At 39.7% G+C, this 72,089-nt stretch overlaps 1 long non-coding RNA gene across 2 annotated transcripts; it reads right to left on the minus strand.

Annotated features, from left to right (window-relative positions):
* Positions 1–10,137: 10,137 nt before the first annotated feature.
* Positions 10,138–14,056, minus strand: LOC127313261 (uncharacterized). Of its 2 annotated transcripts, none has more exons than XR_011748878.1 (4): positions 13,545–14,056; positions 12,731–12,784; positions 12,490–12,603; positions 10,138–10,268 (listed from the first exon to the last, which is right to left on the minus strand). It is a non-coding gene; the product is annotated as an uncharacterized lncRNA (long non-coding RNA). The 2 variants fall into 2 exon arrangements; XR_011748879.1 differs by having other exon boundaries at positions 13,765–14,055.
* Between the last annotated feature and the right edge of the window lie 58,033 nt (positions 14,057–72,089).

A 72,089-nucleotide genomic window follows, 5' to 3' on the forward strand; every position in this document is an offset into this window, starting at 1 on the left:
GAAGGCCCAGATGTCCAGATGCAGCCCAATTGAAATCTTTCTTCTTGGATTTTTTTCACCCCCTGATTTCTGGCTACTTCATTTTTCTTTTGGTTCTGTGCCACCTTGGAAACATTGAGACCGCTGCTGCAAAATGGGACCCGCATGTCATCCTCTACGTACAATAAAATTTCTTTTCTTGGATTTTTTTTGGCTCCTGATATTTGGTCACTTGCCTTTTTCTTTCGATCCCGTGCAGCCTCTCAAACGGTGATACCGCTGCTGCTAAATGGGACCCGCATGTCATCCTCTATGTACAATCAAGTTTCTTTTCTTGAATTATTTTTGGCTCCTGATATTTGGTCACTTGCCTTTTTCTTTCGATCTCATGCCACGTTTGAAACGTTGAGGAACCTGCAGGATCATGGGACCCGCATGTCATCCTCTATGTACTATAAAACTTTCTTTTCTTGAATTATTTTTGGCTCCTCATATTTGGTCACTTGCCTTTTTCTTTCGATCTCATGCCACGTTTGAAACATTGAGCAACCTGCTGGCTCATGGGACCGCATGTCATCCTCTATGTACTATAAAAGTTCATTTTCTTTGTTTTTTTCCACCCTCTGATTTTTGGCTATTTCCTTTTTCTTTTGATCCCCTGCCGCCTTGGAAACGTTGAGTAAGCTGCTAGCTCATGGGACCCGCATGTCATCCTCTATGTCCATCAACTTTATTTTCTTGGATTTTTTGACCCCCTAATTTCTGGCTACTTTCTTTTTCTTTTGATCTCAAGCCGCATTTGAAACGTTGGGACCGCTGCTGCAAAATGGGACCCGCATGTCATCCTCTATGTAAATAAAGTTTCTTTTCTTGGATTATCTTTGGCTCCTGATATTTTGTCACTTGCCTTTTTCTTTCGATCTCATGCCGCCTTTGAAACTTTAAGTAAGCTGCTGGCTCATGGGTCCCGCATGTCATCCTCTACGAACAATAAAAGTTTCCTTTCTTAGAGTTATTTTTTACCCCTAATTTCTGGCTACTTGCCTTTTTCTTTTGATCTCATGCCCCTTATGAAACGATGAGAACGCTGTTGGCAGGTCGGTCCCACATGCCATCCTCTATGAACAATAAAACTTTCCTTTGATGGATTTATTTTGAACCCCTAATTAATTTCTGGATATTTCCTTTTTTACTTTTGATCCCCTGCAGCCTTGGAATCGTTGGGGATGCTGCTGCCTCATGGGTCCCGCATGTCATCCTCTCAGAACGGTAAATGTTTATTTTCTTGGATTTTGAATAGCAAATGATTTTTGGCTTATTTTTTCTTTCGATCTCCTGCCGCCTTTAAAACGTTGAGGACGCTGCTGGCTCACAGGTCCCACATGTCAGCCTCTAACATTAAACGCTGAGGATGCTGCTGCCTCATGGGTCCCGCATGTTATCCTCTCAGAACGAAAATGTTTCTTTTCTTGGATTTTGTACCAACAGATTTTTGGTTTATTTTTTCTTTCCATCCCTGCCGCCTTTAAAACGTTGACGACGCTGCTGGCGCATGGGTCCCCGATGTCAGCCTCCCCGTATAAGAAACATGTGATATCTTGATTATTTTGCAGACAATAAACAGTGTATTTTGCTCTGAGCTATTGCAAAGGGATAAATTAAATCTTTATTTTTACATAAACAAACTTATATGTTGAATCTCCTTGTTTTTTTTGTTTTTGCGAGGCATAGGACTTTCCTGTTTTGGAATGGGCTGAAATTGTATGAATCAAAAGGCGTCCAGCGGGATAGTTTGAAGGCCCAGATGGCCGAGCAGCCCAATTGAAATATTCCTTTTCTTGGATTTTTGACACCCTTATTTCTGGCTACTTCCTTTTTCTTTTGGTCATGTGCCGCCTTGGAAACATTGAGACCGCGGCTGCAAAATGGGACCCGCATGTCATCCTCTATGTACAATAGAAGTTTCTTTTCTTGGATTATTTTTGGCTCCTGATATTTGGCACTTGTCTTTTTCATTCGATCTAATGCCGACTTTGAAACCTTCAGACCGGTGCTGCAAAATGGGACCCGCATGTCATTCTCTATGCACAATAAAGTTTCTTTCCTTAGATTATTTTTGGCTCCTGATATTTGGTCACTTTCCTTTTCATTTCGATCTCATGCCGCCTTAGAAACGTCGAGGAAGCTACTGGCTCATGGGTCCCGCATGTCATACTCTATGAACAATAAAAGTGTCCTAAATTGGATTTATTTTTTACCCCTAATTTCTGGCTATTTGCCGTTTTCTTTTGATCCCCTGCCCCCTTTGAAACGATGAGGACGCTACTGGCTGGTCGGTCCCACACCCTCTATGAACAATAAAAGTTTCCTATGATGGATTTATTTTTGACCCCTTTTGATCCCCTACCGCCTTGGAATCGTTGAGGATGCTGCTGCCTCATGGGTCCCGCATGTCAGCCTCTCAGAACGGTAAATGTTTCTTTTCTTGGATTTTTTTACCAACTGATTTTTGGCCTTTGTCTTTCGATCTCCTGCCGCCTTTAACACGTTGGGGACGCTGCCGGCTCATGGGTCCCGCATGTCAGCCTCTATGAACGATAAACAATTCTTTTCTTGGAGTTATTTTGACCCCTAATTTCTGGCTATTTTGCCTTTTTTGGATCCCGTGCCACCTTGGAAACGTTGAGGATGCTGCTGCCACATGGGTCCCGTATGTCAATCCCCTCAGAACGATAAATGTTTCTTTTCTTCGATTTTTTTACCAACTGATTTTTGATTTATTTTTTTCTTTCGATCCCCTGCCGCCTTTAAAACTTTGATGACGCTGCTGGCTCATGGGTCCCGATGTCAGCCTCCCCGTACAAGAAACATGTGATATCTTGTTTATTTTGCAGACAATAAAAAGTGTATTTCGCTCTGAGATATTGCAAACGGATAAATTATATCTTTATTTTTACGTAAACAAACTAATATGTTGAATCTCCTTGTTTTTGTTTTGTTTTTGCGAAGCATAGGACTTTCCTGTTTTTGGAGTGGGCTGAAATTGTACGAGTCAAAAGGTGTCCAGCAGGTTAGAAAGCCCAGATGGCCATGCAGCCCCAACAGGGATACATTCTTTTTCTTTTGGTCCTGTGCCGCCTTGGAAACGTTGAGGACGCTGCTGCCTCGTGGGACCCGCATGTCATCCTCTATGAACTATAAAAGTTTCATTTCTTGGATTTTTTTTCACCCTCTGATTTTTGGCTATTTCCTTTTTCTTTTGTTCCCCTGCCTCCTTTCGAAACGTTGAGTAAGCTACCGCCTTGGGACCCGCATGTCATCCTCTATGTAAAATAAACTTTCTTTTCTTGGAGTTTTTTTCCCCTAATTTCTGGCTACTTTATTTTTGACCCCTAATTTCTGGCTATTTGCCTTTTTTCGATCGCCTGCCGCCTTAGAAACGTTGAGGACGCTGCTGGCTCATGGGTCCCACATGTCAGCCTCTTTGTACGATAAAAGTTTCTTTTGCTGGATTTATTTTTGACCCCTAATTTCTGGCTATTTGCCTTTTTCTTTCGAGCTCCACCGCCTTTGAAACGTTGATGACGCTGCTGCAAATTGGGTCCAATATGTCAGCATCTATGTGCGATAAACCTTTCCTTTCTTGGATTTTTTTTGGACACCTGATTTCGAGCTACTTGCCTTTTTCTTTCGATCTCCTCGCCCTTTGAGAAACGTCGAGAACGATGCTGGTTCGTGGGTCCCACATGTCATCCTCTCTCGAATGATAAATGTTGTGGCCGCGGCTGCAAGATAGGTCCCACATGTCGGCATTTGTTGAATAAACGTTTCCTTTCTCGAATTTATATTTGACCCCTGATTTCGGGTTACTTTGCCGTTTCTTTCGATCCCCTGCCGCCTTGTCAACGTTGAGGACACTGCTGCAAAATAGGTCCCACATGTCATCCTCTATGTAGAATAAATGTTTTCTTTCTTGGATTTTTTTTTCTTTCGATCTCTGGCCGCATTTCAATGATGAGGACACAGGTATTGGGCCGTTATCTCCTGAGCTAGTAGGCCCACGTAAATTACCATGTAGATTGCCGTACGATGCGAGTACTTTTTTCTATCCTGAAATCTAACCGGCGGGCGCGTGCCGTACGTACGTCCTGCACAACTGATGAGTAAGCTATCGATATCGTGCCGTTTTCTGAAAAAATGTAACTTTTAAACCGTGCGGCGGAATTACAATCCGTTTTCACTTCTACAATCCCCACGACGAGAGCTTCGAAACTAGACCACATTTTCATATGTTTCGACGAATTTTTTAAACAAGCAACTTTGATGCGCGACAAAGCAATTTTGTTATGCAGCAAAATAACTTTGGTATGTGACAAAGCAACTTTGATATGCAACTAACATATGCACTTTTGGGTACACGAAGTCACAACTTTGATGCCCGGCAACAATTTTGGTGTCAATCGGAGCATTTTCAATGTGTGACGAAGGAACTTAAGTGCCCTGCATAGCAACTTTGGCGCCCGGCGACGTAGTTTTTTAACCTTACAGAGCAACTTTGGCGTCCGACCGAGCAAATTTAGTGTCCTGCAGAGCAACTTTGGTACTCGAGAGAGCAAATTTGGTTTGTGATAGTCTAATTTTGGCGTCCATCAAAGCAACTTTGGTGTCCACCGAATAAATTTTGATGTATGGATGAGCAACTTTGGCATCCAGCGATGCAACTTTCATTGTGAATATAGATTTACGCTGTGCAGCAAAGTTGCTTCGTCCCGCACTAAAGTTGCATCGTCTTGCATTATAATTGCTTTGTCGCACGTAGAAGTTGCTTTAGAAAAAACTTTATCAAAATACATAGAAATGAGATCTAGTTTTGAAGAGCTCACCGCAAGAAATTCAAAAGTGAAAGCGGATCTTAATTTCGACATCTTGTGCAAAATTATACGATTTTGAACATTTATAAAGGAAAATTAATCTAAATTATTTCACGCCTTTCCTTCTGGTACACTTACCACCGTGTACATAATCTTTTCTTTTATATCTTTTGGAGGATGGGGCATGAATTTTCCTTATTTAAGGGTGTGCCAAGATTAACCAACGAGCACGCGCGTGCTCGCTAGACGTGCCCTTTTTCTATTGGTAAGGTTTTTTTTTAGAACTTTTTATTGGTAAGGTGGTACATAGGGGTACCCTTACCAAAAAAAATATGTGGTACATGGAGCAGCGTTGGAACCACGATCGTTTTGAAGTCATTTGCGCCTAATAGCGCGAGCTTAGCTAATTTTTGAAGAAAAAAAAGATGTCCGGCGTGGTATTCAAAACAATGATCTTCATGTCTGCTACTCCACCAAAAAAACAGACCAACATGTATTCATCACAATACGGGTAGCTAATTTAGGAAAAATGTGTTCATCACGGGATTCAAACAAAGATCTTCATCTCTGCTAAATTTTGATTTCACCAAAAACCGAACAGCGTGTGTTCATGATGTTAACTTCATGAACACTATGGTTTCTCTATAAAATAAGGTCACCATCCGTTCCTTTACTGAAGGCATTTGCGAAAAGTGTCTTTGGCTCATGGGCACCAGTGCTCCTGCTGTTTCAAAAAAATCAAAAATCATACATATTTGTTTCAAAAAATCTGGAAATAAATGCAGACATAATAAATAAAGTAACCTACAAGCGTGTAAAATTTTAATATGAAATTCTTTATATTGTAGACTACACAAAAAAGACAAAATCTATTGAAATTTGGAGATCTGAAATATGCATACCAAGATCCATACGTTTGTTATTTTAGTGTAGCCCAGAATTTTTTGTATTTGAAACTGAAATTTTGCACGCTTATGGGACAATTCATTAGCTACACCATGATTTTTTTTCTAATTTTTTTTAAACACATAAATATGTTTTTTTTATTTTTTCTAAAATAAGCGAGAACCTTTGGTGCCCAAGAGCACCAAATCTCTTAGGCATTTGCGCCTAATAGCGCGAGCTTAGCTAATTTTTGAAGAAAAAAAGATGTCCATTGTGGTATTCAGGACAAAGATCTTCATGTCTGCTACTCCACCAAACAACAGACCAGCATGTATTCATCACAATACGGGTAGCTAATTTGTGAAAAATATGTTCAGCACGGGATTCAAACAAAGATCTTCATCTCTGCAAAATTTTGATTTCACCAAAAACCGAACAGCGAATGTTCATGAGGTTAAGCTCACGAACACTATGTTTTCTCTATAAAATAAGGTCACCATCCGTCTCTTATTTCTCAAGGAAAAACAGGTGGAAGTGTTGGGACGAACCACATGGGTGCTTCAGCTCTATGTTCAATCTTCTCTTTTTGTCTTGCAATCTTGAGCCTATGGCAGGACCTCCATTGACGTGCATTCTGCACCAATTTGGCCTTGGACGTATCCATGTATCACGGGCGCGATTGTGGGTAGCAAAGACACAGTCAAGTTTGAACAATTGGAAATCTGGTTCTGCAGCCTCTGCGTCGATTGGCGGGGGTAGCATGAAAATTGGGTGATTGAGTCCAAGAAATAAAGAATGCCCCTTCAAATTGTTCAATCTTTCCCACCTTGCCTCTTCTACAGTGTCCAAGGTATGGGCAGATCTCAAGAAAACGTAGCACCGTACCAAAGGATAAGACCTCAGCTTGTTACCCATATGTAATATTGGAGGACCGAGGATGGGCCGATAACCCTTAACCTGAATCCACGTGAGATCAGATTCACCAGTAATGGACTTTGCTCTCATTGGTGCCAGGAACCAAGTGCGCTGGTCAGAAAATCCAAGAAATACATCTTCATCTTCATCATTATGATTATCACCATCATTATCTAATTCTTCATCATCTAATTCTTCTTCATCTAATTCGTCTTCTTCTAATTCTTCTTCTAATTCTTCTACATCAGCATCATTATCTTCATCGGCACCTTCATCGCCTTGAGCCACATTTTCTTCATCATCTTCCATGACAGCATCTCCCTCGATTTGAGCCAAAATTGCAGCCGCTTCTGCTTCTTCATCTTCAATGACAAGGCGTCAATGAGACGCGGGGCTGCATGTGTCCCTGCAATGCACAAAGATCAACCACAATGCAGCAAGTAGGAACTACACTGTAAATTATCTCTTCTCTTCTATCTTCTATCTTCTATCTTCTACTACTATAAGGCACCAGTTTTGAACAAGACATGTAGCAGCAATTCCAACTGTTGGTGTCCAAAATCTAACGGTTGGGATTAGAGGTATTCGCGTGAAAAAAACACCACACTAGTGTCCACGTGTTTCTAGAACCGTCATGTTTCCATTATGAAGAAAAATCAGAGCAGTCTCACACCGTTATCACACGTCCCACTTGATAGTGATTAAGAAAGGTTCCAATTTTTTGTTCATATTTCTAAACTGTATGCTCACGCTTATTTTGATGGTATAACCAAATTACTAGTTGTATTGAAAGTTTGAACAACATTTAGAACGCAACTTACATCGGTATTGTGAATCGTAATTGGTCCAACATGTGCAGCATGCCATTTACTAGTTAAGACATAAAACAAAGACTCACCCCAGGTATATGGTTCCCAAACCAGAACATCCCCATACGGATATGTAACTGCGTATACACGATGCAGGTGTGAACTTGTACCATATCCAGGAATGCCCATGGCATCGACATAGCTGGTTCCTTCAAAGAATTTGGGGTTTCCCAGGATCTTCCACTCCTTTTCTAGGGGCGCTTGTAGGATAGCGATCAAGTAGTCAAATACAACGATTACCTCATAATGCCATGGCCCTGCTAGATCATCTTTGTACGGCCTCTTGACGATCCGTACTTTGAGCAGTTCCAAACTTTTATCTATTTTGTATTTGAAGAGGAATGGTGGGCTGGCATTCCACCATTCACGAGTAGGGCCCAAAAAAATTCCTGCATCTTGCAGAGATGGAAGAGGTATAATAGTATCTGATATGTATATGTTGTGGATCGTCAAGTGCCCGTCTGTTTGGACAAATGCCACCCGATCGCCGTTACAACCCACCCAGTGCATGGGTCCATGTCCATCCAGTTCCTCCTTGGTATGGATAAATGCTGGAACTGTCGGCTTGTCTAATGGCATCAGCAACGCGTGAATGCCCTGCAAATAGGATTTGTTTTAAAATTGTCTATGCATGCAAGGTATTCGACAGAATGAAGAGCGGATTGTGCAGAACTGACGCACAGATGCAATGGATAAATAAAGCAATTCCGAAGAGTACATGTGCATAGTGAAGGCAGCAAACCTTACAGTACTCCCAAATTAGGTGATGATGTTGAGTCTAAATATATGCATGATGTTTGGCAGTAAGAAAAATTGATTGAAAAAACACAAGCTGAAAGAGATGAGTAAATAAATAAAAACTCTTACAGTATTGTCGCGGTCGTCTGGCCATGTCTCGGGGTCGCAGTGGAGCAGGCTCGGTACACCGAACGGAACCTTATGCGCTCCGCGGATGGCATGCCGCATGCCGATCATGCCTCGAGCGAGGCGACCGGTCTTGAGGATATCCGCCCGCTAGGCTATGTTCTCCACCAGTGGGTAGTGGAGGTTGCCCCACCCCATGGACTGGTGGTAGCAATCAGGAATCTCCTCAACCTTACGCTTCTGCTTCGTTGGAGTCGGTAATCTAATGCAAGGGAGAGAGGGGTGAATGGGAGAAAGAGACAGAAGAGGGTTTTTTTTTGGAGAAGATGCAGTAGTACTACGATACTAGGAGGTGGAGATGCGGGGCATATGTTTCCGGGGGAGAGGAACCACTATTTCCCTTCTACGGAGTAAAAAAAATAACCGCACTTGCTCATTAGAACTTGGGGCGGGGATATAGTGGTAACAGATTCCGAGGTATTGACCAACTTTCCCTCACCTTGACCCCACGTGGTTGTGACCCGAGATAATTTTCTTTTTGATGAACCCGATATACTTATTATAGTACTAAAATAGTACAAGTATATACCTTGTATATACCAATATTATTATTTTAAGGACTTTTGTTCCATGAGCAACAACTTCCCCCACTCCGCTCATCCGAAATCCTAGCCCCTCCAACTTCAAGGACCAATCGACATAGCTATGGCCTTCTAATTTGGCTCAAGTCGCCGCACACATAGCCCTCCCGCCGACAAGGAATAGGAGCATCAGCCCTTTCGTCGCTTGTTGCTATACATAATCATATGCAGTACCATATATATTTCAAATTTCCATATCAAAAAATAGTTCAAATCTGACTTTTAACATCTCAAGCTAAACCCTCGCTTGGTCTTAAACATAAGCATACCATAGTTCTACTTTTGTCTTCACCAAACAACAGAACACAATGTGTTCATCACAACATAGCCAACCGGAGTACCTAGTAGTGTAACTAGAGAAGTGAACCTATAGTTGACCAAGCCTTCAACTTTAACACAATAATACCTCCACATTATGTGTTGAGGAGCCACACCCATATATTTAAGAGTACCATCATGTAGACCACAAATGCATCAATGAAGAGAGGGGTATTACTTATAGACCACCTCTTTACAAAATAGTTGTAATTAGTAGACCACAAGTGCCTCGTTCATTAGCTATGAAATTACATACTATCGTAGCTACAATGGCTGCGGGACTGTTTCATAATTAAACATCACACTTGTTCCAATCCGGGCGTTGGTGAAGTTTGGGATGAACCAAAGCGGTGTCTTTACCAGGTACCTATCTTTTTTTGTTTTGCATGTTTTCTCCAAGGCGTTGGTTTGGAAACCAACGGCGCAATCTTCACGATTCGGACCGAATCGGCATATTTCGTGCAGTGCGAATTGCGAAGCCATGCTTCATTAGGCAAGGTGTAGACACAATTTCTTCTCGTCGGACATCCCGGGACAACATCTCGCACCGCCTAATGGCAGCATAATCGGATAGTTCACTCCAAGGAAAAGAGAATATTCTCCAAGGTCATCCATCTTTTCCCATGGAATACCTTCATTTAACTTACTAGTGTCCTTCGTGAACACCAGGCAACCAAACCCGAAGCATAGTTGCCAACGGTGCGACCATGATGAACATGACGATCGAAGCGATATGGCACACTTTACATGAATATTCCCTTTCATCAAAGAATGCCCGATGTATGGATCAAGAAGTCTAGAACCATCTATAGATCTTGCTAACCACCACACACCATAATCGACCTCGTGATCATGGCCAAGAGCATCATCAAGTGCACACCGCCATTCAAACACAATGGATGGTGGCTCTACGATCAGCGGAGGACCTGCTTGAAAACGAAATTACTGTTAAGAAGGGCATGTTTGGTTTGCACAAATCAAAACGTAAGAATTGGGAAAACGCATTAGGATTCAGATGGGATGATATAATGTCATTTCCATTCAATAATACAAAGATATTGGTGTATTTGAGTACATCACATGGGAAACCAAAGGATTCATTTCAAGAAGTTCAAGTAGAGGTCCAAATCCAACATAATTCAATATGAGAATAAAACTCCTAATTATACAATCCTCAAATTTTTCTATGGTAATCATCTCGAATAAAAAGTCTAAATACCAATGAAATTTCATCCGAAGCAAATATGCCCCAAGTCGGATCAGTCGAGGTTCGAAAATTAATAAGTTTGTGCATTAAAATTATCTTTACAGCCATGAATAATGAAGCTCATCATACACCACGTCCGGAGGAAAATTACCAGCTTGCTGAGGTTTCCATGTGTGAACAGTGCCAGTATGAGTTGTGGCAAACACAAGCCCATTGTGGAGAATTGCATTGCTGTAATTGTAAAAGATGTGGGACTTGGGCTCTGTAAGAACCGTCCATTCGTAATCAGCGCCGTAAAGGAGGGCAACTCTGAAGTCAAAAATAGCAACAAGAGAGAAATTTGTGTACCCCCAAAGTAATTTGTGGGAACTTGGCAAATATATATCTTGTGAAATATAATAGCACGAAGGTTGTGGTGGTATATATTTGGAATGTGGGTGGTTTCAAACAGACACGGAGAGGAATTTCACGGCGAGTGTAGACGTTGACAAGTTTCCATTTGCAAGCAGGAAAGCCGGTGTCAACCATGGCAACCCAATCTCCATTGGCACCTACCCACCGCTTACCCGTGCACCGTCTGGCATCACGGTGTCGCAGAGAACCTGTCGAGCGGCGTGAGCTTGCAATCCCGTGCTACCTTCGTCGGGTGAGAATGAAGAAGACATGGGAGCCCAAACGGGAGAGAAATGATAGAGTTGCACTATCATTTGCGAGTCGAAAAATAGTTTGGACGAACCGACGAGGCTCGCGGCGGTGATGACGTCGCATCTTGTTACGAGTTCTTCAAGGAGACCTTCGGAAAAGACCTTCGAAACTGTTCGTAGTCATCATTTTCCTTGTTCGATGCCGCCATCGCAGTAAGGTGGGGTGGGTCTATGAGGTTTGGGTTCAACCGATTGGAGTTTAATTTGGGTTCGATGGCGGCAGGTGGGGGAAGATGAAGAACGGAGGCTCTCAAACCGGGCGGTGGAATTGATTCTAAAGCCGCATGGCGGCCAGACCGGCGCGTGCTATGGAAGGTGGTCGATTGGAGAGTGGGTGCGGGCGGGGCGGAGGTAGACAATGGAGGTGAACCGAAATAGGGCAGGTGGGGGCGGGCGCTTGACTTCGCTCCTCTACACTCTACAGCATCTCCTCCTGTTTCTTGGAAAGTGTATAGACCCATAATAAAAAGTCACTGTTCCCTCTGAAAAGGTGAAGAACAAGTCACTGGTCTAACGTGCAAATTTGGACATCCCAAGCTCTGTGTTGTCATGTCAATTCAATGTCCATGGCAGTATTTTGAATTTTGCGTGACCAAAAGAAGTACGCCTTGGCCTTTCACAATCGGGGTTTCTTAGAGCATCCACAACGTGTAGCCAAAAGTGGTTCCATATTTGATTTTTGGCTTTTGGAACTAGTTCCATACATTGTAGAGGTAGTTCCAAAACCAGAAAAATAGGGAACCGGAGCAAGTAGATGCTCCGATGCCAAATTTCGCTTTTGGCATTTCGAACTAGTTCCCTACATTGTGAGAGTAGTTCCATATTGGCTTTATGTGTCGTTTTAGCTTGATGGCGGGACCCATGTTATAAATATTTGGAACCACTACATTGTGGAGCTATTTCTATATTTCACACCAAAGCCAAATTCACCATTGTGTCAGATTTGGCAATAGCAACATTGTGGATGCCCTTAGAGCATCCACAAGGTGTAGCCAAAAATGGGGTGCGGGCGCAACTAGTTGCGGAATATCCCCTCTCGATGGTTAGCTGAATGGATTCTTTATCAAATGTGGGCTCACTTCCTTTCTGACAAGCGATGCTCTACGTTGTGACCTCGGTGCCTCAAAACTTTTATTTGGGATCGGTGGTGACGTGTTACCAAGTAGTTAAAGGCACATCATGTAACCCCAAAACCAAATAGCTTGGCGATTGTAGATACTGTGGGGATATATTTACCTGGAGTGAAGCACACCGTCTTCTCAAGGGAACTGAGTGTCAACGCTTATTTCTGGTGCCCTCCTGGTCTAGTCTTGCAAGAGATTCATCAGTCTGGTCTCTCGTTTCCCTCACCTACAAAGAGATAGTAATAGTTCATGGAGTGATATTCATATCCTGAAGCTACATAAAGCTGCAACTTCAAAATTGAATCATAATAGGAGAAGTGACGCCTCATCATGGATCTTTTCAGAACTTTGACCTCTTCATTTCCATCTTCTAGTGCAGGTATACGGTCAACAAGTCCATCACCATCCTACATATAAATAAAGATGTCAATCAAACCAACAGTACATGCATATAATCTTCTCAAAAGATCTTTGCAGAGTAAACAAACAGGTAGTATGATGTACTATTGAGAGCAGGGCACCATGCATGTGTATATTTCTTAACAAAAAGAGATTTGTTTTTGCCGATGTACTGATCTGCTGCCAAAAGGTAGAATAAATGCCAAGATAAAAGTAAAGAAATGAATATAGTAGTCTCTGTCACTAATCACTTTGTTATTCCAAATATTTTGTGAAGTTGTAACTTTAAGAACACGTCTGACAATGTTAATGAAAAGAAAGGATTGTCAATACTAATATGCTGATTCGGTGCTATCCATATGCCCATGTTCTCACAGGATCTGTTACGCTGCAGAATTACATAGTCAGATACAAGAGTGTGCAAGGCTGCAGCCTCATATCAGAGAATTGTGATTTAAAAACAACTAGGAAACAGCAAGTAAATTAACGCGTGTTGTAAGTTGGAAGTAAATACTCCATTGTTCAGTCTAATGGAACTTGGTACTCTCTCCATTGCTCAGACTAGGCCGTATTAACTTTGACAAGGACTAAGACTAGCGTTTCTGAAATTGAGTGAACATCTGATATTTTTACAACTATTCACCTAAAATTAATGAGTTGTCTGGCTTCACTAATAGTAAAATTATTGCATGTACAGTTACACATAGACATGCGTTTTTACTAGTGAATTCAGAGCAGATGAATAAGGGAAGGGAAAGGAGAATTAACCTGGTACAAGTATGTATTTTCGGACAGGGAAATCAATCGGAACATGTTGTGGGCATGCCCTCTGCAACTTGGGTCGCAGAACAGAACAAGCCCACAAAAAAGAAACATGTGACAAGGAAATCAATCGGAAGAGCTATTCCAGTGTATAGATTGCAGAACTAAGGCAATATCATACAAAGCAGTCGATGGATTACTGGCCTGAATAAACGACTGTACTCACACGGGATGCAGTGGACGAGAGTGGCCGGGCCTTGGGGACGGAAGGGAACAGATCGAGCCTTCAAAAGGAACCAGGATGAGGGGAATGGATTTCGCGGGGCGAAGGGGGGGATGGCGTGGTAGTGGGCGTCTCGGAGATGGATGGGGCGCGGTGGTTATTGGTAGTGGGGGATAGTGGGCGTCTCGGAGGTGGAGGGCAGTGGGGGCGGCGGTGGGATGGAGGCGCGGTGGTGGCCGTCGGGGGCGACTCAGCTGTGTAGATGAGTTTTTTTAGGGGGAGGTTGACTTGGAGAACAGATTAATTGGAGGGCCAATATATAGGAGGTGTTAATGGAGGGAAAATTCCATGTTAGCGGGAATGGCTAAAAAATTCCCTCCACTTGTTTCCTCTTGACCAAAATAACCAGATTTAAAGAGGAAAAGGATTTACTCTTTTTTCCGGAAAAAAACCCTTAGATTTATTGGTCAACCTAGCAGAATAGCCAGCCCTAGAAAGAAACTTCAAGTCTAGATCCCTCCTTAGACGAGGCTTGAGGATTAAAACGCAAAGGAAAGCCGGAGAAGGGGTAACGACGGGTATGCCCATGACATGATATGTAGAGGGAAATTATTTTGAATTGAATGGAATTTAAGATACAGTACAAAGCAATTTTTCTTTGAATTAAGACAAAAAACCTCCATATTACAGAACATATTTAGAATTGTTTGAAGGCTCTCCAACTAATGTGCAAATTAAGATGTTCTTACGTTTTTTCCTAGAACCCCCGATAGCAATCCTATATATTAAGATAGGGTGAGAACAAGTTTACAAGACACAAGCGCCACAAGTGCTAAAGTCCATACCCACTGCACTCCCGGAGAAAAGAACGCGGCAACGGGTTTTCCTTCTCATGTCGATGGGGCTAGGCTTGATGTATGTCTTCTTGCCAACATTATCTTTCTAATATGCTCCAACATTGTGCATTTGTGTCAGGATTATTTGTCTAAAGAACACACAAAGTTTGGATCCGGATGCATTTATATAAAGAATATAGTTACACGTTTAATACTAGGCCAAGACAACCACACACTTGGCGGGGCTGCGCGTCACTTTGTTGGTGTCACGCCAATGTGGCATGCGGCCCACACCGAGACCTGGGCCAGGCTTCGGTCCGATGTCGGGGTTATGGAAAATAAGGTATACCATAAGAATATATGGGTTGTGTTATAGTGGGTTTGGGTAGTAGTTGAGTGCCCGTGAGGCTTTAAGTCTCAAAAATAAACAACATTTACCGGAATGAAACTATATGTTGTTTCGTACTCCATCTGATTATGGATCGGAGGGAATACCACATTTGCCAAAATAATATATTTATCATTTTCATTAAAGAATCTCATGTTGACAAGTGGACCCTATGTGTAAGGTAAGGGTGATATAGACATGTAAGTGTTTTTAGTTTTTCCAGTTTCCCCCATAGAGTTACAGCTTATGGATACATGTCCACCAGCATATACTTATATGTTACTACATCAGTACTCTTGTAACACGTTCCCTCTCACACATAATTATGTGTTACAGTTTTGTTATCTTTGTAACCCAATTTTAGACTTTATATAGTTTGTGTTACTGTCGGTCATCGGCACACAAATGATGTGTTACTTTAAGTTTACTTGTAACATACTTTACTATGTGTTACATCATTGTGTTCAAAGCTCTGTCCTGTTGTAGTGAATCTTGGTCAAATCCTAGGTTTGACCAAGATTTAAACAAGTTCAAAACATGAAAATGAAAAAGTAATCCTGGATCCTTCTTAGTCACTCCAAAATGAATCTTTTGGAAGGTTTTTTAAATTTCCATGTTTGAAACCCAAAACCACTTCCCTTCATGCTTGACTTCATAAGACAGAGTTTAGGGTTAGGGTACGTAGATACATGATTTTTGTGGTTTGAATATGTCTAAAACTTGTTTAATTTATCAACTTGAATACTTATATGACATACGAAGACTATGTGCTTTGGTTTTTCATTTTCTTTATTTTTTCGATTTTTTATGCCGATTTGTATCTTGGTCAAATTCGAGATTTGACAAAGATTTAAAAAAGTTTAAAACATGGAAATGAAAAAGTAAGCATGGGTCCTTTTTAGTCACTCCAAAATGAAGCTTTTGGGAGGTTTTTTTGAAATTTCCATGTTTGAAACCCAAAACCACTTCTCTTCATCCTTGACTTCCTAAGACAGAGTTTAGGGTTGTTAGGGGGTATGTAGATACATGCTTTTCTGCTATGAATATATATGTGTGGACCCTGTTAATCAACCTGAATGCTTACTATATGACATAAGAAGACTATGTGCTTTGGTTTTTCATTATTTTAATTTTTTTGAATTTTTATGCCCATTTGTACGTATCTCTTGGTGAAATCCTAGGTTTGACCAAGATTTAAAACATGAAAACGAAAAAGTAAGCTTGGATCCTTCTTAATTAGTAACTTCAAAATGAAGCTTTAGGAAGGTTTTTGAAATTTCCATGTTTGAAACCCAAAACACCCTCTTCATGATTGACTTCATAAGACAAATCGAGTTTAGGGTTACCGGTAGATACATGATTTTCTAGTTTGAATATGTCTAGACCTTTGCTTTTATCAACTTGAATGCTTAATTAGTATATGACATAAGAAGATGTACTATGTGCATTGGATTTTCATTATTGATTTGTTTTGAATTTTTATGCCCATTCGAATTTTGGTCAAATCATAGGTTTAACCAAGATTTAAACAAGTTTAAAACTTGAAAATGAAAAATTTAGCATGGATCCTTCTTATTAGTCACTCCAAAATGAAGCTTTTGGGAGGCTTTTCAAATGTCCATGTTTGAAACCCAAAACCACTTCTCTTCATGCTTGACTTCATAAGACATATGAGTTTAGGGTTAGGGGGTGTACATACATGATTTTTCTGGTTTGAATAGGTCTATAACTTGTTTATCAAGTTGAATGGCTTACTATGTGACATAAGAAGACTATGTGCTTTGGTTTTTCATTTTTTGATTTTTTCGAATTTTTTTATGCCCATTTGAATCTTGGTCAAATCCTAGGTTTGAACAAGATTTAAACAAGTTTAAAACATGAAAATGAAAAATTAAGCATGAATCCTTCTTAGTCACTCCGAAATGAAGCTTTTGGGAGGTTTTCGAAATTTCCATGTTTGAAAACCCAAACCACTTCTCTTCATGCTTGAGCTTGACTTCATAAGACAAAGTTTAGGGTTAGGGGGTATACATGTTTTTTCTGGTTTGAATATGGCTAGACATTGTTTATCAACTAGAATGCTTACTATATGACATAAGAAGACTATGTGCTTTGGTTTTTCATTTTTCTGATTTTGTTCTGGATTTTTATGCCCATTTGAATCTTGGTCAAATCCTAGGTTTAACCAAGATTTAAACAAGTTCAAAACATGAAAATGAAAAGGTAAGCATGGATCCTTCTTAGTCACTCTAAAATGAATCTTTTGGGAGGTTCTTGAAACTTCCATGTTTGAAACCCAAAACCGCTTCTCTTCATGATTGACTTCATAAGACAGAGTTTAGTGTTAGGGGTAGATACATGATTTGTCTAGTTTGAATATGTCTAGACCTTGTTTATCAACTTGAATTCTTACTTTATGACATAAGAAGGCTATGTGCTTTGGTTTTTCATTTTTCTGATTTTTTTGAATTTTATGCCCATTAGAATCTTGGTCAAATACTAGCTAGGTTAATTTGACCAAGATTTAAACAAGTTTAAAACATGAAAATGAAAAGGTAAGCCTCGATCCTTCTTACTCACTCTAAAATTAAGCTTTTGGGAAGTTTTTGAAATTTCCATGTTTGAAACCAAAACCACTTCTCTTCATGCTTGACTTCATAAGACATAGTTAAGGGTTAGCGGGTAGATACATGATTTTTCTGTTTTGAATATGTCTAGACCTTGTTCATCAACTTGAAGGCTTACTATATATACATGACATAAGAAGGCTATGTGCTTTAGTTTTTTTTTTTGTTTTTTCATTTTTTTTGAGTTTTATGCCCATTTGAATCTTGGTCAAATACTAGCTAGGTTTGACCAAGATTTAAACAATTTTAAAACATGAAAATGAAAAGGCAAGCCTGGATCTTTTCCAGACACTCTAAAATGAAGCTTTTGTGAGGTTCTTGAAATTTCCATGTTTGAAACCCATACGACTTCTCTTCATGCTAGACTTCATAAGATTGACCGAGTTTATGGTTAGGGGGTAGATACATGATTTGTGTGGTTTGAACACATGTATAAACCTTGTTTATCAACTTGAATGCTTACTATATGACATAAGAAGACTATGTGCTTTTGTTTTTCATTATTCTAATTTTTTGAATTTTATGCCCATTTGAATCTTGGTCAAATCCTAGGTTTGACCAGGATTTAAACAAGTATAAAATACGAAAACGAAAAGGTAAGCCTGGATCCTTCTTAGTCACTCTAAAATGAAGCAGCTTTTGGGATGTTCTTGAAATTTCATGTTTGAAACCCAAAACCACTTGTCTTCATGTTTGACTTCATAATTAAGACAGATTTTAAGGTTAGGGGCAGATATATACATGAGTTGTCTGGTTTGAATATGTTATATGACATACGAAGACTATATGCTTTGGTTTTTCATTTTTATGATTTTTTATGAATTTTATGCCCATTTGAAACTTTTGGTGAATCCTAGGTTTGACAAAGATTTAAACAAGTTCAAAATATGAAAATGAAAAGGTAAGCAAGGATCCTTCTTAGTCACTCTAAAATAAAGCTTTTGGGAGGTTCTTGAAATTTCCACATGTTTGAAACCCAAAACCACTTATCTTCATGATTGACTTCATAAGACAGAGTTTAGGGTTAGGGGTAGATATATACATGAGTTGTCTGGTTTGAATATGTCTAGACCTTGTTTATCAACCTTAATGCTTACTATATATATGACATAAGAATGCTATGTGCATTGGTTTTTTATTTTTTTCTGAATTTGTATGCCCATTTGAATCTTGGTCAAATCCTAGGCGGTTTGACCAAGATTTAAACAAGTTTAAAACATGAAAATGAAAAGGGAAGTTTGTATCCTTATTAGTCACTCTAAAATGAAACTTTTGGGATGTTCTTGAAATTTCCATGTTTGAAACCCAAAACGACTTCTCTTCATGCTAGACTTCATAAGACATAGTTTAGGGTTAGGGGGTAGATACATGATTTGTATGGTTTGAATATGTCCAAACCTTGTTAATTCATCAACTTGAATGCTTACTATATGACATAATAAGACTATATGCTTTTGTTTTTCATTTTTCTGTTTTTTTTTTGAATTTTATGCCCATTTGAATCTTTTGGTCAAATCCTAGGTTTGACCAAGATTTAGACAAGTTTAACACGTGAAAACGAATAAGTAAGCATGGATCCTTCTTAGTCACTCCAAAATGTACCAATTGATAGATGTGTTAACTTTGCTTCATGGAAAAAATAATGTCATGTAAATGAGTTAACTTGGATTTCCTAGCCTTGAATCCATAGGAAACTTTGTTCTAATGCACTATAATAATCAACCGAGTTTTTACACCAACAGGTCTGTCACTTACGTGTGGTGCCCACGCGTGAGGTCCCACACATCAGTGAGCACAAGTCACGTGCAATAATAGGTACGCAAACTCCCAGCCATCTTCTTTGTCAAGAGAAGACGCATCAGGATGCGTATTGGAAGTCTCTGGGTCCTTCAGGATCCTTCGGTTGTCCCTCTCACACAAAAAAAACAAATCTCTCTCATTCTCGGCCTCGCTCGACTCGCTCGCTCGCTCGCTCGCACCTCCTCCTGCTCACTGACAAACCCTGCACAATAGTCAACATCGTCACCCGAAAAAGGGGAGACACCATAATGCTCTCCCTTCTTCTGTCCTTCCGAGTGATCCCTCTTCCTCCGAGTTTCACTAGCTAGACGGGCAAACACACATGTGCTGCATAGTAATAATAAAAAGGTAGAAAAATCGATATACGAATCTATAATTAAATAGGTTAAACTAGGGTTTTGCCCAGTACTACAGATCAAGGTTCAAAAAAATCCAACTACGGGGTTCGAACAACACGATTCTAATCCAAGAATTTTTTCTACCTCATCCAAATGGCCTCAAACTATAGGGTTAGCATCTATCTAGTGCAGTATGTGTGAAAATGTATGCACTATGTGTGCTATAACTTGTATGTCTTTCAAATTTGAACCAAATTTGAATAAGTTTGAAGTATTTGAAAAAGGGGCTTTTGGCTTAAACGTTTGAAACCCAAAACGACTTCTCTTCATGCTAGACTTCACAAGACCGAGTTTAGGGTTAGGGGTAGATACATGATTTGTCTGGTTTGAATATGTCTAAACTTTGTTCATCAACTTTAATGCTAACTATATGACATAAGAAGACTATGTGCTTTGGTTTTTCATTTTTTTGTTTTTTTTGAATTTTATGCCCATATATTAGAATCTTGGTCAAATCCTAGGTTTGACAAAGATTTAAACACGTTTAAAACATGAAAACGAAAAGGGAAGCTTGTATCCCTCTTAATTAGTCACTCTAATATGAAGTTTTTGGGAGGTTTTTGAAATTTCCATGTTTGAAACCCAAAACCACTTCTCTTCAAGCTTGACTTCATAAGACAGAGCTTACGGTTAGGGGGTAGATACATGATTTGTATGGTTTGAATATGTCCAAACCTTGTTAATGCATCAACTTGAATGCTTACTATATGACATAAGAAGACTATGTACTTTGGTTTTTCATTTTTCTGCTTTTTTCGAATTTTGTGCCCATTTGAATCTTTTGGTCAAATCCTAGGTTTGACAAAGATTTAAACAAGTTTAAATCATGAAAATGAAAAGGTAAGCATGGATCCTTCTTAGTCACTCTAAAATAAAGCTTTTGGGAGGTTCTTGAAATTTCCATGTTTGAAACCCAAAACCACTTCTCTTCATGATTGACTTCATAAGACAAAGTTTAGGGTTAGGGGTAGATATATACATGAGTTGTCTGGTTTGAATATGTTTAGACCTTGTTTATCAACTTTAATGCTTACTATATATATGACATAAGAATGCTATGTGTATTGGTTTTTGATTTTTTTTCTGAATTTGTATGCCCATTTGAATCTTGGTCAAATCCTAGGCGGTTTGACCAAGAGTTAAACAAGTTTAAAACATGAAAATGAAAAGGGAAGTTTGTATCCTTATTAGTCACTCTAAAATGAAGCTTTTGGGATGTTCTTGAAATTTCCATGTTTGAAACCCAAAACGGCTTCTCTTCATGCTAGACTTCATAAGATCGACCGAGTTTATGCATGGTTAGGGGATAGATACATGATTTGTCTGGTTTGAACACATGTATAAACCTTCTTACTCACTCTAAAATTAAGCTTTCGGGAGGTTTTTGAAATTTCCATGTTTGAAACCCAAAACCACTTCTCTTCATGCTTGACTTCGTAAGACAGAGTTTAGGGTTAGGGGTAGATACATGCTTTTTCTGGTTTGAATATTTATAGACCTTGTTTATCAACTTGAATGGTTACTATATGACATAAGAAGGCTATATATGGGTTTGGTTTTTCATTTTTTGATTTTTTTCAAATTTTTTATGCCCATTAAAATCTTGGTCAAATCCTATGTTTGACCAAGATTTAAACAAGTTTAGAACATGAAAATGAAAAGGTAATCATGGATCTTTCTTAGTCACAGTACTCTAGAATGAAGCTTTTGGGAGGTTTTTGAAATTTCCATGTTTGAAACCCAAAACCACTTCTTTTCATGCTTGACTTCATAAGACCGAGAGTTTAGGGTTAGGGGTAGAGATACATGATTTTTTTGGTTTGAATATGTCTAGACCTTGTTTATCAACTAATGCTTACTATATTACATAAGAAGGCTATGTTATTTGGTTTTTCATTTTTTCTGTTTATTTCTAATTGTTTATGCCCATTTGAATCCTATGTTTGACCAATATTTAAACAAGCTTAAAACATGAAAATGAAAAGGTAAGCTTGGATCCTTCTTAGTCCCTCTAAAATTAAGCTTTTGGGAAGTTTTTGAAATTTCCATGTCTGAAACCCAAAACCACTTCTCTTCATGCTTGACTTCATAATTAAGACAGAGTTAAGCATTAGGGGGTAGATACATGCTTTTTATGTTATGAATATGTCTAGACCGGCCATGTTCATCAAGTTGAATGCTGCTTACTATATATGACATTAGAAGGCTATGTGCTTTGGTTTTTTTTTTGATTTTTTTGAATTTTTAGGCCCATTTGAGTCTTGGTCAAATCCTAGGTTTGACCAAGATTTAAACAAGTTTAAAACATGTAAATGAAAAGATAAGCCTCGATCCTTCTTAGTCACTCTAAAATGAAGATTTGCGAGGGGTGTTCTTGAAATTAAGCTTGGGTCCTTCTTAGTCACTCTAAAATTAAGCTTTTGGGATGTTTTTGTAATTTCCATGTTTGAAACCCAAAACCATTTCTCTTCATGCTTGACTTCATAAGACATAGTTAAGGGTTAGGGGGTAGATACATGCTTTTATGTTTTGAATATGTCTAGACCTTGTTCATCAACTTGAATGCTTACTGTATATATATATGACATAAGAAGTTAGGCTATGTGCTTTGGTTTTCATTTTTTGATTTTTTTTGAATGTTTATGCCCATTTGAATCTTGGTCAAATCCTAGGTTTGAGCAAGATTTAAGCAAGTTTAAAACACATGAAAATGAAAAGGTAAGCATGGATCCTTCTTAGTCACTCTAAAATAAAGCTTTTGGGAGGTTCTTGAAATTTCCATGTTTGAAACCCAAAACCACTTCTCTTCATGATTGACTTCATAAGACAGAGTTTAGGGTTAGGGGTAGATATATACACGAGTTGTCTGGTTTGAATATATGTCTAGACCTTGTTTATCAACTTTAATGCTTACTATATATATGACATAAGAAGACTATATGTACTTTGGTTTTTCATTTTTCAAATTTTTTTATTTTTCTACCCATTTGAATCTTGGTCAAATCCTAGGGTTGACCATGATTATACAAGTTTATAACATGAATTGAAAAGGTAAGCATGGATCCTTCTTAGTCACTCTAAAATGAAGCTTTTGGGATGTGTGTCCTTGAAATTTCCATGTTTGAAACCCAAAACGACTTCTCTTCATGCTAGACTTCATAAGATAGACCGAGTTTAGGGTTTGGGGTAGATACATGATTTGTATGGCTTCAATATGTCCAAACCTTATTAATTTATCAACTTGAATGCTTGTTATATGACATACGAAGACTATATGCTTTGGTTTTTCATTTTTATGATTTTTTATGAATTTTATGCCCATTTGAAACTTTTGGTCAATCCTAGGTTTGACAAAGATTTAAACAAGTTCAAAATATGAAAATGAAAAGGTAAGCATGGATCCTTCTTAGTCACTCTAAAATAAAGCTTTTGGGAGGTTCTTGAAATTTCCACATGTTTGAAACCCAAAACCACTTCTCTTCATGATTGACTTCATAAGACAGAGTTTAGGGTTAGGGGTAGATATATACATGAGTTGTCTGGTTTGAATATGTCTAGACCTTGTTTATCAACTTTAATGCTTACTATATATATGAAATAAGAATGCTATGTGCATTGGTTTTTGATTTTTTTCTGAATTTGTATGCCCATTTGAATCTTGGTCAAATCCTAGGCGGTTTGACCAAGATTTAAACAAGTTTAAAACATGAAAATGAAAAGGGAAGTTTGTATCCTTATTAGTCACTCTAAAATGAAGCTTTTGGGATGTTCTTGAAATTTCCATGTTTGAAACCCAAAACGGCTTCTCTTCATGCTAGACTTCATAAGATCGACCGAGTTTATGCATGGTTAGGGGATAGATACATGATTTGTCTGGTTTGAACACATGTATAAACCTTCTTACTCACTCTAAAATTAAGCTTTTGGGAGGTTTTTGAAATTTCCATGTTTGAAACCCAAAACCACTTCTCTTCATGCTTGACTTCGTAAGACAGAGTTTAGGGTTAGGGGTAGATACATGCTTTTTCTGGTTTGAATATGTATAGACCTTGTTTATCAACTTGAATGGTTACTATATGATATAAGAAGGCTATATATGTGCTTTGGTTTTTCATTTTTTGATTTTTTTCAAATTTTTTATGCCCATTAAAATCTTGGTCAAATCCTATGTTTGACCAAGATTTAAACAAGTTTAGAACATGAAAATGAAAAGGTAATCATGGATCTTTCTTAGTCACAGTACTCTAGAATGAAGCTTTTGGGAGGTTTTTGAAATTTCCATGTTTGAAACCCAAAACCACTTCTTTTCATGCTTGACTTCATAAGACCGAGAGTTTAGGGTTAGGGGTAGAGATACATGATTTTTTTTGGTTTGAATATGTCTAGACCTTGTTTATCAACTAATGCTTACTATATTACATAAGAAGGCTATGTTATTTGGTTTTTCATTTTTTCTGTTTATTTCTAATTGTTTATGCCCATTTGAATCCTATGTTTGACCAATATTTAAACAAGCTTAAAACATGAAAATGAAAAGGTAAGCTTGGATCCTTCTTAGTCCCTCTAAAATTAAGCTTTTGGGAAGTTTTTGAAATTTCCATGTCTGAAACCCAAAACCACTTCTCTTCATGCTTGACTTCATAATTAAGACAGAGTTAAGCGTTAGGGGGTAGATACATGCTTTTTATGTTATGAATATGTCTAGACCGGCCATGTTCATCAAGTTGAATGCTGCTTACTATATATGACATTAGAAGGCTATGTGCTTTGGGTTTTTTTTTTGATTTTTTTGAATTTTTAGGCCCATTTGAGTCTTGGTCAAATCCTAGGTTTGACCAAGATTTAAACAAGTTTAAAACATGTAAATGAAAAGATAAGCCTCGATCCTTCTTAGTCACTCTAAAATGAAGATTTGCGAGGGGTGTTCTTGAAATTAAGCTTGGGTCCTTCTTAGTCACTCTAAAATTAAGCTTTTGGGATGTTTTTGTAATTTCCATGTTTGAAACCCAAAACCATTTCTCTTCATGCTTGACTTCATAAGACATAGTTAAGGGTTAGGGGGTAGATACATGCTTTTATGTTTTGAATATGTCTAGACCTTGTTCATCAACTTGAATGCTTACTGTATATATATATGACATAAGAAGTTAGGCTATGTGCTTTGGTTTTCATTTTTTGATTTTTTTTGAATGTTTATGCCCATTTGAATCTTGGTCAAATCCTAGGTTTGAGCAAGATTTAAGCAAGTTTAAAACACATGAAAATGAAAAGGTAAGCATGGATCCTTCTTAGTCACTCTAAAATAAAGCTTTTGGGAGGTTCTTGAAATTTCCATGTTTGAAACCCAAAACCACTTCTCTTCATGATTGACTTCATAAGACAGAGTTTAGGGTTAGGGGTAGATATATACACGAGTTGTCTGGTTTGAATATATGTCTAGACCTTGTTTATCAACTTTAATGCTTACTATATATATGACATAAGAAGACTATATGTACTTTGGTTTTTCATTTTTCAAATTTTTTTATTTTTCTACCCATTTGAATCTTGGTCAAATCCTAGGGTTGACCATGATTATACAAGTTTATAACATGAATTGAAAAGGTAAGCATGGATCCTTCTTAGTCACTCTAAAATGAAGCTTTTGGGATGTGTGTCCTTGAAATTTCCATGTTTGAAACCCAAAACGACTTCTCTTCATGCTAGACTTCATAAGATAGACCGAGTTTAGGGTTTGGGGTAGATACATGATTTGTATGGCTTCAATATGTCCAAACCTTATTAATTTATCAACTTGAATGCTTGTTATATGACATACGAAGACTATATGCTTTGGTTTTTCATTTTTATGATTTTTTATGAATTTTATGCCCATTTGAAACTTTTGGTCAATCCTAGGTTTGACAAAGATTTAAACAAGTTCAAAATATGAAAATGAAAAGGTAAGCATGGATCCTTCTTAGTCACTCTAAAATAAAGCTTTTGGGAGGTTCTTGAAATTTCCACATGTTTGAAACCCAAAACCACTTCTCTTCATGATTGACTTCATAAGACAGAGTTTAGGGTTAGGGGTAGATATATACATGAGTTGTCTGGTTTGAATATGTCTAGACCTTGTTTATCAACTTTAATGCTTACTATATATATGAAATAAGAATGCTATGTGCATTGGTTTTTGATTTTTTTCTGAATTTGTATGCCCATTTGAATCTTGGTCAAATCCTAGGCGGTTTGACCAAGATTTAAACAAGTTTAAAACATGAAAATGAAAAGGGAAGTTTGTATCCTTATTAGTCACTCTAAAATGAAGCTTTTGGGATGTTCTTGAAATTTCCATGTTTGAAACCCAAAACGGCTTCTCTTCATGCTAGACTTCATAAGATCGACCGAGTTTATGCATGGTTAGGGGATAGATACATGATTTGTCTGGTTTGAACACATGTATAAACCTTCTTACTCACTCTAAAATTAAGCTTTTGGGAGGTTTTTGAAATTTCCATGTTTGAAACCCAAAACCACTTCTCTTCATGCTTGACTTCGTAAGACAGAGTTTAGGGTTAGGGGTAGATACATGCTTTTTCTGGTTTGAATATGTATAGACCTTGTTTATCAACTTGAATGGTTACTATATGATATAAGAAGGCTATATATGTGCTTTGGTTTTTCATTTTTTGATTTTTTTCAAATTTTTTATGCCCATTAAAATCTTGGTCAAATCCTATGTTTGACCAAGATTTAAACAAGTTTAGAACATGAAAATGAAAAGGTAATCATGGATCTTTCTTAGTCACAGTACTCTAGAATGAAGCTTTTGGGAGGTTTTTGAAATTTCCATGTTTGAAACCCAAAACCACTTCTTTTCATGCTTGACTTCATAAGACCGAGAGTTTAGGGTTAGGGGTAGAGATACATGATTTTTTTTGGTTTGAATATGTCTAGACCTTGTTTATCAACTAATGCTTACTATATTACATAAGAAGGCTATGTTATTTGGTTTTTCATTTTTTCTGTTTATTTCTAATTGTTTATGCCCATTTGAATCCTATGTTTGACCAATATTTAAACAAGCTTAAAACATGAAAATGAAAAGGTAAGCTTGGATCCTTCTTAGTCCCTCTAAAATTAAGCTTTTGGGAAGTTTTTGAAATTTCCATGTCTGAAACCCAAAACCACTTCTCTTCATGCTTGACTTCATAATTAAGACAGAGTTAAGCGTTAGGGGGTAGATACATGCTTTTTATGTTATGAATATGTCTAGACCGGCCATGTTCATCAAGTTGAATGCTGCTTACTATATATGACATTAGAAGGCTATGTGCTTTGGTTTTTTTTTTTGATTTTTTTGAATTTTTAGGCCCATTTGAGTCTTGGTCAAATCCTAGGTTTGACCAAGATTTAAACAAGTTTAAAACATGTAAATGAAAAGATAAGCCTCGATCCTTCTTAGTCACTCTAAAATGAAGATTTGCGAGGGGTGTTCTTGAAATTAAGCTTGGGTCCTTCTTAGTCACTCTAAAATTAAGCTTTTGGGATGTTTTTGTAATTTCCATGTTTGAAACCCAAAACCATTTCTCTTCATGCTTGACTTCATAAGACATAGTTAAGGGTTAGGGGGTAGATACATGCTTTTATGTTTTGAATATGTCTAGACCTTGTTCATCAACTTGAATGCTTACTGTATATATATATGACATAAGAAGTTAGGCTATGTGCTTTGGTTTTCATTTTTTGATTTTTTTTGAATGTTTATGCCCATTTGAATCTTGGTCAAATCCTAGGTTTGACCAAGATTTAAGCAAGTTTAAAACACATGAAAATGAAAAGGTAAGCATGGATCCTTCTTAGTCACTCTAAAATAAAGCTTTTGGGAGGTTCTTGAAATTTCCATGTTTGAAACCCAAAACCACTTCTCTTCATGATTGACTTCATAAGACAGAGTTTAGGGTTAGGGGTAGATATATACACGAGTTGTCTGGTTTGAATATATGTCTAGACCTTGTTTATCAACTTTAATGCTTACTATATATATGACATAAGAAGACTATATGTACTTTGGTTTTTCATTTTTCAAATTTTTTTATTTTTCTACCCATTTGAATCTTGGTCAAATCCTAGGGTTGACCATGATTATACAAGTTTATAACATGAATTGAAAAGGTAAGCATGGATCCTTCTTAGTCACTCTAAAATGAAGCTTTTGGGATGTGTGTCCTTGAAATTTCCATGTTTGAAACCCAAAACGACTTCTCTTCATGCTAGACTTCATAAGATAGACCGAGTTTAGGGTTAGGGGTAGATACATGATTTGTATGGCTTCAATATGTCCAAACCTTATTAATTTATCAACTTGAATGCTTGTTATATGACATACGAAGACTATATGCTTTGGTTTTCATTTTTATGATTTTTTATGAATTTTATGCCCATTTGAAACTTTTGGTCAATCCTAGGTTTGACAAAGATTTAAACAAGTTCAAAATATGAAAATGAAAAGGTAAGCATGGATCCTTCTTAGTCACTCTAAAATAAAGCTTTTGGGAGGTTCTTGAAATTTCCACATGTTTGAAACCCAAAACCACTTCTCTTCATGATTGACTTCATAAGACAGAGTTTAGGGTTAGGGGTAGATATATACATGAGTTGTCTGGTTTGAATATGTCTAGACCTTTTTTATCAACTTTAATGCTTACTATATATATGACATAAGAATGCTATGTGCATTGGTTTTTGATTTTTTCTGAATTTGTATGCCCATTTGAATCTTGGTCAAATCCTAGGCGGTTTGACCAAGATTTATACAAGTTTAAAACATGAAAATGAAAAGGGAAGTTTGTATCCTTATTAGTCACTCTAAAATGAAGCTTTTGGGATGTTCTTGAAATTTCCATGTTTGAAACCCAAAATGACTTCTCTTCATGCTAGACTTCATAAGACAGAGTTTAGGGTTAGGGGGTAGATACATGATTTGTATGGTTTGAATATGTCCAAACCTTGTTAATTCATCAACTTGAATGCTTACTATATGACATAATAAGACTATATGCTTTTGTTTTTCATTTTTCTGTTTTTTTTTTGAATTTTATGCCCATTTGAATCTTTTGGTCAAATCCTAGGTTTGACCAAGATTTAGACAAGTTTAACACGTGAAAACGAATAAGTAAGCATGGATCCTTCTTAGTCACTCCAAAATGTACCAATTGATAGATGTGTTAACTTTGCTTCATGGAAAAAATAATCTCATGTAAATGAGTTAACTTGGATTTCCTAGCCTTGAATCCATAGGAAACTTTGTTCTAATGCACTATAATAATCAACCGAGTTTCTACACCAACAGGTCTGTCACTTACGTGTGGTACCCACGCGTGAGGTCCCACACATCAGTGAGCACAAGTCACGTGCAATAATAGGTACGCAAACTCCCAGCCATCTTCTTTGTCAAGAGAAGACGCATCAGGATGCGTATTGGAAGTCTCTGGGTCCTTCAGGATCCTTCGGTTGTCCCTCTCACACAAAAATACAAATCTCTCTCATTCTCGGCCTCGCTCGACTCGCTCGCTCGCTCGCACCTCCTCCTGCTCACTGACAAACCCTGCACAATAGTCAACATCGTCACCCGAAAAAGGGGAGACACCATAATGCTCTCCCTTCTTTTGTCCTTCCGAGTGATCCCTCTTCCTCCGAGTTTCACTAGCTAGACGGGCAAACACACATGTGCTGCATAGTAATAATAAAAAGGTAGAAAAATCGATATACGAATCTATAATTAAATAGGTTAAACTAGGGTTTTGCCCAGTACTACAGATCAAGGTTCAAAAAAATCCAACTACGGGGTTCGAACAACACGATTCTAATCCAAGAATTTTTTCTACCTCATCCAAATGGCCTCAAACTATAGGGTTAGCATCTATCTAGTGCAGTATGTGTGAAAATGTATGCACTATGTGTGCTATAACTTGTATGTCTTTCAAATTTGAACCAAATTTGAATAAGTTTGAAGTATTTGAAAAAGGGGCTTTTGGCTTAAACGTTTGAAACCCAAAACGACTTCTCTTCATGCTAGACTTCACAAGACCGAGTTTAGGGTTAGGGGTAGATACATGATTTGTCTGGTTTGAATATGTCTAAACTTTGTTCATCTACTTTAATGCTAACTATATGGCATAAGAAGACTATGTGCTTTGGTTTTTCATTTTTTTGTGTTTTTTTGAATTTTATGCCCATATATTAGAATCTTGGTCAAATCCTAGGTTTGACAAAGATTTAAACCCGTTTAAAACATGAAAACGAAAAGGGAAGCTTGTATCCCTCTTAATTAGTCACTCTAATATGAAGTTTTTGGGAGGTTTTTGAAATTTCCATGTTTGAAACCCAAAATCACTTCTCTTCAAGCTTGACTTCATAAGACAGAGCTTACGGTTAGGGGGTAGATACATGATTTGTATGGTTTGAATATGTCCAAACCTTGTTAATGCATCAACTTGAATGCTTACTATATGACATAAGAAGACTATGTACTTTGGTTTTTCATTTTTCTGCTTTTTTTGAATTTTGTGCCCATTTGACTTTTGGTCAAATCCTAGGTTTGACAAAGATTTAAACAAGTTTAAATCATGAAAATGAAAAGGTAAGCATGGATCCTTCTTAGTCACTCTAAAATAAAGCTTTTGGGAGGTTCTTGAAATTTCCATGTTTGAAACCCAAAACCACTTCTCTTCATGATTGACTTCATAAGACAAAGTTTAGGGTTAGGGGTAGATATATACATGAGTTGTCTGGTTTGAATATGTTTAGACCTTGTTTATCAACTTTAATGCTTACTATATATATGACATAAGAATGCTATGTGCATTGGTTTTTGATTTTTTTTCTGAATTTGTATGCCCATTTGAATCTTGGTCAAATCCTAGGCGGTTTGACCAAGATTTAAACAAGTTTAAAACATGAAAATGAAAAGGGAAGTTTGTATCCTTATTAGTCACTCTAAATTGAAGCTTTTGGGATGTTCTTGAAATTTCCATGTTTGAAACCCAAAACGACTTCTCTTCATGCTAGACTTCATAAGATCGACCGTGTTTATGCATGGTTAGGGGATAGATACATGATTTGTCTGGTTTGAACACATGTATAAACCTTCTTACTCACTCTAAAATTAAGCTTTCGGGAGGTTTTTGAAATTTCCATGTTTGAAACCCAAAACCACTTCTCTTCATGGGGTAGATACATGCTTTTTCTGGTTTGAATATGTATAGACCTTGTTTATCAACTTGAATGGTTACTATATGACATAAGAAGGCTATATATGTGATTTGGTTTTTCATTTTTTGATTTTTTCGAATTTTTTATGCCCATTAAAATCTTGGTCAAATCCTATGTTTGACCAAGATTTAAACAATTTTAGAAAATGAAAATGAAAAGGTAATCATGGATCTTTCTTAGTCACAGTACTCTAGAACGAAGCTTTTGGGAGGTTTTTGAAATTTCCATGTTTGAAACCCAAAACCACTTCTTTTCATGCTTGACTTCATAAGACCGAGAGTTTAGGGTTAGGGGTAGAGATACATGATTTTTTTTTGTTTGAATATGTCTAGACCTTGTTTATCAACTAATGCTTACTATATTACATAAGATGGCTATGCTATTTGGTTTTTCATTTTTTCTGTTTATTTCTAATTGTTTATGCCCATTTGAATCCTATGTTTGACCAATATTTAAACAAGCTTAAAACATGAAAATGAAAAGGTAAGCTTGGATCCTTCTTAGTCCCTCTAAAATTAAGCTTTTGGGAAGTTTTTGAAATTTCCATGTCTGAAACCCAAAACCACTTCTCTTCATGCTTGACTTCATAATTAAGACAGAGTTAAGCGTTAGGGGGTAGATACATGCTTTTTATGTTATGAATATGTCTAGACCGGCCATGTTCATCAAGTTGAATGCAGCTTACTATATATGACATTAGAAGGCTATGTGCTTTGGTTATTTTTATTTTTATTTTTTTGAATTTGTAGGCCCATTTGAGTCTTGGTCAAATCCTAGGTTTGACCAAGATTTAAACAAGTTTAAAACATGTAAATGAAAAGATAAGCCTCGATCCTTCTTAGTCACTCTAAAATGAAGATTTGCGAGGGGTGTTCTTGAAATTAAGCTTGGCTCCTTCTTAGTCACTCTAAAATTAAGCTTTTGGGATGTTTTTGAAATTTCCATGTTTGAAACCCAAAACCATTTCTCTTCATGCTTGACTTCATAAGACATAGTTAAGGGTTAGGGGGTAGATACATGCTTTTATGTTTTGAATATGTCTAGACCTTGTTCATCAACTTGAATGCTTACTGTATATATATATGACATAAGAAGCTAGGCTATGTGCTTTGGTTTTCATTTTTTGATTTTTTTTGAATGTTTATGCCCATTTGAATCTTGGTCAAATCCTAGGTTTGACCAAGATTTAAGCAAGTTTAAAACACATGAAAATGAAAAGGTAAGCATGGATCCTTCTTAGTCACTCTAAAATAAAGCTTTTGGGAGGTTCTTGAAATTTCCATGTTTGAAACCCAAAACCACTTCTCTTCATGATTGACTTCATAAGACAGAGTTTAGGGTTAGGGGTAGATATATACACGAGTTGTCTGGTTTGAATATATGTCTAGACCTTGTTTATCAACTTTAATGCTTACTATATATATGACATAAGAAGACTATATGTACTTTGGTTTTTCATTTTTCTAATTTTTTTTATTTTTCTACCCATTTGAATCTTGGTCAAATCCTAGGGTTGACCATGATTTAAACAAGTTTATAACATGAATTGAAAAGGTAAGCATGGATCCTTCTTAGTCACTCTAAAATGAAGCTTTTGGGATGTGTGTCCTTGAAATTTCCATGTTTGAAACCCAAAACGACTTCTCTTCATGCTAGACTTCATAAGATCGACCGAGTTTAGGGTTAGGGGTAGATACAAGATTTGTATGGCCTCAATATGTCCAAACCTTATTAATTTATCAACTTGAATGCTTGTTATATGACATACGAAGACTATATGCTTTGGTTTTTCATTTTTATGATTTTTTATGAATTTTATGCCCATTTGAAACTTTTGGTCAATCCTAGGTTTGACAAAGATTTAAACAAGTTCAAAATATGAAAATGAAAAGGTAAGCATGGATCCTTCCTAGTCACTCTAAAATAAAGCTTTTGGGAGGTTCTTGAAATTTCCACATGTTTGAAACCCAAAACCACTTCTCTTCATGATTGACTTCATAAGACAGAGTTTAGGGTTAGGGGTAGATATATACATGAGTTGTCTGGTTTGAATATGTCTAGACCTTGTTTATCAACTTTAATGCTTACTATATATATGACATAAGAATGCTATGTGCATTGGTTTTTGATTTTTTTCTGAATTTGTATGCCCATTTGAATCTTGGTCAAATCCTAGGCGGTTTGACCAAGATTTAAACAAGTTTAAAACATGAAAATGAAAAGGGAAGTTTGTATCCTTATTAGTCACTCTAAAATGAAGCTTTTTGGATGTTCTTGAAATTTCCATGTTTGAAACCCAAAACGACTTTTCTTCATGCTAGACTTCATAAGACAGAGTTTAGGGTTAGGGGGTAGATACATGATTTGTATGGTTTGAATATGTCCAAAGCTTGTTAATTCATCAACTTGAATGCTTACTATATGACATAATAAGACTATATACTTTTGTTCTTCATTTTTCTGTTTTTTTTTAATTTTATGCCCATTTGAATCTTTTGGTCAAATCCTAGGTTTGACCAAGATTTAGACAAGTTTAACACGTGAAAACGAATAAGTAAGCATGGATCCTTCTTAGTCACTCCAAAATGTACCAATTGATAGATGTGTTAACTTTGCTTCATGGAAAAAATAATGTCATGTAAATGAGTTAAATTGGATTTCCTAGCCTTGAATCCATAGGAAACTTTGTTCTAATGCACTATAATAATCAACCGAGTTTTTACACCAACAGGTCTGTCACTTACGTGTGGTGCCCACGCGTGAGGTCCCACACATCAGTGAGCACAAGTCACGTGCAATAATAGGTACGCAAACTCCCAGCCATCTTCTTTGTCAAGAGAAGACGCATCAGGATGCGTATTGGAAGTCTCTGGGTCCTTCAGGATCCTTCGGTTGTCCCTCTCACACAAAAAAACAAATCTCTCTCATTCTCGGCCTCGCTCGACTCGCTCGCTCGCTCGCTCGCACCTCCTCCTGCTCACTGACAAACCCTGCACAATAGTCAACATCGTCACCCAAAAAAGGGGAGACACCATAATGCTCTACCTTCTTCTGTCCTTCCGAGTGATCCCTCTTCCTCCGAGTTTCACTAGCTAGACGGGCAAACACACATGTGGTGCATAGTAATAATAAAAAGGTAGAAAAATCGATATACGAATCTATAATTAAATAGGTTAAACTAGGGTTTTGCCCAGTACTACAGATCAAGGTTCAAAAAAATCCAACTACGGGGTTCGAACAAAACGATTCTAATCCAAGAATTTTTTCTACCTCATCCAAATGGCCTCAAACTATAGGGTTAGCATCTATCTAGTGCAGTATGTGTGAAAATGTATGCACTATGTGTGCTATAACTTGTATGTCTTTCAAATTTGAACCAATTTTGAATAAGTTCGAAGTATTTGAAAAAGGGGCTTTTGGCTTAAACGTTTGAAACCCAAAACGACTTCTCTTCATGCTAGACTTCACAAGACCGAGTTTAGGGTTAGGGGGTAGATACATGATTTGTCTGGTTTGAATATGTCTAAACTTTGTTCATCAACTTTAATGCTAACTATATGACATAAGAAGACTATGTGCTTTGGTTTTTCATTTTTTTTGTTTTTTTTTTGAATTTTATGCCCATATATTAGAATCTTGGTCAAATCCTAGGTTTGACAAAGATTTAAACACGTTTAAAACATGAAAACGAAAAGGGAAGCTTGTATCCCTCTTAATTAGTCACTCTAATATGAAGTTTTTGGGAGGTTTTTGAAATTTCCATGTTTGAAACCCAAAACCACTTCTCTTCAAGCTTGACTTCATAAGACAGAGCTTACGGTTAGGGGGTAGATACATGATTTGTATGGTTTGAATATGTCCAAACCTTGTTAATGCATCAACTTGAATGCTTACTATATGACATAAGAAGACTATGTACTTTGGTTTTTCATTTTTCTGCTTTTTTTTGAATTTTGTGCCCATTTGAATCTTTTGGTCAAATCCTAGGTTTGACAAAGATTTAAACAAGTTTAAATCATGAAAATGAAAAGGTAAGCATGGATCCTTCTTAGTCACTCTAAAATAAAGCTTTTGGGAGGTTCTTGAAATTTCCATGTTTGAAACCCAAAACCACTTCTCTTCATGATTGACTTCATAAGACAAAGTTTAGGGTTAGGGGTAGATATATACATGAGTTGTCTGGTTTGAATATGTTTAGACCTTGTTTATCAACTTTAATGCTTACTATATATATGACATAAGAATGCTATGTGCATTGGTTTTTGATTTTTTTTCTGAATTTGTATGCCCATTTGAATCTTGGTCAAATCCTAGGCGGTTTGACCAAGATTTAAACAAGTTTAAAACATGAAAATGAAAAGGGAAGTTTGTATCCTAATTAGTCACTCTAAAATGAAGCTTTTGGGATGTTCTTGAAATTTCCATGTTTGAAACCCAAAACGACTTCTCTTCATGCTAGACTTCATAAGATCGACCGAGTTTATGCATGGTTAGGGGATAGATACATGATTTGTCTGGTTTGAACACATGTATAAACCTTCTTACTCACTCTAAAATTAAGCTTTCGGGAGGTTTTTGAAATTTCCATGTTTGAAACCCAAAACCACTTCTCTTCATGCTTGACTTCATAAGACAGAGTTTAGGGTTAGGGGTAGATACATGCTTTTTCTGGTTTGAATATGTATAGACCTTGTTTATCAACTTGAATGGTTACTATATGACATAAGAAGGCTATATATGTGCTTTGGTTTTTCATTTTTTGATTTTTTTCGAATTTTTATGCCCATTAAAATCTTGGTCAAATCCTATGTTTGACCAAGATTTAAACAAGTTTAGAACATGAAAATGAAAAGGTAATCATGGATATTTCTTAGTCACAGTACTCTGGAATGAAGCTTTTGGGAGGTTTTTGAAATTTCCATGTTTGAAACCCAAAACCACTTCTTTTCATGCTTGACTTCATAAGACCGAGAGTTTAGGGTTAGGGGTAGAGATACATGATTCTTTTTTTTGGTTTGAATATGTCTAGACCTTGTTTATCAACTAATGCTTAATATATTACATAAGAAGGCTATGTTATTTGGTTTTTCATTTTTTCTATTTATTTCTAATTGTTTATGCCCATTTGAATCCTATGTTTGACCAATATTTAAACAAGCTTAAAACATGAAAATGAAAAGGTAATCTTGGATCCTTCTTAGTCCCTCTAAAATTAAGCTTTTGGGAAGTTTTTGAAATTTCCATGTCTGAAACCCAAAACCACTTCTCTTCATGCTTGACTTCATAATTAAGACAGAGTTAAGCGTTAGGGGGTAGATACATGCTTTTTATGTTATGAATATGTCTAGACCGGCCATGTTCATCAAGTTGAATGCTACTTACTATATATGACATTAGAAGGCTATGTGCTTTGTTTTTTTTTTTGATTTTTTTGAATTTTTAGGCCCATTTGAGTCTTGGTCAAATCCTAGGTTTGACCATGATTTAAACAAGTTTAAAACATGTAAATGAAAAGATAAGCCTCGATCCTTCTTAGTCACTCTAAAATGAAGATTTGCGAGGGGTGTTCTTGAAATTAAGCTTGGGTCCTTCTTAGTCACTCTAAAATTAAGCTTTTGGGATTTTTTTGAAATTTCCATGTTTGAAACCCAAAACCATTTCTCTTCATGCTTGACTTCATAAGACATAGTTAAGGGTTAGGGGGTAGATACATGCTTTTATGTTTTGAATATGTCTAGACCTTGTTCATCAACTTGAATGCTTACTGTATATATATATGACATAAGAAGCTAGGCTATGTGCTTTGGTTTTCATTTTTTGATTTTTTTGAATGTTTATGCCCATTTGAATCTTGGTCAAATCCTAGGTTTGACCAAGATTTAAGCAAGTTTAAAACACATGAAAATGTAAAGGTAAGCATGGATCCTTCTTAGTCACTCTAAAATAAAGCTTTTAGGAGGTTCTTGAAATTTCCATGTTTGAAACCCAAAACCACTTCTCTTCATGATTGACTTCATAAGACAGAGTTTAGGGTTAGGGGTAGATATATACACGAGTTGTCTGGTTTGAATATATGTCTAGACCTTGTTTATCAACTTTAATGCTTACTATATATATGACATAAGAAGACTATATGTACTTTGGTTTTTCATTTTTCTGATTTTTTTATTTTTCTACCCATTTGAATCTTGGTCAAATCCTAGGGTTGACCATGATTTAAACAAGTTTATAACATGAATTGAAAAGGTAAGCATGGATCCTTCTTAGTCACTCTAAAATGAAGCTTTTGGGATGTGTGTCCTTGAAATTTCCATGTTTGAAACCCAAAACGACTTCTCTTCATGCTAGACTTCATTAGATCGACCGAGTTTAGGGTTAGGGGTAGATACATGATTTGTATGGCTTCAATATGTCCAAACCTTATTAATTTATCAACTTGAATGCTTGTTATATGACATACGAAGACTATATGCTTTGGTTTTTCATTTTTATGATTTTTTATGAATTTTATGCCCATTTGAAACTTTTGGTCAATCCTAGGTTTGACAAAGATTTAAACAAGTTCAAAATATGAAAATGAAAAGGTAAGCATGGATCCTTCTTAGTCACTCTAAAATAAAGCTTTTGGGAGGTTCTTGAAATTTCCACATGTTTGAAACCCAAAACCACTTCTCTTCATGATTGACTTCATAAGACAGAGTTTAGGGTTAGGGGTAGATATATACATGAGTTGTCTGGTTTGAATATGTCTAGACCTTGTTTATCAACTTTAATGCTTACTATATATATGACATAAGAATGCTATGTGCATTGGTTTTTGATTTTTTTCTGAATTTGTATGCCCATTTGAATCTTGGTCAAATCCTAGGCGGTTTGACCAAGATTTAAACAAGTTTAAAACCTGAAAATGAAAAGGGAAGTTTGTATCCTTATTAGTCACTCTAAAATGAAGCTTTTGGGATGTTCTTGAAATTTCCATGTTTGAAACCCAAAACGACTTCTCTTCATGCTAGACTTCATAAGACATAGTTTAGGGTTAGGGGGTAGATACATGATTTGTATGGTTTGAATATATCCAAACCTTGTTAATTCATCAACTTGAATGCTTACTATATGACATAATAAGACTATATGCTTTTGTTTTTCATTTTTCTGTTTTTTTTTTTTGAATTTTATGCCCATTTGAATCTTTTGGTCAAATCCTAGGTTTGACCAAGATTTAGATAAGTTTAACACGTGAAAACGAATAAGTAAGCATGGATCCTTCTTAGTCACTCCAAAATGTACCAATTGATAGATGTGTTAACTTTGCTTCATGGAAAAAATAATGTCATGTAAATGAGTTAACTTGGATTTCCTAGCCTTGAATCCATAGGGAACTTTGTTCTAATGCACTATAATAATCAACCGAGTTTTTACACCAACAGGTCTGTCACTTACGTGTGGTGCCCACGCGTGAGGTCCCACACATCAGTGAGCACAAGTCACGTGCAATAATAGGTACGCAAACTCCCAGCCATCTTCTTTGTCAAGAGAAGACGCATCAGGATGCGTATTGGAAGTCTCTGGGTCCTTCAGGATCCTTTGGTTGTCCCTCTCACACAAAAAAACAAATCTCTCTCATTCTCGGCCTCGCTCGACTCGCTCGCTCGCTCGCACCTCCTCCTGCTCACTGACAAACCCTGCACAATAGTCAACATCGTCACCTGAAAAAGGGGAGACACCATAATGCTCTCCCTTCTTCTGTCCTTCCGAGTGATCCCTCTTCCTCCGAGTTTCACTAGCTAGACGGGCAAACACACATGTGCTGCATAGTAATAATAAAAAGGTAGAAAAATCGATATACGAATCTATAATTAAATAGGTTAAACTAGGGTTTTGCCCAGTACTACAGATCAAGGTTCAAAAAAATCCAACTACGGGGTTCGAACAACACGATTCTAATCCAAGAATTTTTTCTACCTCCTCCAAATGGCCTCAAACTATAGGGTTAGCATCTATCTAGTGCAGTATGTGTGAAAATGTATGCACTATGTGTGCTATAACTTGTATGTCTTTCAAATTTGAACCAAATTTGAATAAGTTTGAAGTACTTGAAAAAGGGGCTTTTGGCTTAAACGTTTGAAACCCAAAACGACTTCTCTTCATGCTAGACTTCACAAGACCGAGTTTAGGGTTAGGGGGTAGATACATGATTTGTCTGGTTTGAATATGTCTAAACTTTGTTCATCAACTTTAATGCTAACTATATGACCTAAGAAGACTATGTGCTTTGGTTTTTCATTTTTTTTGTTTTTTTTGAATTTTATACCCATATATTAGAATCTTGGTCAAATACTAGGTTTGACAAAGATTTAAACACGTTTAAAACATGAAAACGAAAAGGGAAGCTTGTATCCCTCTTAATTAGTCACTCTAATATGAAGTTTTTGGGAGGTTTTTGAAATTTCCATGTTTGAAACCCAAAACCACTTCTCTTCAAGCTTGACTTCATAAGACAGAGCTTACGGTTAGGGGGTAGATACATGATTTGTATGGTTTGAATATGTCCAAACCTTGTTAATGCATCAACTTGAATGCTTACTATATGACATAAGAAGACTATGTACTTTGGTTTTTCATTTTTCTGCTTTTTTTGAATTTTGTGCCCATTTGAATCTTTTGGTCAAATCCTAGGTATGACAAATATTTAAACAAGTTTAAATCATGAAAATCAAAAGGTAAGCATGGATCCTTCTTAGTCACTCTAAAATAAAGCTTTTGGGAGGTTCTTGAAATTTCCATGTTTGAAACCCAAAACCACTTCTCTTCATGATTGACTTCATAAGACAAAGTTTAGGGTTAGGGGTAGATATATACATGAGTTGTCTGGTTTGAATATGTTTAGACCTTGTTTATCAACTTTAATGCTTACTATATATATGACATAAGAATGCTATGTGCATTGGTTTTTGATTTTTTTCTGAATTTGTATGCCCATTTGAATCTTGGTCAAATCCTAGGCGGTTTGACCAAGATTTAAACAAGTTTAAAACATGAAAATGAAAAGGGAAGTTTGTATCCTTATTAGTCACTCTAAAATGAAGCTTTTGGGATGTTCTTGAAATTTACATGTTTGAAACCCAAAACGACTTCTCTTCATGCTAGACTTCATAAGATCGACCGAGTTTATGCATGGTTAGGGGATAGATACATGATTTGTCTGGTTTGAACACATGTATAAACCTTCTTACTCACTCTAAAATTAAGCTTTCGGGAGGTTTTTGAAATTTCCATGTTTGAAAGCCAAAACCACTTCTCTTCATGCTTGACTTCGTAAGACAGAGTTTAGGGTTAGGGGTAGATACATGCTTTTTCTGGTTTGAATATGTATAGACCTTGTTTATCAACTTGAATGGTTACTATATGACATAAGAAGGCTATATATGTGCTTTGGTTTTTCATTTTTTGATTTTTTTCGAATTTTTTATGCCCATTAAAATCTTGGTCAAATCCTATGTTTGACCAAGATTTAAACAAGTTTATAACATGAAAATGAAAAGGTAATCATGGATCTTTCTTAGTCACAGTACTCTAGAATGAAGCTTTTGGGAGGTTTTTGAAATTTCCATGTTTGAAACCCAAAACCACTTCTTTTCATGCTTGACTTCATAAGACCGAGAGTTTAGGGTTAGGTGTAGAGATACATGATTTTTTTTGGTTTGAATATGTCTAGACCTTGTTTATCAACTAATGCTTACTATATTACATAAGAAGGCTATGTTATTTGGTTTTTCATTTTTTCTGTTTATTTCTAATTGTTTATGCCCATTTGAATCCTATGTTTGACCAATATTTAAACAAGCTTAAAACATGAAAATGAAAAGGTAAGCTTGGATCCTTCTTAGTCCCTCTAAAATTAAGCTTTTGGGAAGTTTTTGAAATTTCCATGTCTGAAACCCAAAACCACTTCTCTTCATGCTTGACTTCATAATTAAGACAGAGTTAAGCGTTAGGGGGTAGATACATGCTTTTTATGTTATGAATATGTCTAGACCGGCCATGTTCATCAAGTTGAATGCTGCTTACTATATATGACATTAGAAGGCTATGTACTTTGGTTTTTTTTTTTGATTTTTTTGATTTTTTAGGCCCATTTGAGTCTTAGTCAAATCCTAGGTTTGACCAAGATTTAAACAAGTTTAAAACATGTAAATGAAAAGATAAGCCTCGATCCTTCTTAGTCACTCTAAAATGAAGATTTGCGAGGGGTGTTCTTGAAATTAAGCTTGGGTCCTTCTTAGTCACTCTAAAATTAAGCTTTTGGGATGTTTTTGAAATTTCCATGTTTGAAACCCAAAACCATTTCTCTTCATGCTTGACTTCATAAGACATAGTTAAGGGTTAGGGGGTAGATACATGCTTTTATGTTTCGAATATGTCTAGACCTTGTTCATCAACTTGAATGCTTATTGTATATATATATGACATAAGAAGCTAGGCTATGTGCTTTGGTTTTCATTTTTTGAATTTTTTTGAATGTTTATGCCCATTCGAATCTTGGTCAAATCCTAGGTTTGACCAAGATTTAAGCAAGTTTAAAACACATGAAAATGAAAAGGTAAGCATGGATCCTTCTTAGTCATTCTAAAATGAAGCTTTTGGGGGGTTCTTGAAATCTCAATGTTTGAAATCCAAAACCACTTCTCTTCATGGTTGACTTCATAAGACATAGTTTAATTAGGGTTAGGGGTAGATACATGATTTGCCAGGTTTGAATATGTCTAGACCTTGTTTATCAACTGGAATGCTTACTATATGACATAAGAAGACTATGTGCTTTTGTTTTTCATTTTTCTATTTTTTTTGAATTTTATGCCCATTTGAATCTTGGTCAAATCCTAGGTTTGACCAGGATTTAAACAAGTATAAAATATGAAAATTAAAAGGTAAGCATGGATCCTTCTTAGTCACTCTAAAATGAAGCAGCTTTTGGGAGGTTCTTGAAATTTCCATGTTTGAAACCCAAAACCGCTTCTCTTCATGATTGACTTCATAAGACAGAGTTTAGTGTTAGGGGTAGATACATGATTTGTCTAGTTTGAATATGTCTAGACCTTGTTTATCAACTTGAATTCTTACGTATCTTCATGTTTGACTTCATAAGACAGAGTTTAGGGTTAGGGGTAGATACATGATTTTTCTTGTTTGAATATGTTTAGACTTTGTTTATCAACTTGAATGTTTACTGTATGACATAAGAAGACAATGTTTTTGAATTTTTTATGTCCATTTGAATCTTAGTCAAATCCTAGGTTTGACCAAGATTTAAACAAGTTTAAAACATGAAAATGAAAAGGTAAGCTTGGATCCTTCTTAAGTCATTATAAAATGAAGCTTTTGGGAGGTTTTTGAAATTTCCATGTTTGAAACCCAAATCCACTTCTCTTCATGCTTGACTTCAGAAGACAAAGTATAGGGTTATGCATGGGTAGATACATGCTTTTTTCTGGTTTGAATATGTATAGACCTTGTTTATCAACTTGAATGCTTACTATATGACATAAGAATACTATGTGCTTTGCTTTTTCATTTTTCTATTTTTTAATTGTTAAAAACATTTGAATCTTGGACAAATCCTAGGTTTGACCAAGATTGAAACAAATTTAAAACATCAAAAATGGAAAGGTAAGCATGAATCATTCTTAATTATTCACTCTAAAATGAAGCTTTTGGGAGGTACTTGAATTTTTATGTTTGAAACCCAAAACCACTTCTCTTCATGTTTGACTTCATAAGACAGAGTTTATGGTTAAGGGTAGATAGATGATTTTTCTAGTTTGAATATGTCTAGACCTTGTTTATCAATTTGAATGCTTACTATGTGACATAAGAATACTATGTGCTTTGCTTTTTCATTTTTCTAATTTTTTTAATTGTTAAACCCATTTGAATCTTGGTCAAATCCTAGGTTTGACCAAGATTGAAACAAGTTTAAAACATCAAAATGGAAAGGTAAGCATGAATCATTCTTAACTATTTACTCTAAAATGAAGCTTTTGGGAGGTACTTGAAATTTTATGTTTGAAACCCAAAACCACTTCTCTTCATGTTTGACTTCATAAGAAAGAGTTTATGGTTAAGGGTAGATAGATGATTTTTCTTGTTTGAATATGTCTAGACCTTGTTTATCAACTTGAATGCTTACTATAAGACAAAGTTTAGGGTTAGGGTAGATACATTTTTTTGGTTTGAATATGTCGTCTAGACCTTGTTTATCAACTAATGCTTACTATATTACATAAGAAGGCTATGTTATTTGGTTTTTCATTTTTTCTGTTTTTTCTAATTTTTTATGCCCATTTGAATCTTGGTCAAATCCTAGGTTTGAACAAGATTTAAACAAGTTTAAAACATGAAAATGAAAAGGTAAGCCTGGATCCTGCTTAAGTAGTCACTGTAAAATGAAGCTTTTGGGAGGTTTGTGAAATTTCCATGTTTGAAACCCAAAACCACTTAAGACAGAGTTTAGGGTTAGGGGTAGATACATGCTTTTTCTGGTTTGAATATGTATAGACCTTGTTTATCAACTTGAATGGTTACTATATGACATAAGAAGGCTATATATGTGCTTTGGGTTTTCATTTTTTGATTTTTTTCGATTTTTTATGCCCATTTAAATCTTGGTCAAATCCTAGGTTTGACCAAGGTTTAAACAAGTTTAAAACATGAAAATGAAAAGGCAAGCATGAATCATTTCTTAATTAGTCACTAGCTCTAAAATGAAGGTACTTGAATTTTTTTATGTTTGAAATCCAAAACCCCAGTTCTCTTCATATGTTTGACTTCATAAGACAGAGTTTAGGGTTAGGGGTAGATATGATACATGATATTTCTGGTTTGAATATGTTTAGACCTTGTTTATCAACTTGAATGCTTTCTATATGACATAAGAAGACTATATATGTGCTTTGGTTTTCATTTTTTGATTTTTTATGAATTTTTACGCCCATTTGAATCTTGGTCAAATCCTAGGTTTAACCAAGGTTTAAACAAGTTTAAAACATGAAAATGAAAAGGTAAGCATGGATCCTTCTTAGTCACTCTAAAATTAATCTTTTGGGAGGTTTTTGAAATCTCAATGTTTGAAATTAACCCAAAACCACTTCTCTTCATGCTTGGCTTCATAAGACAGAGTTTATTGTTAGGGGTAGATACATGCTTTTTTCTGGTTTGAATATGTCTAGACCTTGTTTATCAACTTGAATGCTTACTATATATATGACATAAGAAGGCTATGTTATTTGGTTTTTCATTTTTCTGATTTTTTATCCCCATTGCTTCACTACTACAGTACTACCCTGGCGTTCATTGTTTCCACTGACTATTCAGAGCTTTGGACGTCCATCAGAGTAGTACTAGTAGGCAGTAGTACAGCTGCTAGCTCGATTAATGGCGTGCTATAAAATTCTATACTAGCCGACAGATGTCCATTCCTCGGGTTGCGCGCCAGAGCCTTCGAAGAGAAGGTAGCCGCTCTGTCCCGTTGATTTACGGTGGACGGACAGGATAGAACGTCTCTGTGTTGAAGCATACGTACTACTCCAGACCGCTCTCGATTCATTTGCTTCTTCTCCCGAGTCCCGACTGTGGACTCGAGATCCGTTGACTCCGAAGAGAAGTCACCATGCAACTTCGTCTTAATGTAAAGTTTTTTTTTTCAATAAAGGGATTTTTTTTTCTGAGCAACATAAATTTTAGTTTCAAATTTTAGATCAACCATGTGCGTTGGATCTTAATCTAATGGCTCGTATAGGTAAAGTTCATGGTAACTTCTGTTGGGTAAGTCACTGGATCTGAGTTTGCAAGGGAGCCCCCTCTCGGCCGTTGATTTAGGATGGGCGGACCAGGTTGCTCGAAGCGAGGGCAGGAGACGGCTGTCTGGTTTTAATACGGGGGGAGTACTTCTTCCATTCCCTTCTTGCTTCACTTCCAGTCTCCTTCCACTTCCCGCGATGCCTCCGAAGTCAAGGACACCATCTCGCTTGAAGAAGCACCATCTAGTGTTGACCAGGGACGCGGAGAGTTCCCGCCGGCGGTCTATCCAGATGCTGGCCGCGAGAAAGGACCCGCCAGAAAACGAAGGCCCTGCTTCGCGCTCGTCTCGGAACGGCGTCCGTCGTGCGGTCGAAGATTCCTGGTTAGTTTCCATCGCCATGTTTCTTGATTCTTCCTGGCCCGGAGGTCCCAACTCTTTATTCCGTATTAATCCTTTTTATACATATCTCAGTGCCCCATGACGCACCCTGCCATCTTCTCATGACGACTTCAACCCGTGTCTCGTGCGCTTAGAGGTTACCACTGATTGGACATATTCGTCTTCCTCTCGTCACTTTGTTTGGTACTGATGATATTGCCATGCAGGAAGCGTCGGCGTGTTTCAGAGATGAGCTTAAAACTCTCGTGAAACTCGCCTCCAACTTTCGCGATGATCTCGATACTTTGAAGGACGAGGTCACCGGCCGGGGCAAGCTGCATGATGTGAGCATTCCATCAAGTGAGGAAACGAACACTGTCATCAAGAAGCTTAAGGGCGAGAATTTGATGCTTAAGATCGAGTGCGGCTTTCTTCGCGAAGAAAACGTCGAGCTATCAAACATGTGTGTTCAAGCTCTCAACGGGAGCCTCAACACCCAACATGATGCGGTGAAGAAGATGATGGATGACAGCATCTTGAAGAAAAACAATATGGTGGAGGACACGTGCGGGATGGTCGATCCAATCCAGGCACCGCAGAAGGAAGTCGATGTGCTCCGAGTCCATCCACCTTTGCGTAGGTCACCGAGGCGCCCTCGCGGAGGTAGCTGAGGAGCGAACGTCGCCGAGTAGGCTGGGTGATAAGGAGTTCCAGGGAGAGAAGCGGAATCACCACCTGACCTGATGGAGGGCCGCTCCGCCAGGTCGGCTAGGGGAGAGAAGCACTGACTCTCATTGGTCTTTAGCTAGTCCTCCGATCCATATTACTTGATGTTAAAATGGATGTATCTACAACTGAAATATGTCAAGATACATATATTTCAACGTTTATATTGCCTAAGTCATATTATCCATCCCTAAGCTGGGTCGCTTTTGTAACTACTGATTTGCAGATTCGACTCTTCTGACGAAAGATTTGTGGCCATGTGTCTTACAAGTCTAGTTCCAACTGACATTATTTGTACTCGATAAAAACATATTATTCAGTACCCCCTCTGAATAATACTTTCGTAGTATGTGCTTCTAAAATTGTAGATGTTGATATTTTTTATGTAGAGTTCCTCAATCTTTTGAATTTTGACTTGGCTGAAAAAATATATGTATCGTAATTAGGGAAGGAGATAGTAGCAAGTTGGGATGCATCTGGATTTGGATGTTTGGCGTCACTCGAACCTCTGTTAATAGGATTTTTCTTTTGTGAGAGGGACAACCGATACGCATCCTGATGCGTCTTCTCTTGACAAAGAAGATGGATGGGAGTTTGCGTACCTATTGCACGTGACTTGTGCTCACTGAAGTGTGGGACCTCATAAGTGGGCACCACACGTAAGTGACAGACCTGTTGGTGTAAAAACTCGATTGATTATTATAGTGCATTAGAAAAAAGTTTCCTATGGATTCAAGGGTAGGAAATCCAAGTTAACTCATTTACATGACATTATTTTTTCATGAAGCAAAGTTAACACATCTATCAATTGGTACATTTTGGAGTGACTAAGAAGGATCCAAGCTTACTTATTCGTTTTCATGTGTTAAACTTGTCTAAATCTTGGTCAAACCTAGGATTTGACCAAGATTCAAAAGGGAAGAACAAAAAAAATAAAAATGAAAAACCAAATCACATACTCTGTCTTATGAAGTCAAGCATGAAGAGAAGTGGTTTTGGGTTTCAAACATGGAAATTTCAAAAACCTCCCAAAAACTTCATTTTAGAGTGATTAAGAAGGATACATGCTTCCCTTTTCATTTCATGTTTTAAACTTATTTAAATTATCTTGGTCAAGCCTAGGATTTGACAAGATTCAATTGGGCATCAAAATTTAAAAAAAAACATAAAAATGAAAAACAAAAGCAAATAGTTTTCTTATGTCATATAGTAAGCATTAAAGTTGATAAACAAGGTCTAGACATAATTAAACCAGACAAATCATGTTTATGTCTACCCTAACCCTAGACTCCGTCTTATCAAGTCAACCATGGAAATTTCAAGAACATCCCAAAAGCTTCATTTTAGAGTGACTAAGAAGGATACAGACTTCCCGTTTCATTTTCATGTTTTAAACTTGTTTAAATCTTAGTCAAACCTAGGATTTGACCGAGATTCAAATAAGTTTAAAACATGACAATGAAAAGGTAAGCATCGATCCTTCTTAGTCACTCTAAAATGTAGCTTTTGGGATGTTCTTGAAATTTCCATGGTTTAAACCCAAAAGCACTTCTCTTCATGCTTGACTTCATAAGACAGAGTTTAGGGTTAGGCCTTAGGGGTAGATACATGATTTTTCTGGTTTGAATATGTCTAGACCTTGTTTATCAATTTGAATGCTTACTATATGACATATGAAGGCTATGTGCTTTGGTTTTTCATTCTTTCAATTTTTTTTCTGAATTTTTATGCCCATTTGAATCTTGGTCAAATCCCAGGTTTGACCAAGATTTAAACAAGTTTAAAACATGACAATGAAAATGTAATTAATCCTGGATCCTTCTTAATTTAAAAGTAAGTCTAATTAAAATGAAGCTTTTGGGAGGTATTTGAAATTTACATGTTTGAAACCCAAAACCACACTTCTCTTCATGCTTGACTTCATATATGAGATAGAGTTTAGGGTTAGGGGGTACATGATTTGTCTGGTTTGAATATGTCTAGACCTTGTTTATGAACTTGAATGATTACTACATGACATAAGAAGACTATGTGCTTTGGTTTTTTATTTTTTATTTTACGCCCATTTGAATATTGGTCAAATCCTAGGTTTGACCAAGATTTAAATAAGTTTAAAACATGAAAATGAAAAGGTAAGTGATACGTCTCCGACGTATCGATAATTTCTTATGTTCCATGCCACATTATTGATGATATCTACATGTTTTATGCATACTTTACATCATATTTATGCATTTTCTGGAACTAACCTATTAACAAGATGCCGAAGAGCCGATTCTTTGTTTCTGCTGTTTTTGGTTTCAGAAATCCTAGTAAGGAAATATTCTCGGAATTGGACGAAATCAACGCCCAGGGGCCTATTTTCACACGAAGCTTCCAGAAGACCGAAGAGTCAACGAAGTGGGGCCACGAGGCAGCCAGGAGGTAGGGCGGCGCGGCCCAAGCCCTGGCCGCGCCGGCCTGTCTCCTGGGCCCCTCGTGACGCCCCTTGACCTGCCCTTCCGCCTACAAATATCCTTCGTCGCGAAACCCCCAGTACCGAGAGCCACGATACGGAAAACCTTCCAGAGACGCCGCCGCCGCCAATCCCATCTCGGGGGATTCAGGAGATCGCCTCCGGCACCCTGCCGGAGAGGGGATTCATCTCCCGGAGGACCCTACACCGCCATGGTCGCCTCCGGAGTGATGAGTGAGTAGTTCACCCCTGGACTATGGGTCCATAGCAGTAGCTAGATGGTTGTCTTCTCCTCATTATGCTTCATTGTCGGATCTTGTGAGCTGCCGAACATGATCAAGATCATCTATCTGTAATGCTATATGTTGTGTTTGTTGGGATCCGATGGATAGAGAATACTATGTTATGTTGATTATCAATTTATATCTATGTGTTGTTTATGATCTTGCATGCTCTCCGTTATTAGTAGAGGCTCTGGCCAAGTTTTTACTCTTAACTCCAAGAGGGGGTATTTATGCTCGATAGTGGGTTCATGTCTCCGTGAATCTGGGGGAGTGACAGAAACCTCTAAGGTTATGGATGTGCTGTTGCCACTACGGATAAAACATTGATGCTATGTCCGAGGATGTAGTTATTGATTACATTACGCGCAATGCTTAATGCAATTGTCTGTTGTTAGCAACTTAATACTAGAAGGGGTTCGGATGATAACCTGAAGGTGGACTTTTTAGGCATAGATGCATGCTGGATAGCGGTCTATGTACTTTGTCGTAATGCCCAATTAAATCTCACAATACTCATCATAATATGTATGTGCATGGTCATGCCCTCTCTATTTGTCAATTGCCCAACTGTAATTTGTTCACCCAACATGCTATTTATCTTATGGGAGAGACACCACTAGTGAACTGTGGACCCCGGTCCAATTCTTTACATTTGAAATACAATCTACTGCAATTGTTCTACTGTTCTCTGCAAACAATCATCATCCACACTATACATCTAATCCTTTGTTACAGCAAGCCGGTGAGATTGACAACCTCACTGTTTCGTTGGGACAAAGTACTTGGTTTGTGTTGTGCAGGTTCCACGTTGGCGCCAGAATCCCTGGTGTTGCGCCGCACTACATCTCGCCGCCATCAACCTTCAACGTGCTTCTTGGCTCCTACTGGTTCGATAAACCTTGGTTTCATACTGAGGGAAAACTTACCGCTGTACGCATCACACCTTCCTCTTGGGGTGCCCAACGGACGCGTGCTGTACGCGTATCAGTAAGCCTGGATCCTTCTTAATTAGTCACTCTAAAATGAAACTTTTGGGAGGTTTTTGAAATTTTCGTGTTTGAAACCAAAAACCACTTGTCTTCATGCTTGACTTCATATATAAGACAGAGTTTAGGGTTAGGGGTAGATACACGATTTGTATTATTTGAATATGTCTAGACCTTGTTTATCAACTTTTGAATGCTTACTATATATATGACATAAGAATACTATGTGCTTTTGTTTTTCATTTTTCTGATCTTTTTTAATTTTATGCCCATTTGAATCTTGGTCAAATCCTAGGCTTGACAATGATTTAAATACGTTTAAAATATGAAAATGAAAAGGTAAGCATGGATCCTTCTTAGTCACTCTAAAATAAAGCTTTTGGGAGGTTTTTGAAATTTCCATGTTTGAAACCCAAAACCACTTCTCTTCATGCTTAACTACATAAGACAAAGTTTAGGGGTAGGGGTAGATACATGATTTTTCTTGTTTGAATATGTCTAGGCCTTGTTTATCAACTTTAATGCTTACTATATGACATAAGAAAACTATGTGCTTTGGTTTTCCAGTTATCTTTTTTTTTGGAATTTTGATGCACATTTGAATCTTGTAAAATCCTAGGTTTGACCAAGATTTAAACAAGTATAAACATGAAAATGAAAAGGGGAGAATGTATCCTTCTTAGTCACTCTAAAATGAAGTTTTTGGGAGTTTTTTTAAATTTCCATGTTTGAAACCCAAACTATGCACTTCTCTTCATGCTTGACTTCATAAGACAGAGTTTAGGGGTTAGGGGGTAGATACATGATTTGTCTAGTCTGAATATGTCTAGACCTTGTTTATCAACGTTAATGTTTACTATATGACATAAGAAGACTATGTGCTTTGGTTTTTCATTTTTTCATTTTTTTATTTTATGTCCATATGAATCTTGGTCAAATCCTTGATTTGACCAGGATTTAAACAGGTTTAAAACATGAAAATGAAAAGGTAAGCCTTGATCCTTCTTAGTCACTCTAAAATGAAGCTTTTGACATGTTCATGAAATTTCCATGTTTGAAACCCAAAACGGCTTCTCTTCATGCTAGACTTCATAAGGTCGACATGGGGTAGATACATGATTTGTCTGGTTTGGATATATCTAGACCTTGTTTATCAACTTGAATGCTTACGATATGACACAAGAAGACTATGTGCTTTTGTTTTTCATTTTTCTGATTTTTTTAATTTTGTGCCCATTTGTATGTTGGTCAAATCCTAGGGTTGACAATGATTTAAACAAGTTTAAAATATGAAAATGCAGAGGTAAGCATGGATCCTTCTTAGTCACTCTAAAATGAAGCTTGTTGGGAGGTTTTTGAATTTCTTTGTTTGAAACCCAAAACCAATTCTCTTCATGCTTGACTTCATAAGACAGAGTTTAGGGGTTAGGGGTATAGATACATGATTTGTCTGGTTTGAATATGTATAGACCTTGTTTATCAACTTGAATGCTTACTATATGACATAAGAAAAACTATGTGCATTGGTTTTTCATTTTTGTGATTTTTTTAAATTTTGATGCCCATTTGAATCTTGGTTAAATACTAGGACTGACCAAGATTTAAACAAGTTTAAAACATGAAAATGAAAAGGGAAGCATGTATCCTTCTTAGTCACTCTAAAATGAAGTTTTTGGGAGGTGTTTGAAATTTCCATGTTTGAAACCCAAAACCACTTCTGTTCATGCTTGACTTCATAAGACATAGTTTAGGGGTTAGAGGGTAGATACATGATTTGTATGGTTTGAATATGTCTAGACCTTGTTTATCAAATGTAATGCTTACTATATGACATAACAAGACTATGTGTTTTGGTTTTTCATTTTTCTGTTTTTTTTTTTGGAATTTTCTGCCCATTTGAATCTTGATCAAATCCTAGGTTTGACCAAAATTTAGACAAGTTTAACACGTGAAAACGAATAATTAAGCTTGATAATCCCATTTGTTGACTCATTTAACTAGTTAATCCCATTTGTTGACTCTCTGTTGACCATCCACTTGAGGTAAAACTGAGTATATTGCACTAGCGAGTATTAGACTCGAGTACGCGTGTTGCGGTGCAGAAGTGGAAGACGTGCAATTGTTGACGCGTAGACGCGGGTCGCGGTGCAAAAATCGAAGACGTGCAATCGTGGACGCGTGTCGCGTTGCAGAAGCCCAAGACGTGCAGACGATCAATGGTGGACGCGTAGGACGCGGGTTGCATTAACCACCCCTCGCCTTTATAGACGCCTCCTCGCACTCTCTCTGTCACTCTCACTAGCTCATGCAACGCCTCGTCTCACGTCCCATCATCATCTTCTCCAAAGAGAAAAACCCTCTCCCTCTCTGCCGGCGAGATGATGTGCAAGGAGAATGCGAATCCCATCGTCCATGACGCCGTCGGCTCCAAGCGCGACGCCTCCCTCTTCGATGTCGTCCCCTCAACGGCCGTCGCCGCCGCCGGTGGCGGTCGGATCCCGCCGGGATGGGACCCCTATGAGGAGGTGCCGTACATCCCGCCTCTGAACCCCTACGACACCTGCATGGACGACCCATGGAACGAGGTAACTATGGTTTGCTCCCTTTTTTTGTTCCCCATTCCTCTTTGAACCCTATTTTTGCTGGTTCCCTAGTAACTATTAGTGCCGGTCTGTAGATGGATGAGTATTGGGTTAATATTTGCGCCTATTTTATTCCATTTTGCTTTGACCCCTTCTTGATTTTCTCGAAGATTTGGAGTTCGGCCGTTCGGTTAATTTATGCAAGTAATAATGAGATCTCAATCAGTTAATTTATGCAAGTAATCATGGGATCTCAATCAGTTATTTTATGCACGAATCAAAAGATATCAACCGTTTAATTTTGCAAATAATCTGGAATCTGTTCAAATTCAGATCTGGAATCTGTTTCTTTGCCTATGATGAATCGTTGGGCACAAATTTTTACAGAGTGGGTTTAGCGAACCATTGCTGTGTACAAATCTGTTGTGCATGAGCTTTGGTTCGCTAACACCATCCCTGTAGACATATAATCGTCTCCACTTTAACTGAGGCTGGCTCTGTTTTTCCTTACTTTTTTATCATGCATGTTAGACATCGTTGCAACTCCTTCACTCAAGTTCCAGTTTGATATGGATCAGGTGTCTGGCAGTGACGTCGGCAGCGACGACGAGGACCATGACACCAAGACTCGCCAGGTGCTGCAGAGGCTGCAGGTCGGCCAGTACGTCTCCTACCTCGACGTCGCCAAGGGTGTCTACAGGTGCCCCTTCTGCACTAGGAGACTCGGCGGCACTGACTTCAACTGCCTCCTCACGCATGCCGAGAACATCGGCAACACCAACCCCAAGGTCGGCGCGTCGGTGAACCCCCACTCCTTCCGCGCCAAGCACATGGCGCTCGGCATGCACCTCCGCAGCATCCAGCGGGTGGAGATCTCCGCCGGGCGCATGCCTCCGCTCAAGCCCAAGGCTCCCAAGGGGAGCAACAAGTGGAGGCAGAGGCAGATGGGGTAGGCGGAGTCCTGGACGTGTGCTGCTGCTGCAAAGCAGCTTCTATTTTGTTGTTAGCTAGGGATCCCTTGTTATGTTGTTAGTATGATGGTGTTGTGAAGGACCTCGAACCTGTTACTATGTTGGCTGCTGTGTATGCAGCTTATTATCTAGGGAGGGATCCCTATTATCTATCCCTATTCTACTATATTTTGTTGGCCCTACTTTGTTTTCTCGATTTACTATGACTGTGAATTTGTCGTTCATTACCCTGGAGATTTGCTTCTAGATTTAACTACATACATATGGACCGTAGGAGTACTAGATTTGCTGCCATATTGGGCAAACAACGAGGGCCAAAAGGCACAAATAATTGAAGAAAGACAGAAATGCAAGCTTCTCTAGATTTGATACTAATTTGGTTAAAAAAGACAATGAGACAGAGGGGGAAAAGGTGCTCTTAAAAATGCCAATTCGCGCCGAGAGAGACAGAACCCAGCTCCTGCTGACGTACAACCAAACGCGGTCTCGTCCTGTCCCACGCGGTCCCTTTCTACTAGCCCCACACGTCAGCACGGAACGGTCAACTAAACTGGAATCCTCCCGTCTGAGCTCCTTCTGCGGGTTGCAAATAAGGGCTTGGCGAAAACTGAGGAAAAACATAAGGCAATCTTATTGACTAATATAGCTACTTAATTAATAAAAGGATTAGCTACAACGTGCTCAGTTTGCCCATTTAATAAGGTATAAGACTGGCAGGAGAGAAAGTAATCGCTAGTTTCCTCATTTTGCCCCTGCATGCTCGCACGATTAAAGCACCTTCCGCACGCGCTGGACTCCTCGTTTCCTTAAACCTCCTCGTTTCTCGGGATAGACCAACAGTTTTTCAGGATCTTGGGTTAATGTGGCCAGGTTTCGACTTTCGACTAGTGGAAACGGGAAAGCATGTGCAAATTAGGGAGATAACTGAACCACAACCACCCGCGCCTTAAGCATCGAGTAATATCGGGAAAAAAATGCGCCGTAAGTAGTGAGACGGAGGGAGTAGTTCACAATTCCAATACGGAGTATAATTTTACCTGCCATATTTTCTTAATTTTTGTGCAGTCTACAATATATACTAAGATTTTCACATTGAGATTTTGCACGTAGCAGGATATTTTTCATTGGTTTCGAAACTTAAAACTATGATTACGATTTGACAAGGGCTCCCATCAGTATGGGGTGAACAAGCCCTCCCATCAGTATATCAGAGGAATTTGACAAGGGCTACAGGACGACTAGATACATCACCAAAAAAGGTGATGCATGTCTCCTTCACCAAAACAGCTGAAACAAGTACATGAACGCAAGTACACCACCATAATAATACTACTACATCAACACAAGTACGAGTAATATAATAAAGTAAGAGTACTACTCCCTCTAATCTAATTTAAACCAAAATAAAACTTAAACTTCATCCTAAATTTGAACTAGTGCCTCGTCCTCGTTCTTCGCTCATTTTCTGATCCAAGACGGCGCAGAGTGCCAGAGTGCATGGCACGGAACTCTTCATCGGCGGTCAAAAAATTTGAATTTAAGCCGCATGTCACACGTTGACATGCAAAAGGTGCATGTCACCTGGTGGTGGTAGGCAACTACCCTCATTTACGGCGGCGTAGGCGACTGGACACCGCGTGGCCAGCCGCTGCCTCGTGGCCGCCTCGGTTTCCACGCGGGAGACCATTAAACGCCGACGACCAACCTTCCCGCGTCACGGTTAGCGACTATGACTATAAGGGCAAAACGCTAAACTCTCTCGTTCCATTCACTTTCTTCCTCTCTCCACCTAACAAACATTTGTTCGTCGCTCTCTCCTCCAGCAATGTCTTCAAAATTCAGGTCGTCGGCGATCAAGTACGCGGAGAAAAAACGCCGGCTCGAAATTTCGAGAGACGCTTCCAGAAACCAAGTGGGCTCGCCGTCGCCGCCGCCGCCGAAACGCGTCCGTGCTGTGCTCACCGGGTTAGTTTCCTTCACCATGTACTTTCGTTTCTTCTTCCCGGGCTCAAGCTCTTTAAGAGTCTCTATGGTTATACATCTTAAAGGGTTGGAAGTTCCAACGACGCCCGTACTGCACCAACTTCCACGACCAAGGAATCATCGTCGTCCGATGATTTCAACCCGGCCCTACCCCGGTGAAATGAGGTAGCACCAAGCACTGTGTAGTTATCTTCTTCTTCTTCTTCCTTTGCGCTTACTTGCTACCGATGATTTCGCCCTGAAGGAAGCGGCACCGACTATCGACACCATTGTCGCCATCTTGATGGAAAAAAACGAGGAGCTCAGCTTAGAGTGTGATTGCCTCCGAGACGATTTGGCTGCCAAGAAGAAGAATTCGAAAACTCTTGTGGGGCTCATTTGCAGCCTTCGCAATGAGCGCGGCATGTTGAAGAACGAGCTAATTAAGCAGAAAGAGAGGAACATTGCATCAGCGGAGGAAGCCAGCAGCATACTCAAGACTGTGTGCCTCGGAAGAGACAAGTCTGATATAGAGTACAAAATCCTTCTTCAGGATAAAGTAGAGCTCCAAAAGTTGAACCTTGAATATGCTGACATCGCCATCCTTGCCCTTCTCGATAAGCAGAAGGCACAAGATAAGTTGATGCACCTGATGTTGGAGAGCTGCAGTGAAAGAGAAGAGACATTGAAAGAAGTGAGCAGTTTGGTAGGATACATGAGTGACGTCGGGCGAACTTCGCAGAATCCGCCCCGGCTGACCTCAAATTCCAGCGGAACCAGCTTTCAGCAATGCATGTTATGCGCACCTACAACTTCTACTCATTGATTAGAGGTCGCACGACATGGCATTTTCCCTCGAAATAGTAGTACTGTACTAATAGTTGTACTACTTAGTATGTACCTTTTTGTAAAATAATTTCTTACATGTATTAGAAACTACCCCTCTCCTTTCTGGATGCACCCGGGACATTGTCATCCGGCCCTCTTCTGGACAAACCCCCTTGGGAAGGACAGTATATTTTGCACATTTCGCTACTAGTACTTCTAATTCCACCGCTTATTTTTCTAATCCGTTAAATCGTTAATTAGATGACCAACTGATGGAAGCTGCGATAGATTAGACCAACAAGTGGTGAATTGTACAAAAGATATGTCCGTGTTTTATGCAAAAGAGTGATATGGGGATCTGGTGGAATCTTGAATTTCCTCGTCAGTGGTAGGCATGCTTCACTTATAGCTGGAGTACATTGTGGACCTGGTGCATTTCGTCAGTACCGATCAGCTATTTTTGCTTATCCGGGAAGAAAAGGTAGTACTAGCCTTTTGTCAACACCCGGATTTTTAAGTCCGAATGCCTATTATGTCATACATCGCAATCCCAGGAATATTGTTGTTGCGAGGCATAATAGTTAAGTATCACAGTCATCATCCATTACAAACCATAAGTCTTACAAATTGGAATCACATGATCCATATTACACGAATAGTTGATCTAGTGATCAACGAGCAAACACAAGTTCATAGTTCAACATAGCGGAAGCGTAAGATACAAGGACTTTCTAGTCCACAGGCCAACGCTTGACGTCGGAAGGCGCTTAGTTGTCGTAGGCGTCTTGCTGGTCATCTCCTTGGTCATCTTCATACTCTGGCCATTTGAATAGCCAGGGACAAAGCCGTGAGTACGTTGAGTACTCGCAAACTAATACTAATGTAAGTGCTAGACATTCTAGTATGGTTTGCTAAGCTCTAGTTTATTTGCATAAAGCTAGTTTTAGTTCACAAAGTTTTGAGAAAAGCTTATTCAAGTGCTAACTAACTCAAAGGGGAACATTAGTGTCATTCCCACCATTCAAGTGGTGATTTCAATTCAATCCACCACAAGTCATTTTACCAACATCCTTTTCAACATCATTTTCAAAGATATGACATCGGAAACTGTATGGCCTTTCCAACCGTCCGTAACCGTGGACGCGGCTATTCGAATAGGTTTACACTCTGCAGAGGTTGCACACTTGTGCCACAACATTTGATTTCATCCGTCGGGATTTCCCCGAATCATCGTAACACAGTACGCGGATCATCAACCATAACCTTTCACTTACGAATCCTAGTATGAGCACCTCTCCCCATGAGCTTGGCCTCCCAGTGAAGACAGACAGTCAGCCTGGGAACTGCACAGGGCTTGGGCCGGACATTCACCTCATTTCGCATCATATAGTATCGTTTCTTTTTGTTGTAGAGGCAGCTTTCGGCATAACCCCGATGACGCTTGTTTAGGGGGAACCCATACTAAGACGCATAAACTTCCAGTTAAGCCCTACCCATAATCAGGTATTGTGGGGGTACTAAAGAATTGGAAAGGTATCGCATTCAAACCAACATCATTGTTTATCCGAAAATCACCATCTTCTCTTGGTCATATTCACCTTCAAAAATCAATCAATGGAATGCATCTTCATTCCAAGGTTTCAAAAATCCTTCGAAATTCACATTGTTCCCATCTAGAGTAGTCAAGTTTTAATTCATTAGCTCTAGCTCTAATTCATGAGGGGTGCTAACTTGCTTTGCTTGGGGAGACTAACTCCCTACTCTAGTAATCAACTTGTACCTTGACCAAAGTTAACTATAAAAGTAACTCATTTAGAAAACAAGTAAAAACTTGTAAAGTAAAAACTTGGGATGGGTTCATATAAGAAAAGGTAAGAAACATGGTGCCTTGCCCCAAGGGGCTTTGCACTTGCAAGAATAATAGCTTGCATTGATAGTAGCTTGCCTTGGTAGTTCTCAAACTGTTCCTCCTCCTCCTCTTGGTGGCAACCTTCTTCTTCGGCGTACTCTCCGGTGCTACCGTCTAAATTTGAATACGAGTATAATTACTCACTACTTCAATGGCTATTCCATACATCACATATAACACACAAACTACTCTATGCACACAAATAAATTAGCTAGGGTGCATGGGTTGTGGGGTTTAAATAGGATTCACTTCTTTGTATTTCATATGTGAAAGATAGTTTCCATAGGGTTCTTGAGAAATAATTTCCTCTCATTGAAATCTTCTTAGGATTTAATTTCTCCAACAATCATGGATGAACTTATATTGACCTAAGTCAAATGTTCATCATCATCATTTGGGAAAATGATTTAAATGAGGTGGATCACCTCATACCATTTAAATAACACTACACTTGATTTAAATCTCAAGTAATTCATATAAGAGAGTTTGGGACCAGGGGTCCAAACATCCCATGAATCCATGTGAGACAAGCTTAAATGAAGTGTAAGACTTCACACAATTTAACTTTAATAGTTTTGGACAATATCAACTAGTTAAACTAGTCAAATATCCATTCATTAAACCATGGCATGATCATGCACAGTGACCACACCATTTTATTGCATAAACAATTAGTGTAAGTCAAATGTGAGCTATTAGAGTTGGAATTAACTTAATATCTATTTTGGTTGATTTTTAAGAATTATTTGAATAGGGAAAAGTCCCTGTCTTGTTATTTTTGTCACATTAATTCTACAAGGAAATTGACCATGAGGCCAGTGGCATTTTGTAGAGAATTTCAGTGGCTTTCTAACAATATAAAATTCACTAAATTTGGTTTAGCCAAATTGAAATGGTTGAAATTCAAAGTTTGGGCAGTATTGAAATTCATTTGAATTAATTAAACTAAGTTTGAATCAAACAGGCCGGCGGGAAACTAACTGGGCCGAAATGAATTAAAACGGCCCAAGGCCAGCCCAGCCACGGTCCAGTGCCGCGCGGCTGCCTGACAGGGTGGGGGCCACCCGTCAGTGGGCGTTTAAACCCGAAACGGTAAGTTTTAACGTGGGGCGTAGGATTAGATCGGGATCGGACGGCGCTGGTGCGTCGTCTTCTCCGGCGAGAGGCAGAGAGGTTGGCGGCGAGGGTAGGGGGTCGGAGAGCTCACCGCGGCTCCAGCGAGGGATGGCAGTGTGCTCGGGGAAGGTGTAGACGACGGCGAAGCAGCTGGTAGCAGTGGCGGAGCTCGAGGTGGCCTGGATCAATGGCGATTTCTCCAGGGCTTCCGCGGCTCCGAGCTTGCGATTGGCCTTGCTCCGGCGACGATCGAGGTGGCTAACGGTGCTAGGCGAGGTGGTGAAGGGTGGGAAGTGAGGTGGTGTGCTCAGTTGCTTCCAGGGAACCTCCTATTTATAGGATTGAGAGAGGGTGGCGGGGCAGTGGCAAGGTCGACCATGGCGCGGCTTCTCCGGTGGCTGGTCGAGCTAGGCGAGGGCGCTGTCGGGTTCTCCTCGTTCAGGCGAAGCTAGAGGTGGTGCTGGCTTGGTCGGGGGACGTCTGGTTGGGTCGCATTTCTTCCGGGCATGTCGCGGCAGTGGCGGGATCTTCTTCCCCGTCCACGGCGGCGGCGGTCCAGGGTCTGGTCGTGGCCATGTCTGGCGGTGTCGTGGTGGCGCGGCGAGGCGAACGGTGAAGGAAAGGGGTCCAGGCGAGGCACAGGGTGGCGAGGCGGCGCGTGTCCGTGGTGCGCGCGTCGGCCGACAAGCACGGCATGGCCATGCCGCTCCTGTCGCACGTGGGCGTCGCGGGCACGTTCTGGCCAGGGCGATGTGGTCCACCTCTCGACGATCGGCGATCACCGGCGTGCTCAGGGGACCAAGGGGAGCATATTGGGCATGGTGGTCGAGGCCACGGTGGAGAGAAGAGAGGGGAGGGAGAGGCTCATGGCCATGGCCGGCATGGTGGTGGCTTGAGCATCCATGGCCCTCCTCTAGGCTTTCTATTGGGTGTGCTAGTGGTAGAAGGGATCAGGGGACAAGGTGGAGTAGGTTGGGGCAGTAGGGTTAGGCCAAAACTATTGACACTAGTGTTTTTGATTTTTTCCATATTTGCAAAATGCAAATTTGTCCAAATTTGAATGGGTTCAAAAGGGTGGCAAGATTTGAATGGTGTGTGTTTACTTAAGTTGTATTTGACCAGAGATGGTTTGAGGTGGTGGTGGAAAAAGTAGAATTCAAGAATTGCAAAAATTGACAAGTGTGAGATTGTTCCACTTGTTAAAATGTTGCAACTTTGGATGAGCATAGCTATTGATCAAAGATGAATTTGGCAGGGTGATCTTCATCAAAGTTGTTCACCTTGATGTTGACTTTGAAATGGTGCAAAGAGTTAGCAAGAATTGGTTTGGAAAAATTGAATTGCAGGGGCTCAAAGTGGTGATCAGACTAAATTTGGCAGATTTGTCCATTATCATATGTGAGTGTGAAAAGTGTTTGAAATTCATTTGAATTGTGCAACCCTTGATTCCAAAAGTTGTAATAAGTGTTTAGTAACATTATCCAACTAATGGTGAAGACCAAATAGGTCTAGGGTCAAGATTTATAAAAATGCCATAGAGCATATGTGAGGGTTTTTAGGGTTTTGCAATTTATGGAAATTTCTTCCTCTTTGATTTATTTGGTTGGTGATCTTCACATGATCACACTAGGGTTTTAGAGCATATCAAATACAAGTAAAAGCAATCATCATGGCATATCACTCAAATGCACAAGTCCTATGCATGGTACTATATGCAAAAGAAAAGTTTTTGTTGGTTTGAAAGTTTGCTTTCTGGAATTCTCTAACTTTCTTTTTATTGAAATTTGGGGGTGTTACAAACCCTTCCCCCTTACAAAAGATCTCGTCCCGAGATCGAAAAGAAAGTTAGGTACTAAAGAGATCTGGGTACTCCTTCTTCATGAAGTCTTCGCGTTCCCATGTGGCTTCATCCTCGGTATGATTGCTCCATTGGATCTTCAGAAACTTGATGCTTCGGGTGCGGGTGGTTCAGTAAGCTTCTTCCAATATGCGAATCGGCACTTCGCGGTAAGTCAGATCCTTGTTGATATCTACTGATCTGTGATCGATGTTCTTGAACACTTCGGTCTTCTTCGGGACTTCAAGGCATTTCCGGAGAAGTGAGATGTGAAACACGTCGTGCACAGCCGACATTTCCTCAGGCAACTCCAGTTGATAAGATACTTCACCTCGGCGGCCAAGGACTTGGAAAGGTCCGACATAGCGGGGTGCAAGCTTTCCTTTCAGTTGGAACCTTTGCATTCCTTTCAAGGGGGATACTTTGAGATAGACGAAGTCTCCGATCTCAAAGGTCATCTCCCGACGTCTCTTGTCGGCGTAGCTCTTACATGGATTGCGCAGTCTTGAGGTACTCGCGGATCTTGTGGACTTTCTCTTCGGCTTCACGAAGAACATCTGGGCCGAAAACTTGGCTTTCTCCGACTTCTGACCAGTTCAGGGGGGTACGGCACTTCCTTCCGTACAAGGCTTCAAAGGGGGCCATCTGTAGGCTGGCTTGGTAACTATTGTTGTAAGAGAATTCGGCGTAAGGTAGGCAGTCTTCCCACTTGGATCCGTATTCCAGTACGCATGCTCTAAGCATGTCTTCCGATGCTCGGTTTACTCTCTCAGTCTGTCCGTCGGTCTGAGGGTGATAGGCAGTGCTGAAATTTAGGCGAGTGCCTAGTCCTTCGTGCACTTTCTGCCAGAACCTTGAGGTGAACTGGGATCCTCTATCTGACACTATCGATTTGGGGGTTCCGTGCAGAGCGACTATTCTGGAGATGTAAAGTTCAGCTAACTTGGGGCCTTGATAGGTGGTTTTGACGGCGATGAAATGGGCGACTTTAGTCAATCTATCGACCACTACCCATATTGAATCATTGCCTTTGCTGGATTTGGGTAGTCCGGTGATAAAGTCCATTCCTACGAAGTCCCATTTCCATTCCGGAATCTGGAGGGGTTGTAACAGTCCGGCGGGTCGTTGATGTTCTGCCTTAACTCTCTGACAGATGTCACACTTAGCGATATAGCTACCGATCTCTCTCTTCATTCCGTGCCACCAAAATTGTTCTTTCAGGTCCTGGTACATCTTTGTACCTCCGGGGTGGATTGAATAAAGGGTGTCATGGGCTTCTTGCAGGATGACTTGTTTTAAGTTAGAGTCCGATGGTACGCAGAGACGTTCTTTGTACCAAAGCACTCCGGCTTCATCTACGGTGAATCCGGGGCCTTTTCCTGCGGCTATCTGTTTCTTGATTCCGTCAATGCTAGCGTTGTCCTTCTGGGCTTCCTTGATCTGACCAACCAAGGTGGGTTGCAGTTCTATGCTGGCTAGGAATCCTTCACTAACAAGTTCAAGTCTGAACTGTTCAAACTCTTGGTGCAAGCTGGGCTGTTCGGTTGCGAGCATGGAGTTCAACTGGCACGGCAGTCGACTCAAAGCATCCGCTACCACATTGGCCTTGCCGGGGTGGTAGTGAATCTCCATGTCGTAATCCTTGATCAGTTCGATCCATCGGCGTTGTCTCATGTTCAACTCTTTCTGGGTGAATATGTATTTGAGGCTTTTGTGGTCGGAGTAGATCTCGCATCGATTACCCATGAGGTAATGACGCCAAACTTTCAGGGCTAGAACCACGGCTGCAAGCTCAAGGTCGTGGGTTGGGTAGTTCTGTTCATGTTGCTTGAGTTGTCTCGAAAGGTAGGATACAACCTTGCCTTCTTGCATAAGCACGCATCCAAGTCCAGTCTTGGAGGCGTCGCAATATACGTCAAAGGGCTTTGCGATATCTGGCATGATCAGGATTGGGGCTGTTGTCAGTCTACTCTTGAGCTGTTGAAAGCTCTCTTCACATTTGTCGGTCCACTCAAACTTTCTGTCCTTTTTCAGCAGTTGGGTCATTGGTCGAGCGATGCTCGAAAAGCCTTCTACAAATCTGCGGTAGTATCCGGCTAATCCAAGAAAAGCGCGGACCTCGGTTTGTGTGGTTGGGGCTTTCCATTCCATAACAGTTTTGATTTTGGCGGGATCTACGGCAATTCCTCCTGCAGACAAGATGTGTCCCAGAAATCCAACTTCTTCCAGCCAAAACTCGCACTTGCTAAACTTGGCATACAACTTGTGCTGTCTAAGGGTTTCTAGAACAATCTCCAAATGTTGTTCATGTTCCTCTTCAGACTTGGAGTAAACGAGGATGTCGTCGATGAACACAACGACAAACTTGTCCAAAAAGTTCATGAAGATCTTATTCATGAGATTCATGAAATAAGCGGGGGCATTGGTCAGTCCAAACGACATGACGTTGTACTCATACAACCCATATCTGGTGGTAAAGGCAGTTTTTGGAATGTCGGTGGCTCGGATCTTCAGTTGGTGGTATCCAGTTCTAAGATCAATCTTGGAGAAAACTCGGGATCCGGTGAGTTGGTCGAACAAATCTTCTATCTTAGGTAAGGGGTATTTGTTTTTGATGGTGACATCGTTAAGCTTACGATAGTCCGTGCATAAACGATTTGCACCATCTTTCTTGTCGACAAACAAGACGGGGGATCTCCAGGGGGATGCACTTGGTCTAATCAAACCTTTGGCTAACATGTCATCTATTTGCTTCTTCAGCTCCACAAGCTCGGTTGCGTTCATGCTGTAGGCTCTCTGGGCTATGGGTCCAGTTCCGGGGATTAACTCGATGATAAACTCGATATCCCGATCCGGGGGCATACCGGGTAGATCATCCGGGAACACATCAGGGTAGCGACAGACGACCCTGATTTGATCCAGAGTTGGCTTGGATACACTTTGGTTACAGGTAAATTTTCTGGGTAGTTTTTCAGAGACGTGCTCAACTACGATACCGGTGCTGCTGGTCATGGTTATGGCTTTCTTGGCACAGTCTATCAATCCATTGTGCTTGGACATCCAGTCCATTCCTAGGACAACTTCCAAACCTTTGGTTCCAAGTATGATTAGATTTGCAAAGAAATCTACATCATGGATTTTGATTGGCACATTTTTGCAAAATTTTCTGGCTTTGGTGGTTGATCCGGGGATTTGAACTATCATAACATGCTTCAGACTGAGGGGTTGAATTATACTTGTTGATGCAAAGTCCTCGGTGACAAAGGAATGAGATGCTCCAGAATCAAACAACACTCTAGCAGGGATGTGGTTGACAGAAAACATACCCAGCACAACATCTGGTGCTTCCTGGGCTTCTTCGGCGTTCATGTGGTAGAGGCGGCCGTTGCGGTTGTTGGGGTTGTTGGGGACGAACTTCTTCCCGGTGGAGACACGGCGTTGCTGCTGAGCAGGTGCAGCGGTGTTGCCGGCGAGCTTGGCAAGACGCTTGGGGCACTCGTTGGAGTAGTGTCCCACTACACCACACTCATAACAAGTGATAGTGCTCTTGTCCTGCTTGTTCGCAACGGGAACGGCATTGCTTCCGGTTCTGGGGGTGGTGTTGGTGTTGTTGTTGGTAGGGGCTCGGGGTGGAGCGCGGTTGTAGTTGTTGTTGTTGTAGTTGTTGTTGTAGCCTCCTGGCTTGGAGTTTCCTCCACTCCGGTTCTGATAACCGGGGCGAGAGTTCTGCATCTGTGGCTTGTTGTTTCTCGGAGTGAAACCTCCGCTTGAGCTAGGGCGAAACTTTTGGGGGTGGCTTGATCCACTCTGGCTTGCCATGCGGCGCTTGCGGTTCTCATTGGCTTGGTTTAACTTGCCCTCCATCTGGATGGCGGAGTCAACCAGGGCTTCGAGGTCGGCAAAGGGGATGTTGACGAGGACAGTCTGCATCTCATCATGCAGTCCGTTCAGGAATCTCTCCTTCCTCTTCTCAACGGTGTCGGTCTCATCAGGGGCATACCTTGACAAGGTGAGAAACTTGTCGCGGTATTCCACCACCGTCATGCGACCTTGTTTCAGCTCACGGAATTCATCCCTCATCTTCTTGATAAGACCCGGGGGTACATGGTACTTGCTGAACTTGAGTTTGAAATCCTCCCAAGTCATGAATTGACCTCCGTTCATGGCACGGGTGCTTGTCCACCAAGCGCGGGCTGGTCCAGCGAGATAGTGAGTGGCGAACAAGACTTTCTTGTTGGCTTCCACTCCGGCTACCTCCAGATTGTTCTCCATAGTCTGGAGCCAATCGTCGGCGTCGAGGGGCTCCTCGGTCTTGCTAAACACTGGAGGGTTGGTGTTTTGGAAGTTCTTGAGCTTGGATCCGGGGTGGTCATGATTTCCATGGCCTTGGTTGGCGATGTTCTGCAGGGCGATGAGGTTGGCTTGGCGCTCGGCTCTTTCAGTTTCCCGGTCTGCAAGCAGGGTTTGCAGAAGTTGCAGCATCGCGTCGTTGGTGCGATTTGGAGGGGCCATCTGAAGATGTAGAAGATTATGAGATAAGAGGGAACATTCTATGGTTCATTTTGGTTAAGTTTGAAAAACATTTGAAAACTTGTAATCTTTTCATGACAACATAACATTCATTCATTCATGCAACACATAGTACAAACTACACACCTACTCCAATGGTTTTAAGAACCATTCTCATGCTACGATACAAAGGACGGGATACAACTCACACCTACTATAAGTGAACTAGTGCAACTACTCCTCATCATCGACATCGATCGGGACGTAGTCGTCAGGTCCTGCCTCCAGGAACTCGTAGTCCTCCTCCTCGGTGTTCTCGTCCTCCTCAAAGTCGTTGTCGTCACTCAGAAAGGCGTCTCCTCCCTGAATGTCGATGCCTCCATCTTCATCCTCCAGCTGACGAATCTGATCCTCCTGGGCCTTGACAGTGGCCTCAAGTGACGCGATCCGGGCGCGAAGGCGGCGAATCGTAGCGTCCTTCTTGGCACGCTGCTGGCGAAGGCTCCTGCGGTCGTTGTTGAGTAGCTTGATCGCCTCACCCTGCTCGGTGATGTGAGCATGGGTCTGGTTCGCGTAAGCGCGAGTGGCGTCGAGGTCCCTCTGAGTCTGGTAGAGCATGAAGTCCAGGTGCTCAGCATGGTGCCTCAACTCCGGGTGCGGCTGCAGCTCCATGGGCACTCCCGCAGCATCACGCCTCACAAGGTGGGCGTAGCGAGAGGCGAGGATGCTCACCACGTTCTGTCCACAGAGGCGCGCAAGTGCCTCCTGTAGACCCCGTGCGAGTCCGTCGAGCCAGTTGCTCTCGCGGAAGGAGAAGAGGATCCTCTCCGAAGTGGGAGGCTCCATCTTGCCCCTCAAGTCAGCAGTGATCACCCACTGCAACTCTCCTCCGGGCGTGTCGTCCAGCTGAACCCCGTGAAACTCGGGGTGTGGGCACCCAAGGAAGTCAGAGAGGGCGTTGAGGTTGTGCTCGAAGATCAAGCTTCCTCCGTTCCCAAGCTGGTAAAACTTGGTGTTGATGGCTTCATTCAGCGCCATCTGAAAGAGATTTGGATGAGTAAGTTAGAGAGTGCAAAGTGTGGCAAAGTTTTAAGTTGATTCAAATAAGATAGACATGATTCATCAAATTTTGGCAAAGTCTCAAAGACAAGAGTGTAGTAAATTTTCACAAATAGTTTTTTTCATTTGATTTCAAAGTTAAATTTTTCAGAACGCCCATTCTAACTAAGGTCTTCTAAGGTCAAACAACAGCTCTGATACCAACTTGTCAACACCCGGATTTTTGAGTCCGAATGCCTATTATGTCATACATCGCAATCCCAGGAATATTGTTGTTGCGAGGCATAATAGTTAAGTATCACAGTCATCATCCATTACAAACCATAAGTCTTACAAATTGGAATCACATGATCCATATTACACGAATAGTTGATCTAGTGATCAACGAGCAAACACAAGTTCATAGTTCAACATAGCGGAAGCGTAAGATACAAGGACTTTCTAGTCCACAGGCCAACGCTTGACGTCGGAAGGCGCTTAGTTGTCGTAGGCGTCCTGCTGGTCATCTCCTTGGTCATCTTCATACTCTGGCCATTTGAATAGCCAGGGACAAAGCCGTGAGTACGTTGAGTACTCGCAAACTAATACTAATGTAAGTGCTAGACATTCTAGTATGGTTTGCTAAGCTCTAGTTTATTTGCATAAAGCTAGTTTTAGTTCACAAAGTTTTGAGAAAAGCTTATTCAAGTGCTAACTAACTCAAAGGGGAACATTAGTGTCATTCCCACCATTCAAGTGGTGATTTCAATTCAATCCACCACAAGTCATTTTACCAACATCCTTTTCAACATCATTTTCAAAGATATGACATCGGAAACTGTATGGCCTTTCCAACCGTCCGTAACCGTGGACGCGGCTATTCGAATAGGTTTACACTCTGCAGAGGTTGCACACTTGTGCCACAACATTTGATTTCATCCGTCGGGATTTCCCCGAATCATCGTAACACAGTACGCGGATCATCAACCATAACCTTTCACTTACGAATCCTAGTATGAGCACCTCTCCCCATGAGCTTGGCCTCCCAGTGAAGACAGACAGTCAGCCTGGGAACTGCACAGGGCTTGGGCCGGACATTCACCTCATTTCGCATCATATAGTATCGTTTCTTTTTGTTGTAGAGGCAGCTTTCGGCATAACCCCGATGACGCTTGTTTAGAGGGAACCCATACTAAGACGCATAAACTTCCAGTTAAGCCCTACTCATAATCAGGTATTGTGGGGGTACTAAAGAATTGGAAAGGTATCGCATTCAAACCAACATCATTGTTTATCCAAAAATCACCATCTTCTCTTGGTCATATTCACCTTCAAAAATCAATCAATGGAATGCATCTTCATTCCAAGGTTTCAAAAATCCTTCAAAATTCACATTGTTCCCATCTAGAGTAGTCAAGTTTTAATTCATTAGCGCTAGCTCTAATTCATGAGGGGTGCTAACTTGCTTTGCTTGGGGAGACTAACTCCCTACTCTAGTAATCAACTTGTACTTTGACCAAAGTTAACTATAAAAGTAACTCATTTAGAAAACAAGTAAAAACTTGTAAAGTAAAAACTTGGGATGGGTTCATATAAGAAAAGGTAAGAAACATGGTGCCTTGCCCCAAGGGGCTTTGCACTTGCAAGAATAATAGCTTGCATTGATAGTAGCTTGCCTTGGTAGTTCTCAAACTGTTCCTCCTCCTCCTCTTGGTAGCAACCTTCTTCTTCGGCGTACTCTCCGGTGCTACCGTCTAAATTTGAATACGAGTATAATTACTCACTACTTCAATGGCTATTCCATACATCACATATAACACACAAACTACTCTATGCACACAAATAAATTAGCTAGGGTGCATGGGTTGTGGGGTTTAAATAGGATTCACTTCTTTGTATTTCATATGTGAAAGATAGTTTCCATAGGGTTCTTGAGAAATAATTTCCTCTCATTGAAATCTTCTTAGGATTTAATTTCTCCAACAATCATGGATGAACTTATATTGACCTAAGTCAAATGTTCATCATCATCATTTGGGAAAATGATTTAAATGAGGTGGATCACCTCATACCATTTAAATAACACTACACTTGATTTAAATCTCAAGTAATTCATATAAGAGAGTTTGGGACCAGGGGTCCAAACATCCCATGAATCCATGTGAGACAAGCTTAAATGAAGTGTAAGACTTCACACAATTTAACTTTAATAGTTTTGGACAATATCAACTAGTTAAACTAGTCAAATATCCATTCATTAAACCATGGCATGATCATGCACAGTGACCTCACCATTTTATTGCATAAACAATTAGTGTAAGTCAAATGTGAGCTATTAGAGTTGGAATTAACTTAATATCTATTTTGGTTGATTTTTAAGAATTATTTGAATAGGGAAAAGTCCCTGTCTTGTTATTTTTGTCACATTAATTCTACAAGGAAATTGACCATGAGGCCAGTGGCATTTTGTAGAGAATTTCAGTGGCTTTCTAACAATATAAAATTCACTAAATTTGGTTTAGCCAAATTGAAATGGTTGAAATTCAAAGTTTGGGCAGTATTGAAATTCATTTGAATTAATTAAACTAAGTTTGAATCAAACAGGCCGGCGGGAAACTAACTGGGCCGAAATGAATTAAAACGGCCCAAGGCCAGCCCAGCCACGGTCCAGTGCCGCGCGGCTGCCTGACAGGGTGGGGGCCACCCGTCAGTGGGCGTTTAAACCCGAAACGGTAAGTTTTAACGTGGGGCGTAGGATTAGATCGGGATCGGACGGCGCTGGTGCGTCGTCTTCTCCGGCGAGAGGCAGAGAGGTTGGCGGCGAGGGTAGGGGGTCGGAGAGCTCACCGCGGCTCCAGCGAGGGATGGCAGTGTGCTCGGGGAAGGTGTAGACGACGGCGAAGCAGCTGGTAGCAGTGGCGGAGCTCGAGGTGGCCTGGATCAATGGCGATTTCTCCAGGGCTTCCGTGGCTCCGAGCTTGCGATTGGCCTTGCTCCGGCGACGATCGAGGTGGCTAACGGTGCTAGGCGAGGTGGTGAAGGGTGGGGAGTGAGGTGGTGTGCTCAGTTGCTTCTAGGGAACCTCCTATTTATAGGATTGAGAGAGGGTGGCGGGGCAGTGGCAAGGTCGACCATGGCGCGGCTTCTCCGGCGGCTGGTCGAGCTAGGCGAGGGCGCTGTCGGGTTCTCCTCGTTCAGGCGAAGCTAGAGGTGGTGCTGGCTTGGTCGGGGGACGTCTGGTTGGGTCGCATTTCTTCCGGGCATGTCGCGGCAGTGGCGGGATCTTCTTCCCCGTCCACGGCGGCGGCGGTCCAGGGTCTGGTCGTGGCCATGTCTGGCGGCGTCGTGGTGGCGCGGCGAGGCGAACGGTGAAGGAAAGGGGTCCAGGCGAGGCACAGGGTGGCGAGGCGGCGCGTGTCCGCGGTGCGCGCGTCGGCCGACAAGCACGGCATGGCCATGCCGCTCCTGTCGCACGTGGGCGTCGCGGGCGCGTTCTGGCCAGGGCGAGGTGGTCCACCTCTCGACGATCGGCGATCACCGGCGTGCTCAGGGGACCAAGGGGAGCATATTGGGCATGGTGGTCGAGGCCACGGTGGAGAGAAGAGAGGGGAGGGAGAGGCTCATGGCCATGGCCGGCATGGTGGTGGCTTGAGCATCCATGGCCCTCCTCTAGGCTTGCTATTGGGTGTGCTAGTGGTAGAAGGGATCAGGGGACAAGGTGGAGTAGGTTGGGGCAGTAGGGTTAGGCCAAAACTATTGACACTAGTGTTTTTGATTTGTTCCATATTTGCAAAATGCAAATTTGTCCAAATTTGAATGGGTTCAAAAGGGTGGCAAGATTTGAATGGTGTGTGTTTACTTAAGTTGTATTTGACCAGAGATGGTTTGAGGTGGTGGTGGAAAAAGTAGAATTCAAGAATTGCAAAAATTGACAAGTGTGAGATTGTTCCACTTGTTAAAATGTTGCAACTTTGGATGAGCATAGCTATTGATCAAAGATGAATTTGGCAGGGTGATCTTCATCAAAGTTGTTCACCTTGATGTTGACTTTGAAATGGTGCAAAGAGTTAGCAAGAATTGGTTTGGGAAAATTGAATTGCAGGGGCTTAAAGTGGTGATCAGACTAAATTTGGCAGATTTGGCCATTATCATATGTGAGTGTGAAAAGTGTTTGAAATTCATTTGAATTGTGCAACCCTTGATTCCAAAAGTTGTAATAAGTGTTTAGTAACATTATCCAACTAATGGTGAAGACCAAATAGGTCTAGGGTCAAGATTTATAAAAATGCCATAGAGCATATGTGAGGGTTTTTAGGGTTTTGCAATTTATGGAAATTTCTGCCTCTTTGATTTATTTGGTTGGTGATCTTCACATGATCACACTAGGGTTTTAGAGCATATCAAATACAAGTAAAAGCAATCATCATGGCATATCACTCAAATGCACAAGTCCTATGCATGGTACTATATGCAAAAGAAAAGTTTTTGTTGGTTTGAAATTTTGCTTTCTGGAATTCTCTAACTTTCTTTTTATTGAAATTTGGGGGTGTTACACCTTTCCAGTGAGATGTCTTTCCAGTGCTACGGAGTTGTCTGTTCACTGCTTACTTTGTCTGTCGGTGACTTTGCCAAGCTGACTTTGCCATGACTTTGGGTGACTGATATGTGGACCATTCTCTCAAAAAAAAAGATATGTGGACCACAGTTGTAAGTGACTCAAAGTCACTGACTTGGGGGACTCCTGAATGCTTCGTATATTTCTGACGGTTTCTGAATTATGTACTCCGTACAACTTTTGTAATATTGGTCAAACTAGTTTTGACCAGGGTTTGTGTAGGGTGGTTTTTTTTGGTTGGTCCAAATGGTGTTGTGTGGTCCAAATGTGATGTATCATCACACCACCATGTGCCCCCCCACCCCACCCCTAGGTTTTGGTAATGCCATTCTGATACATGCTTCTTAGAAGGAGTACATTTTTTCCGTTAGGGCATGACAATTTTAAAAATTCAAACAAAAATGGGAAGACAGAATGGTAACATCATTTTCCATGTGATGATGCACCCCTGTGCCAATTTTTGGTTCATTTTAAGAATATAAGGTGCCAAATTACTCGAGGAAGCTAGTTGGAGTAGACGGGCATGATCGGATTGGCATAGGGGTTTTATTTTTTGAAGGATGTTATTTTTCATAGACAATATCTGACACACAAAAAATGTTAAGGTCTCATATTATTCTGAATGATTTTGAATTACTTATGACGTTTGGAAGTATTGGTGTACATGAGCCCCACAAGAAGTTAAATGGTCCAAAAAAAAAGTTTCGTACACGTTTCCCAGAAAGTGGAAAGTCGAGTACATGCACGACTTCACGCATCCACTACTGGATACAGAGAGTCAGAGGCTATAAAATAATCGGCCTCATCATCTCTCGCGAGCTCGTCCTCTCCACTCCCCCAACTTGCCTCGCCCACACTGTGAAAAAACCCCATCCACTCACCGCACCTCTGATACATCGACTTCCCCGTTTCCAACCGCAGCAGCATGAAGACAGGTATTGCATACGAGGCGGAGCAATCGGCGGCCGCCCGCGCAGAGGATGCCTCTACGGTAGTGGCCGTCGCGGTGGGTGAGGCTTCGCCGGGCAC

Source organism: Lolium perenne, chromosome 7, assembly GCF_019359855.2.
Source record: "Lolium perenne isolate Kyuss_39 chromosome 7, Kyuss_2.0, whole genome shotgun sequence".
Classification (NCBI taxonomy): domain Eukaryota; kingdom Viridiplantae; phylum Streptophyta; class Magnoliopsida; order Poales; family Poaceae; genus Lolium; species Lolium perenne.